This window comes from Lissotriton helveticus, chromosome 3_1, assembly GCF_964261635.1.
Source record: "Lissotriton helveticus chromosome 3_1, aLisHel1.1, whole genome shotgun sequence".
Lineage (NCBI taxonomy): Eukaryota > Metazoa > Chordata > Amphibia > Caudata > Salamandridae > Lissotriton > Lissotriton helveticus.
Genome location: NC_136061.1, coordinates 450,403,759 through 450,475,847, shown reverse-complemented (window position 1 = coordinate 450,475,847; position 72,089 = coordinate 450,403,759). Strand labels below are relative to the sequence as shown.

The 72,089-nt window shown below is 43.9% G+C and overlaps 2 protein-coding genes across 2 annotated transcripts; both read right to left on the bottom strand.

Annotated features, from left to right (window-relative positions):
• Positions 1-10,975: 10,975 nt before the first annotated feature.
• Positions 10,976-27,475, bottom strand: LOC144824589 (gamma-crystallin-1-like). The gene is made up of 3 exons (XM_078683642.1): positions 27,428-27,475; positions 13,630-13,872; positions 10,976-11,311 (listed from the first exon to the last, which is right to left on the bottom strand). Exons 1-3 carry the CDS (start codon positions 27,467-27,469, stop codon positions 11,039-11,041), a joined length of 558 nt encoding a protein of 185 aa, XP_078539768.1. The 5' UTR covers positions 27,470-27,475; the 3' UTR covers positions 10,976-11,038.
• Positions 27,476-62,046: 34,571 nt separating this feature from the next.
• On the bottom strand, positions 62,047-66,716 carry LOC144824588 (gamma-crystallin-1-like). Its single transcript, XM_078683641.1, has 3 exons — positions 66,702-66,716; positions 64,451-64,693; positions 62,047-62,369 (listed from the first exon to the last, which is right to left on the bottom strand). The coding sequence occupies exons 1-3, from the start codon at positions 66,708-66,710 to the stop codon at positions 62,097-62,099; spliced, it is 525 nt and encodes a 174-aa protein (XP_078539767.1). The 5' UTR covers positions 66,711-66,716; the 3' UTR covers positions 62,047-62,096.
• Positions 66,717-72,089: the final 5,373 nt, after the last annotated feature.

The following is a 72,089-nucleotide window of genomic DNA, read 5'->3' as shown; positions in this document are numbered from 1 at the left end:
CCTCAAAGCATGCATACATGTATCATACCTTTTATTAGTGGCATCATTTGTTAAAGAAACATACAAATAGATGCATAACATGTGTGAAAATACATAAACAAGTAGAGACATACTTCGGGTTACAAGATCATGCAGCCCTTTAAACCTGATAGACTGCACTTCCCATTTCAAGCAGACACCTACATTTATACAGAGTACTCCAACTATACTTTTTCAAAACCTCATAGAAGCTACCATAATCACTAATCCATCTACCAAAATACACATATTAGTATGCAAAACCTATTTCAAGTTGTCTTTTCAGTAAAAATAAAAGAAGCTACAGTACACATTTATACATTTTGTAACATATTCCAAACATCACACTTCTCTACTAATATCCAAACATTAAAAATAATGCTTTTCAAAGTTAAACATATCACTACACAGAGTGAGGCACTGCTACATAAAACATAACGCACCTTACAAATTTGTAACTCACCTTTCATATAGTATTGCAGAATATAAAGTATCAGAAACTCATAAAAGATTTTCCTTTTCACACAATAAATGTAATGCACCACTCTCAACAAGGTAAAACCAGTAATGGCAAACCTTTCCTCTCTTTCTGCACACAAATAAATGTAAATAACAAATCAAGATGCTTCCCTCATTATTTCAAAAAATGCAACACATTTCTATTGGTTAGACATATTAACCCTTTCTAAGAGTCTTCTAAAAAAGCCCAAACTGGTTCTGTAATTTATTGGAGTCGCGACTCCGCCACAGTGCCACAGTGTAGTGTCACAATGTGGCCGCAAACTCTTACAGGAGTTCAAAAACCTATTTTCAGTAATACCAGTATTATTTTTTTAAAACACACTACTTCTAAACATAATAGTGATTTGAGAAAACTTAATTTAGTAGCATATCACTTATATATAAGTTTCCATTTCACATTTTAAAACCACAGTTAAGTGTCAACCCTTACCCCATTCTGTTTAATCCTAGTTTCCATAGTAACTATTTCTACAACATTCAACTGTACCGGAAGGTCGCAAGTTAACCATATTTTCAAATTCAGCACACAAGCTTACAAATGCAAATATTACCTTATCCTATCTACTGTACCTTTCAAACATTTTTTAATAGCCAATCAGAAACATTCCTTGTCAGGAAAGTTACATGCGTCCTATTTTTGAGTGCACAGTGTTGATGAACAGCCGATCAGTTATCAGTTTTCTTAAAAGCAGCATGTTATCCACCATTTTAGATACCTCTCATTCTACCAACTGACTACCTCAGCTACAGACATCTTTTCATTCCTTCCAGACATCCCTTCAAAATGCTTGCAGTATGGATTGTAGGGCACAGCTTTGTTTTCTGGTGCAAAAGGTATGCTGAACACAGAAGTCTTGACAAAGACCTAGGTTTACAAAATGTGGTTATTAAATGGATTGCACAGAGAGGATTGATGTGGCACCAATTAATGCCTTTGGTTAAAACCTTTTTGCATCTCCAACCCCCTGTCCTCATGATTGTGCACTGTGGTGGCAATGACCTAGGCCCATTGACTGGGGTAGGGTTGGAAATCCTAATGAAGGATACCTTTGCACAATTGATGTTGCTTTTGCCTCAAACTGTATCTGTATACTCTAATTGTTAGATTTAAGGGTCTCTAGTTGGCATAGGTAGGTACCTGTGATAAATAGGGACCTTTGCGTCTAGTCAGGATAAGGGGTACACTTCTAAAATAACCCCTGCTCACCCACTTGGTAGCTTGGCACTAGTAGACAGGCTTATCTCGGAGGCAGTGCGTAAAGCATTTGTGAACACATACAGTAACCAAGTGACAACACTACAGATGGACACCACACAAGTTGTATATTAAAAATAAGTCTCTTTTATATAGATTTAACACAAGACCACAAACGACAAAAATCCGCAATACTGTACTTAAAATGGTAGAATTTGCTTAGTTCTCTTTAGATCTTAAAATGCGACACTTTGAGTCAATGTACCTTAAGATGCGTAGCGCAATACAACGAAAGTGTTGCAAGGACGGTGATGCGTTGAACGTCTGGTGCAAAGAAACAAAGATGGTGCTTTCTTTGTGATGCGACATGCTTCCCGGGGATGCGGTGGCATCTGCTGCGATGTCAATTCTCTTCTCCGGCGATGCGAGATGTTTCCCCACGATGCGAGCCGCAACAGGCACTGCGACATGCTTCCCAGTGATGCAGCGGCATCTGCCTCGACGTTGAACCTCTCTCCTGGTGATACGAGTTGCTTCCACAATGATGCGAGCCGCGACAGGCTCTGCGATACTCTTCCCGGTGATGTGGCGGCGTCTGCTGCAACGTTGATCCTCTTCTCCAGCGATGAGCCGCGACAGGCCCTGCAACACGCTTCCTAGGGATGCGGCAGCATCTGCTGCGACGTCGATCCTCTCCCCATGTGATGCGAGGTGCTACGGTGACCCTGCAATGACTCACGATTCTTCTGCGACACGCTTTCCAGTGATGCGCCGGCATCGGCTGCACCGTCGATCCTCTTCTCCTTTGTGTTTTGAAGCGGCAGCGGCAGTTCTGTGACACACTTCCTGTTCTTGAGTCACGCTTCCAGCCTCCTGCGACACGCAGTTCCTCAGAAAGTCCAGCACAACCTCAGGCACTTCCAAAGAACTCTTGGGGAGCTGGTGGCTGAAGTCTGTTGTCCCTGAGACTTCAGCAGGAGGCAAGCTCTTTTCTCAAGCCCTTGGAGATCCTTACAAGTTGAAATAAAGTTCACAAAGTTCCTCTCTCCTTTCTTTGGCAGTCAGGCAACCACTGCAGGTCAATACCCCCAGCAGCAATTCAGCTTAGGGATAGTCTCTCCTCAATCTCTCTGGTTCCACTCCTCGGCAAAGGTTTCTTCTTGTTGTCCAAAGTGATCTAATTTTCTGGGGTTTGGGTCCCCTCTTTTATATACAGTTTCTCTTTGTTCTCTGAAGCCAGAGAGGCCTTTGCCTAATCCAAACCAGTTCTGGACAGTTCTGGAGCACTCTGTTTACATAACTACTTCTTTCCTTTCACATTGCAGGGAAGAGACATCAGACGCACCACAGGAGGTGGAGCCAGCATTGTGGAGGGAATGCACAGCCCTATTCAGGTCCCAGGTGCAACTCATCCCTCTCATCTAAATGCAGATCTCGCTATTCACCACTGGGCTGACTCACCCTGTCTCCTGGAATCCCCCAGCCCCTGTCACTCAAACTCCAGACAAGAAATACACAACCTAGCAGAGGCAGGCTTGGATAGTTAGACAAGAAAATACCTACTTTCTAAAAGTGGTATTTTCAAACACAGAACGTTAAAACCAACTACACTAAAAGATGTATTTTATCATTCTGAGTTCAGGCATACTAAACTCGATTTCTACCTAGTTCCCTGAGTCAGTTAGGATTATAAAATATAATAATCAAACTGCCCATTCTTGCCTATGGGGAATAGGTAGCCTTGCAATAGTGAAAAACGAAAATGGCTGTAATTCAGACATGCCACACACATCAGGGCTTGTGCTACCTTATACTTACAATGCACCCGGCCCTTGTGCCTAGAATAGGGGTGTCTGATATGAAGAAAAGGGAAGGTTTAGGGACTGGCAAGTGGGTGCACTTGCCCAGTCAACATGGCAGTACCAGACTGCACACAGACTCTGCAATGGCAGACCTGAGACACACTTTTACAGGCTGCTTCTGTGGGTGACACAACCAGTGCTGCAAGCCCACTAGCAGCATTTGGTTTACAAGCCCTGGGCATACAGAGTGCACTGTACTAGGGTCTGACCAGTAAACCAAATCAGCAATCATGGAATCACTAATCCATACATGAATTTACAATAGGGAGCACTTGCAATGTGGCACTGGACAGCAGTGGCACAGTGCCTAAAGCGTCTAACACCCGCAAAAACCCATGAGGCAACAGCAAAAATGGAAGGTGCCAGGTCTAACACTAATGTATGCCAAAGACAGAATTGGAAGTGGTCAAATCAATTCTGTCCACATATTGAGAAAGCTAGGTGGAATGTCAATAAAGCTGTTTCTGCTTTCCACAGAGACCATAGGATGGGCTCCATCTATGACAACAATCTATGTTTTGATATGCATGACATCTACAGAAATGATGGAATTAATTTCACAGATTAAGGAAATAGAGTGTTTTTCAACAACCTTAAGCTGTGCATCTGCACTTCTATGTAGCTCCAACAAAGGCATAATAAAACAACAGCTCTTTTTTAGAGCCACCCTAAGCCCCAACAGTAAATCTTATTTATTTTTTTAACATTCATACTCTTTTTTAAAAAAACATTCTGGATTCAGGACTCTGCAGAAAAAAAGCATGAATTCAATGTACTTCAACACAATACACTTTTCAAACTTAACTTTTATTTGTTTTATGTTTTTATATTCTTTCTCACTCTATCAAATTAAATGTAATTATTAACTGCAATCTCACTAGTTTTATAAAAAAAAGTTCACAAATGCAACACTACCTTCTGAATTATATACTATTTAATTTTTGGCTGAATCAGTGGGTGTATGAGTGCCTGTATGGATGTATCATTGGGTGCATGATTGACTATATAAGTGAGTGATAAGGTGTCTCAGTAAATGTATAGGTGAGTCACTGGTTGTGTTAATGCCTGTATCTGTCTGTCAGTTGGTATCTACCTGGCTGTATGGGTGTGGGAGTGAGTACATGAGATGCTGTAGGGGTCAGTGATTGAATGTCTAAGTACCTCTATGGGTGTATGAGTGTCTATATGTGTGTGACTGACTGTATGGATAAGTGACTCAGTGGGTGTATGGATTAGTGAGTATGTGTGTGAGGGGCTGTTTGGGTAAGAGTGTTTGTATGTGGCTATGTCATGAATGAGTGGATCTGTCAGTGGTATATGGGTGAGCAACTGGGTATGTGAAAGTCAGTTTACATGAGTGAGACGGTATGTGAGTGACTGTATGGCCATGTGAGTGGATGTGGGAGTGGCTGTATGGAGGAGTGTGTGCTTGTGTCAGTGACTGTATATGTGAGTGAGTACATGTTAGTAACTGTATGGGTGAGTGAGCGGGTGTGTAAGTGGCGTTATGAGTGACTGACAGTTTCTGATTAGACGTATAGGTGTATGAGTGGATATGTCAGTGGCTGTATTAGTGAGTGAGTGGGTATATGAGTGTCTGTATGGGTGAGTGAGTAGATGTGTGTGCTGATATATGAATCAGTGAGTGGCCGTGTAAGTACTGGTATTGGTGTGTGAATTGTTTTGAGGATGGTAGTGCAGAAGTTGGAGTAGGTGTGTTAGAGAGTCTATAGATGATGTCATCGGTGATGTCATTTGAATGTCATCAGTGATATCACTGACCATTTCATGAGTGATGTAATATGTGAAGTTATAAGCAGTGCATTTCAGGGGCGTGAGTTATAGGTAGCTCACTAACTATAATTTTTGATTTTGTCTGTTTTTTTACTAGTGAAACGTCAGCCTATCTACAATGTCTCTGTAACCTTAGTTTTTTTTCACTTACTTTCCATGTTTTTTTTAAATTCAATTTCCTAACTATAACGTCCTTTTAAACTTTGGTTTTCGTAGTTAATTTCTAAGGTTTTTTAAATGCTAATTCTTAACTGTAACATCCCTGTAACTTTAGTTTTTTTCAGTGAATTTCTTTGTTTTTCTTAAGTAGTACTTACATTTACAGAGCTGTGGAGAAAGGGGGCAGGCCTCTGACTAGCTCTCAGGAATCTTACTGTGTAGGACGTACAGGAGGTACCAAGACGGATTCATGCCCCCCAAGGTCCCTCAGGAGTAAAGTGGACTTCATCCCTCCACCAGTATTGTGCCGGGAGCCACGTTTGCAGAGTGGTGGAGAAAGAGGGTATGGCCTCCGAAGACCACTTAGCAATAGCACTTTGTGGGACTTACTGAAGGTAACAGGAGGGTTAGTTGCCCCCCAAGGATGACACACAAGGATTGCTGAGACCTGGTAGGAGGCCACACCCCCTTTCTCAAGCACTCTGCATACTAGCCTCCTAGTGTATTGCTAGTTGGGGGTTGAAGTCCCCTTGGCTCTTGAGGGCCCCTGGAGGACTACTAGCCCTTCTGTTACCTCCAGTAAGGCCCACACAACTGGATTGCTGAGAGGTCATAAGGGGCTACGTCCCCTTTCTCCACCACTCTGCAAACGCACCTCCTGGCTCACTGTTGCATGGGGAAGAAGTCCACTTTAGTCCTGAGGACCTCAGGAGGCAAAGTGACCTCAATTCCCCACCAGGAGTGTTCCGGATGTGCGCAATTGCAGATCGTTGGAGAAAGGGGGTGTTGGACTTGGTCCTTCTGGCAGGTTCACCCCTAAACTTTTTGCTTTTAATTGTGACCTGGTGTTAGTGATTTTTGGCTTCTGCGCACTTTTCCACTGTGTCCCAGGGTAAAGTGCATGCGTGTGGTGAGGTTGGCCTGCCCTCCATAGGAATGCATGGGGAATCTATGTGTCCCTGGTAGTTCCTGATGCGTGAGGAGTGCAGGTTTGAGTTTGGTATGTGCGGACTCGTGTGATTAAATGCTGCTCGATGATGTGTGCAGCGTTTTTGTGTCTAATGTGGAAGTGCCACTTCTAGAAGTTGGCATGTCTGTGTAATTTATGTGAATTGGCTGTCTGGCTTGTGATTGGCTGGTGAGTCTGGCTCCAGGAGTCAGAATGGGTCTGCCCCGGTGGTGAGTGGAGAGATCTGCATGATTGATGTGAGGGAGGAGTGCACCTGGGACCTGAATAGGGCTGGGCTTTCCCCACACAAATGCTGGCTCCGCCCTCTGTGGTGCGACTGATGACCCTAGCCTGGCCAGTGAATGGGGAAAGGGGCTGAGCAACAGAGTGCTCCAAAACCAGCTGTGTCTGGTTTTTCCCCCACCCTGCACCCTAGAGACAAAGGAATTTTGTGTATAAAAAGAGGCTGTGACCTCATGTTAAATGTTTTTATTTTTCCTGACTAGAATCTACCAGGGGCGTGCTGCTGCTGGGGCCCAGGGGAAGGCTTGCCTCCCTGGGCCCTGCCCTGCCCCTGGATGCCTGCAGGACCCCTCTACTTCCTGAACCCTGACAGAGTGGGGCTTGCTGATGGTGGGGCCCAGGAGCGACCACCATGGGGGCTGTCTCCTTGCAGGAGTGCCCTGTGTTCTGGCCCCTGGGCCCTACATGCTCCCCTGACCTCCAGGACCTTTTGCTGTGCCTTTGTCCTTCCCCCAGCGCTGTGGCTGCCTCTAGCGCCTGGAAGCGCTACATTCCCCTTTGCCCAGCTGACGGAGAGCACGTGGTGTACTTTGGGAGCGCTCCTGTCTCCCCCTGGCAGCGCTGGGCTGCGATCGCCACTGAGGGAATCCCGGCGTAGGGATTCCCCTGTTCTTGTCCCGGTATTGCAGGTGCCCACCCTGCATTGTGGCCGATCCGGCATTATTGACTTGATATTTTTACTGCGGGTGTCCACCGGAAATCCCATTTCTAACAGTGGGTGTGGCCGCCAACCATCTCTCATCAATCCCACTGTCTAGGGCTTAATGGAGGTAACAGGAGGTCTTGTTGGCCTCTAAGGACCCTCAGCAGCCAAGTTTACTTCATCCCCCAACCAGAAGCATGCCTGGTGGTGTGTTTGCAGAGTTTGCAGAGTGTTGGAGAAAAGCGGCAGGGCCTCCGTCAAACTTTATTTTTTCTTTATCTACTTTTTAGGAAGGCGGGCCATGTGTCTCTCCTTCCCTGGATTGTTCTGGGCCCTGGTTGCGGCCCTAGGGACCGCATACCCCAGGGCACAACCTTACCTTTTAAAATTATTTTCTTATTTAAAGGGAAGGAGGGCCATTTTCATTCCCGGGGTCCCAATCCCCCGGGGGCAAGCCCTTTAAAAAAATATATTTTAAAAAGTGAGGGGGACTGAGTGGTTCCACCCAAGGCACCCACATTTAAAATGTTGGCGACCACAGGAGGAGTCTCAAGAACCCCACGCTCCCTGCCACCATGCTGCCTCCCCATCACCTGTCGGAAGCAGCATTGCTTTGAGATCTAGGGAGCTGCTAATATGCAGCTCCCCCGGATCCCAAAACAATATGTCTGTTTCTTTGCTCACTTCACAGTGGGCAGGGAAACAGACATGCTCTCTTTTCAGCAAGCTAGAACATTTTGTGCTCTTGCCTGCTGAAAGCAGAGCACTTGTTTGCTAAGGATTGGCGGGAGCAGTACCCCCCAGGCCATAGCACACTGCAATGTCCTTGTGGGTGGGCACCCTAGGATATTGCGGGAGCCAGCACTAGGGGTGGCTGTGTCCAGGGCCACCTAGGGCTCCACGAGGGGAGCTGTGCAGCCCCCGTCCTCTGTTAAGTTAGCCCCAGAGAGGTGGTGGTGGTTCCCGGGTTCTGCAACGGACCACCTTCCTTATTGTATTGATGCCCAGAGGAGGTGTCAGTCCCCAGGAAGCATGGGCAGCCAGAGCCCTACACATCAATATTTATTTTAGCACTGGGGAGGTGGCAGTCCCCAGGGCTGCGGGGAAGGCCATAGAGTCTCTGTTGCATAGATTATTTCAATAATTAATGTGTGTGACTCAGGGAGATGGTGGTCCCCGGGGCAGCGGGGGAGCCACTCGACTCCCTCACATATTCTTACCTAGGCATATTCTTGTCTAGGGCCTCCCCTTCATTGTTTTTTAATGAATTCATGTTTGTGCCCCAGGGAGGTGGCAGTGCCCGGGGTCAAGGGAGAGGCCTAGGGCCTCCCCTGCATTGCTTTATTAATTAATTAACGTATGTGCCCTGGGATGGTAGTGGTCCCCAGTGCTTAACAAAAGCCTAGGAGGGGGCACCGATGATCTCCACTCCTTTGTTAACTTCATGCCCCTGGGATTTGGCCCACCCAGTGACTTTAGAAAAAGACACATGATAGACTGTGCGTCTTTTTTTTTAAATGTTGCAGTGGATTCACAGGTGACCTCAAGTATGTGGCAAAATAAATTTGAACAGCTTTTAAACCCCAGCGGGGTCCCTTTGGGACCCCTTCAAATCTGGGAAGTGCCAGGGTATTCCTACCCTTACCCCATTTCTTAATTTCTTACTTTTTTTCTGGGAAGGTTACAGGGATACTATAGTTAGGAAATAAAATGTAAAAAAACTAAGAAATTCACTTAAAAAAAATATGTTAAGGGGTGTTATAGTTAGGCTCAGATTTCACTTGAACAAAACCATAGAGATTCAGCAGTTATAGTTAACTGAGCTAACTATAGCTTATGTTTCCACAATACACTGCTTATGACCTCGAATATTAAATCACTCATGGCATGGTCAGTGACATCAATGATGACATCAATGATAACATCATCCTTAGAACCACTCACACATCCACCAAGACCCCATACAACCTCTCATATGCCTACTCAGATACCCACACAACCAGTCACATACCCATTGACAGACCCATACAGGTACTCATAAATCCACTTACTCATCCATAACATTACTTATAAACCTACTTAGTCACTCGCCCATCCAGCTACACATACAACTAGTCAGTTACCTATGCAGCCATTCACAAAGGCACACACTTACACATACAGCTCCCCACCCACTCACATAGAGCAACTGTCACACCCACTCACTCACCAATACAGCCACCCACTCACACACAGCTACTCAAACGCTTACTTATACACCCATACAGCTTCTCAGACACCCACTCGCACACAGATACACATAGGCACTCACATATTATATGCTAAAAGTAGTAACACTCATTAGTAGTACATCGAGTATACTAATTAAACTTTTGTAGTAGCTAAGTATGTATGTTTAACAATCATACATTCTTAGAAAACACACTCACTGGATGATGTCATCAGTGATGCCATCAATGATGTCATCAGTGATGTCTTTGACCATATCATAAGTGATGTAATATGGGAGGTCGTTAGCAGTGCATTGTGGGGACGTAAGTTATAGTTAGGTCAGGTAACTATACCTTTTGAATTTCACTGGTTTTGTATGAGTGAAACGTGAGCCCAACTATAATGCCCCTGTAATCTTTGTTTTTTCAGTAAATTTATAAATGTTTTCAAATTTTATTTCCAAACTACAACACCCTTATAACCTTTGGTGTTGTAAGTGAATTTCACACACACACCCCCACACACACGAAATACCCCACACTTTGAACCATGTTTCAAGATGAGAGGTAAGGGTTGAGGCAAGTTTGCTCCTATGGAGGCAATTTTGAAACTCATACATTTCATCCCTGCGTTCCTATTCTACATCCTTCTTTCCGATTCTTACCTTCCCTATCTCCATCTTTTTGTCTTTTTCAATCTTTCTTATCTTCAATGTGTCCATCGGTTTCTGTACTTTTTCCGTCAGACAGTTAATCGTCCTTCCACCCATATATCCATCCATAATTCTTCCTGTCTTTTCCATCCATTCATCCTTATCTCATCCTTGTTTGTCTTTTTATTGCCTTCTTTTTTCATCTATCATTTTCCTATAATATATCTACACATCCCCCATCCATCCACATTCTCTTCCTTCTATTTTTATGTCACCCTCTTTTCTTTCCATCAATAGCACACTTTTGTCATTTTTTTGTATCCACCAATTGTCCTTACTTCTCGCCATCTAACCCTTCACTCCTCTCAATATACCTCTGCATCCATCCATCTCTCCATCCCCTTTACATACATGCCTCCGTCCACTTCTCTCCATTCTCCACCTTTCCTTCTTCGACTGCATGAAGTTGGTTTTCTAGCTTCATGGAGATACAAGTTAAACAGGACATACCTGATCCCCGCTCACGCTGCTTAAGTGCGGAGTTGATGACGCCCTTGCAGGGAGATTCTCCCCTACTTCACCAATCTATTGTCTGATATAAGAATATACATTTATATTTTAAAATATTTAAAAGAACTATACTTTTAAACCAGTAAAAAGAGACCACTTCTTTATTAAAATATTGTATTTATTATTTCTCAATGAAATTACAATAGAGGCTTTCAGCACTTTAGATATAATTTACTTTTCTGAAAGAACCAACCCTGGGGCTCGTGGCCCCCCAGTCGCTGTATCTCCTGTACTCCCCAGGTCTCAGGTAGTATTGGCGTCCTCTGTAATTGGGCTCTTCATAGAAGACCCAGTGCCCATCTTGCACATTGCAGGAGTGGATGTCATTGAAGTGGAACCGTTCGTTAACATTTGGGCAGTCATCTGTGAAGTCCATCATCTGACCCCCAAGGTTGTCTCTTTCGTAAAGCCTGATCCTGAATGAACCCTGATACTGTGGAACGAAATAAAACAAGAAAATACCCTTTAAATATATCGCTGGACTTTGGAAGGTATTATGGCACTTTTTCGTCATCTTATTACTTCTGGTGCCCTATTTTAATGTCTCTGTTATTGTTATCTTCATTTCCTCCCAGTTTCCCTGGTTTATGTTTTCTTCCAAGCTCCTTTGAAAGCCACATTAAGTGGCGTCTGTCGAGCCCTGACCTTTCCTCTACTTCAGTTCATTGGGAACATCAGTGCAGAGAAATGGATGACAAACATATTCACTGAAGACTGAAAATTGAAAACACATGCTGGAAATAAATCAGTTTTAATAACTGTAGTGGAAAATAAGAAGACAATTCTGAAGCAAGGACAGTATGTCCTTATCTTTCAAATGGCATGGACACATGCTGATAAGCGAATATACCTGATTGATAATGTGAGCCTCGCTCATTCTACACAGATCCCTGATTGAATTTAGGAATCGAATCAGTCGCTCCTCCACATGATTAATAAGGTGATGTTGAAGGACATTTGATCTATCTCAAGCACTTTACTTGGAATTGTATTCAAACACGTTACTTTGAATTACACCAGAACTTAAATGTCTATACACAGGTATGTTAGTAGAGAGATAAATAATACCAAATGTGATTAATGGTGCCATATTATCTGATAGCCCACATGGGCCAGAGGTACTTAGGAGGAGTAAGGAATGTGTTCATGACTCTACAACACGTTGAGGACTATATGAATTAAATTGTTAAGAGCCATCCAATTCAGTTATTTATCAACAAGTGAAATAAGTTCCAAAAGGGATATGACTGAATCACTATAATTTTGGATGATGAGAAATATAATAATCATATGTAAAGAACAACCCAACCAAGCACATTGCCAAAGGCTGTGTGTCGTCAGGGGGAGGGGGGTTTACCATCTTCAGGGTTTATGGATGGGTTGGGGACCCTTGAGGGCTTAGTTGCAGGGCCTGGCCATAGGTGCCTGCAAAGGGATTGGGCACAGAGCTTGGTGGGGAGTTGGGCACCAGCGGAGAGGTTGAGCAAAAATACCCGGCTGTGGATGAAATGAATGGCTGAAGGACGTGCCCGGCAGGGACTTGGCCATTTACTGCAGATCAGGCGCAGGCCAGACCCTGCAGCTAATTCAAGCTATGGACCGCAAACCCGCGCCGTGTATGGCCGAAGACTGTGCTTGGCAGGGGGTTGGCTAAATATTATTTAAAAAACTACAGAAACTCACTTGAAAAAATAAAGATGACATTATGGCTCGGTATGGTAATACTATCTTTACATTGGAAAATCCCTAGAAATTCACTGAGAAAACCTAGGGAAACATTACAGTTAGGTAAGATGAAAGAATTTCAGCTTTTGTCAAAAATAAATCCTGAACCTTCACTGATAAAAAAAGCTTTTGCTCTTTATTACTTTTCCCAAACTTTGTAAAAGTAAAAAATATGTAATGTCCAGTCATCTGCAAGTTCACAAACAGGGGGTGATATCCATTTTAATTTTGTAGGTTGCACGCAAAATAATAAAACTCTTATTTTGATTCAATCCTATACATAAACACTTCACATTTAGCATTGGTCTGCAAGGTTCAGCAGAAGAATCCAATAATTTCACCTGAGATTTGATGCATTAAGGTGCGAATAATTATCATTCACAAGTTCCCTTCCACAAAACGCCAATCACAGATGTGCAGAAGGAAATTACTTATTATTCTGGTATTTTAGTTATTCTCATTGGGTGCACCATATAACTTACATGTCAAATGGAGGCTCTTTTTGCTAGAGAGCACATCAAGATAAATGGGCTTGATTCACTTGTGAAGCAGGTACAATCCCAAATGTTTTGTCCAGAAGGACAATTTTGTAAGATGTGTTATTACGTGAATTGGACCTTTGTAACAAGCCCTTGACAACACATTCTCTCAATGTGCACTGGTATCTTTGCAACCTATTATTCTTTGTTGAAATGCTCATTTTATTGCATCCAGGGGTTAGGTGCGGTTTATGACACGCACTGAGGAAATTTCGGCCTGGAAGATCTATGAGGCCACATTAATCCAAATACAGGAACCAGTGCAAAATGGTTTCGATCTGATTTTTGTGCTGGGGTACTTAATAAAGTAGTATACTATCTTTCATGAAAAAATGCATATGATACCAGCTTCGTACTTCTGCTCAAAATAGAATCTGCCAATGTCATTTGTGCAGAAATTAATGCATAAGAAAATCATTCCTTGATGTTGATGGGACACAAAATCATGAAATAACAAATCATGTATTGGCATAAAATCTAAACTTACTTCTGGGATCATCCGGGTAGACCTGATGGAGTCATTGTAGCCATTCCACCGCTGGTAATCGGGGTACTCGCCCTTTCTTAAGTGGTACTGATGCCCCTTAAAGTTGGGATGCTCATACAGCATCCAGCACCCGTTTTGTACTTTGATGGAGTTACAGCGGCTGAAATAGGAGTGCAGGTCAGCAGAGTCAGAGCTGCACTCATAGCAGCGTCCACCAAAGTTACGGTCCTCGTAGAAGATGATCTGCAGGAGAAATTAATAGTACGATTTGGAACCTTAGTTGCATCACAAATCTCTCTGTTCATCAGGCAAGACTGATGTTCACAGTCAGAAAATTGGAATGTTCTTTGCTTGTTCTGATGAAAGTTTTCACTATGAAACTCAGTTCATGTTGCCAAATGTTTGTCTTTTTAGTTTGGAAACCTTTGGGCAGCGATACTAACATTTCACACAACAGAGTGCAGCAAGGTAATATCCTGTGCTGCATTGTGAGAAAGGGTGACATCAGAAATGCACCACATCAACTAAGATATGGTGCATTACTACTGTCTCCTAATGATGGCCAACTGTGTGCTTGCACCCTTGCACTTTGGTGCAGTGGTACCTGTGTTAGGTGTAAGGTAGAAAGGAATACCTTCCTGCACAAAAAGGCATTGTCCTTTATCTACATGTAATGCTGAATGCATACCACATAGAAAAAGTGGTGAAATAAAGATATTTCTTCTTGTTATGACTGAGCCTGGGTGTGTACCATTTTCACGAATTCCTAAGTTTTCAACTGTTTGTAAATCTGTGAATGTGCCAAAATCCATGGATGGATGCATGAGAATGGCAACGATCCACCCATAGAACACCTACCTACCCTAATGTCACTCAAGGCACGAAATGTGCTGCCTTGATTTACCTTAAATTTACTGACTCATGTAGAGCCATGCAAAGTGGCTTTGTAGGGTTTACTAAATCCCACTTAAGGGCTTTGTTGCCTAGTGTTGACTTGTATTACACAAGGGCAATAAAAGCCAATAGTAAATATACCCCCCTTGTGTGATTCATAACTCTTCGAAATAGTTTGCGCCGGGATCGGAGTTTCAAGGTATGTGATAATTATCACAAGACTCCTGTTTTCCCCTGACAAATTTTTGCAGGTGCAACCTGATGAAATATACAATGAGAAAAGGCTGAGAAAGAAGGCAAAACATGAGGATTTTAGTGATTTAAATACTGATTTTGTAATTGAAAATGTAGATTAGGGGGAAGTACACCCAGTAAATACCTCCTATAGGGTAATGAGATTTGTTGACTTTGATCAATCCTTCACCCCCATGCAGTCCACTTGTAATTAGGCTTATTTCAAAGAGCAAGGGTTGAGGCAAAACAAAACAGCACCTGCTTTTACCTGTGACTTGAAAGTTATGGTGATGGTGCTTATGACTCCAAGGAACACAACCCCGTCTGTTCCTTCAAGGGCAAAGCCCAAAAAATTGCAATAAATAATATGGAATCAGCACCCATCTAAGAAATGTTAATTGGCAGTCTCTGTTGTTCTCAAAGTATATAAAAGTTCAAGATCTTATAATAAATAAGTCCGGACTGTTGCAGAATTTTCTGATTCAAATTCTTTATTGTGATAATCCAAGACAGGCAACAAATCCAAGAACATATGTGGATTTCCCTTCTTAGCCAACTCGTTTCGTCTCAAACACTGAGACTTCTTCAGGGCTAAGGATAAAAAGTAAAGAAATTACACACTGTTTAACCTATACATGCAGGCTAAGAAGGGAAATCCATATTATTTATTGCACTTGTAATTAGGCACTCACCCCCACTTCCTGTGCCTATGTCTGGAGGGCTGGTGCTGCCACTGTAACCACAATACCCCAGCCCTTGTAGCGTGGGCTAGGAACATGAGATTGCTGGCTTCCGCACCAGTGGTGGACAAACCCGGCTAGGCAGGGAGCTGTCTGGGTTGCACAGGAGTGGGTGTGGTGAATCCTTTAGCCCCACACAGTTCACTTTTAATCAGGGACAGAACATGTTTTTCGGGGGACTACTGCGTGAGTGTAAATGCCCTCTGCTGTAATAGCAAGTAGATGCTGAGATTCTGCTGTAAATCTATCCATACTACTTCTCCCTGTTATGCTTTTATTTCACATTTAGCAGAAGGTAATATGGACAAGCAGAAAATAAAGCACTTGACCCATCTATGTACCTCACCAAACCAGTAGACCAAAACTATTTCCTAATGTGGTGTGGAATTCAATAAGCTATTAAGATTATCCAGCAGTCCACCACTCTGGCTATGAAGTGACTCCACTCCAGAACCAAAGACTGTGTCACCTTTTGAGCACTTTGCCTGACACAAGCATGAGTCCAGGGTGAATCCCCAAACTTCCTCAGTTGCACATTTGAACGTTACATACCTGTCGAAATGGGGTTTCTAGCTGGCTAGGTTATGCACATGAGCCAAAACATGAGCCAGAACCCACCACTCTTGCTGTTGTTCATTGTAACCCATGGTAATGTGGATATGCCTGGAGTAATTCAATTGTTGTGTATTCCCAAGCCGCTTGGTGCCCATGCACTGATGTGAGGATTTATGACGTGTATGCCTTACATTTTTCCGAATAACAGGCATTACGTCAGGATTTGCCATGTATGTGCAGTGATGGTGTTTTTGTAACCTGTGCAACCTATTAAGTGTTTATAAGATTGCACTACTGATGCAGTTATGGCCATTGCCTTATAGCCAAGTGATTTATGATCGCAATGATGTCATGACAACCGCCTGGTTGGCAAAGTGATTTATGTGATTATGGTCTGAAGTGTTTAATGTACAATACAAAGGATATTATTTATACAACCTTGTGTGGAGTCTCTTTTTGTGCTGTGCCTAACTTGTCACTAGTGGATGTGTGTGTTGCGCACATCCTTTACACATTGCCTCTGGGATAAGCCTGACTGCTCTGCCAAGCTACCAAGGGGGTGAGCATGGGGTATTTTTTGTGTGTAACTCCCTTGCCCTGACTCGAGTGGTGGGTTTTGACTGGCTAAGGTGCATACCCTAGCCAACCAGAAACTCAATTTCTAACAAACAGTGATTACCTTCTATCTAGAAAGAAAATCCAGAAAAGCCCTGTCTGAACATCATTATTTCACCACTGTTTCAACCCGAAAGCACTTTGAGATGCTGCCTCATATATCCATTTGGGCTTTTGCTCTTACATTCCTTCATTTTTAGTTCTTGCATAGGCAGCGCATGCATTGCCTCTATGAGGCATCAGGTAATTAGTATTAGTGGTGAAACTCCACTCATTGCGTTTATATTTGATTTTTAGCTTGCCATTGGTTAAATCTTGCATTGCTCTTTTTATGGAGCTTATTCATTGGCTGGTGGTCCAAAACGTCACTTACTTTTTGCTTCCATTTTGCAGGAATAATTTCAAAAAGGGGGTGGTGATGGACAGAGTATCTGAGTTAATCAGAACACTCCTACCCAGTCAACAGATCAGGGCTTGATCCATCACCGTTTTTTAGCTCACTGCACCATCCCAGTTCAGAACCTGGCTATATGCAAATTAGTCTGTCCCTGGCCCAGTGCATCATGGGAACAGGGCAGACCAAACTACCAAGCCAATTCTTCACTGGAAAGGAAACAAGCTTCCGGGGACTGGTTTCTGGCATTACAGCCGTCTTCGGCCCGGCTTGCTTGAATCCTGATGGTGCAGTGAGCAAGGGACTCATGTCTGAGCATACCCTTCCACACTCATGGTGGGCAAAATAATTTCAGAAAGGGGGTGGTGATGGACAGAGTATCTGAGTTAATCAGAACACTCCTACCCAGTCAACAGATCAGGGCTTGATCCATCACCGTTTTTTAGCTCACTGCACCATCCCAGTTCAGAACCTGGCTATATGCAAATTAGTCTGTCCCTGGCCCAGTGCATCATGGGAACAGGGCAGACCAAACTACCAAGCCAATTCTTCACTGGAAAGGAAACAAGCTTCCGGGGACAGGTTTCTGGCATTCCAGCCGTCTTCGGCCCGGCTTGCTTGAATCCTGATGGTGCACTGAGCAAGGGACTCATGTCTGAGCATACCCTTCCACACTCAGAGCTACGGCCGTTACGGACAATCTGCTGACACACAGTCAAGTTACGGACAACAACCGAGTGGGTACGGATCATTTTATTGGCAAACACAAACGCAGCAGACACAAGAAACCTGTAAGTATGTAGAGTCTTTATTTTGGTTTTGAATTGCTTGATTTTAAAATGTCTGTGTTTACCCAATGGGCAGGTTCCAAATGCATATTCTACCCCTTTTCTAGTGTTGCTTTTTTCTGACTATCTGAAACGGGCACATAGTTCATTTAGGTGGTGGGGGGACGGAAATATTTGTTTCAAATATGGTAATTGGCGACACAGCAATCACCCGTGTGTGGAATATTTTAACATTGAAGTCTCAATTTGGGGTTGATTACAATGTCCCGGGAGGCGCCAGTCCTCCATGGCAGTGGTCCATGGCCGCTTCCCCCTTTCTCCTCCTCTTGTTGCTCTAACTTTCCACGCCCCCTCCTCCTCCTCATTTGTGTCTCTTGCTGTCTACTCTCAGCCCTCCCGTCAGGACCCCATTTCTCTCTCTTACCCGCTCTGTCTTATACTACCCCCTTCCTTTGGCACCCTGTGTTTTTGTGGTCTTTTTCTACATTCTCGCGTACTAGCCCAACCTTCCTGTGAGCTCTCGCTCTCCCCCCAAAACATCCCTGTTTTCCATTGAGAATTATTTCACTTTTATTGATTATGCCATTGTTTATTTACATAGAAAAAAAAAAGGAGCTAGGTCCTGGGACGTGTAGTCAGTTGGACCAACAGTATAAGGAAAACATTTTTTACCAACTACAAGTTGTTTTAAACCTACTATTTATAGGAGAAAAAACTTACCATATGAAACTTATAGGTAATTGGGGCATATATTATTCGTGCCCTTTTATTTCATTATTTTCTGATTTTTTCAAAAGTATAAATATGTCATGAGAATTGGGAAACTAAACGTTTTCTACACATTTAACAATTTCTAGTCATATATACAAATATACAATACAGTTACAATATACAATTTAGACAATATAATACAACATTTACTATGCAATATATACAGACAAATATTTCTCTAAACAAAAGAATCAAGAGTAAAGCTTGCGACTCATAAGACAATTTGATCACAAACCTAATTGTAAACAATTTTTTACACAACAATGGACCCTAGATAAATTATATGGTCCAATTAAGCAGCTATTTGCTATCCTTTGTCCTAGTGCCGACGCGTTTCGAACTCAGTATATTCAATTACGAGTTCTCATCAGGGCTTGATCTCTTGGGTATTTCTGGAAGTATATAAAAAACAAAGCGGTCTTACTTTTTTTGTTCTTGGCCTAGCTGCCTTTTAGCTGCATGTACAAATGTCTAAATAATTACCTTTGGGTTGGCAGCCGCCGATCCGCAGGTATTTTGTTTATTTTTCTTTCTTTCAGGCTGGAGTTAATGGGACCTGGGGGTGAGTAAGGACCTGATGTAACTTATGTATAAGCTCTATTCAAATCGGCTTTGCTAAAGCTTAATTGCACTTATTCCCAACATACCTTTGGGGCTTCTTTAGAAGATCTTTAACGGAGCCACTGGGGTATCATGCACTGCAATCCACGGCACTTTATCTGCCTGAGGAATGACAGTGCATTACTTTCATTATACATCCTCACCAAAGAGAAAATCGAGAAGGGGTTCATTACTTCAAAAATCCTACCTTGCTGGCCCTTTTGGTTTAATGCTCAGGCTGCAGCGTTTTTTACTCTCTCTCACTGGTGTTTGGCATGCATGCCTGTGGAGAAAAGTACAAATCTGATTCAAAGATCTGGTCTATTTACAAAACACCCAGCAAAGGCATTCACAACGCTAAAAAGGACATACCTGGCGGGCGCGCCGCTTTTCCTAAATCTACAGCGTGTCTCGCTGGTTATTCTTTTATGACGAATTCACTCGTTATGCTCGAACTCCGGTCTATGCACCAATTTGTTTACCTGTTCAAAGAAACACTCGTTTAGGCTCCATACCGCGAAGGGAGGTTTGCTTAAGCCCTAGCTCAGAACTTGCACTTACTTTCAAGAGACGGCAATCCGGCGACTTGCTCCTCGAGTCTGTGGATGCGGCGGCCATCTTGCAGTGGCTTTCTAAGTCCACCACTTAATGACAGAGAATCAGATCGTCCGTGGCGGCCATCTTTGAGTGGATAACGAACAGGGGGGGGAAGATCAAAACCACACAGTGTGACCAGATTTTTACACCAAAATGTGTTTGCTGACCTTATTTTTACAGCCTAGCAATTTCCGACAGGGAGTTCATACCGTGCAATGCACTATTGAATTTCAGAATAAGGTATGCCTCTTTCTGCAGCAATATCAAATCTGAGCCCCTGTTCGTTATCAAGTTAAACAAATTGGTGCATAGACCGGAGTTCGAGCATAACGAGTGAATTCGTCATAAAAGAATAACCAGCGAGACACGCTGTAGATTTAGGAAAAGCGGCGCGCCCGCCAGGTATGTCCTTTTTTAGCGTTGTGAATGCCTTTGCTGGGTGTTTTGTAAATAGACCAGATCTTTGAATCAGATTTGTACTTTTCTCCACAGGCATGCATGCCAAACACCAGTGAGAGAGAGTGAAAAACGCTGCAGCCTGAGCATTAAACCAAAAGGGCCAGCAAGGTAGGATTTTTGAAGTAATGAACCCCTTCTCGATTTTCTCTTTGGTGAGGATGTATAATGAAAGTAATGCACTGTCATTCCTCAGGCAGATAAAGTGCCGTGGATTGCAGTGCATGATACCCCAGTGGCTCCGTTAAAGATCTTCTAAAGAAGCCCCAAAGGTATGTTGGGAATAAGTGCAATTAAGCTTTAGCAAAGCCGATTTGAATAGAGCTTATACATAAGTTACATCAGGTCCTTACTCACCCCCAGGTCCCATTAACTCCAGCCTGAAAGAAAGAAAATAAACAAAATACCTGCGGATCGGCGGCTGCCAACCCAAAGGTAATTATTTAGACATTTGTACATGCAGCTAAAAGGCAGCTAGGCCAAGAACAAAAAAAGTAAGACCGCTTTGTTTTTTATATACTTCCAGAAATACCCAAGAGATCAAGCCCTGATGAGAACTCGTAATTGAATATACTGAGTTCGAAACGCGTCGGCACTAGGACAAAGGATAGCAAATAGCTGCTTAATTGGACCATATAATTTATCTAGGGTCCATTGTTGTGTAAAAAATTGTTTACAATTAGGTTTGTGATCAAATTGTCTTATGAGTCGCAAGCTTTACTCTTGATTCTTTTGTTTAGAGAAATATTTGTCTGTATATATTGCAAAGTAAATGTTGTATTATATTGTCTAAATTGTATATTGTAACTGTATTGTATATTTGTATATATGACTAGAAATTGTTAAATGTGTAGAAAACGTTTAGTTTCCCAATTCTCATGACATATTTATACTTTTGAAAAAATCAGAAAATAATGAAATAAAAGGGCACGAATAATATATGCCCCAATTACCTATAAGTTTCATATGGTAAGTTTTTTCTCCTATAAATAGTAGGTTTAAAACAACTTGTAGTTGGTAAAAATTGTTTATTTACAAGCATTATTGGCCTCGCAGGGGTTTGGTAGATTCCGCATTATTGGCAACGATTTACACCCGATCCTGCTGGTGGGTTTCATCTGACGAGTTTTTTTTTTTTTTCGTTGCTTCTCCTTTCAGTCCAGCTCCGAACTTAAATGCACCCCATGTGCTGGGCATTGGCTCTGAGTGACCTGCAGCCCGCTTGGACATTCCCACGGAAGTGGTCCTCCTTGCTCCCCTCCCTTTTGTTTTCAACCTCTTACCATGTTCCTTTCAGCACTCTCCTCTCTCCAGTGTCATAATGCAAAATGATGCCCCTCCAACCAATACAGAGTATCTAGAGGGTTTATGAGGCTCCCATCTCTGAAATCATTAATTCAGCTTGGGCAGGATGTGGTCCCACTGAAGGGTTTAGGAGCACCTCAAGGAGTGACCCCCCCCCGCACCTCAAGGTCTACAGGGGCCAGCGTTACGTCCCTGCTCTCTTCTTCACTTCTGTTTTGTTACGTCTTAATCCCTCTTGTTTTCTGTTCCAATTTTTCTCTCTCCCTCCCCCCTCCCTCCCTCTGCACGTTTATCTCGTCTCCTACCTTCCACGGTTCTCTCTTTACCCTTACTTCGCTCTGTACCTTTACACTGCTCTTGCTCCCCATCAGGCCTTCTGCGCAGCTTCTGCGGCAAGTGGGCAGTACTGGGTAGTATCGCCCTTGGTAACCCTGTCTTTTCACCTCCCTGTCCTTTGTCCCAGTCTGCTGATCACTGAACGTGGTTAGCAAACACTCTCAAGGTTTCCTTGACTCCCCAGTGGCTGGTGGGGCAGAGGAGTCAACAATTCCCTGTTGGAAGTGGTTAACTAGTTCTAGATTCAGGTATGAAATATTTGAGGCACAATTTGTACGTTTTACTGATTTTCTTTAACACAAAAAAACCCAGAAAATAACTTGTTAGCTTGTATATATATATATTTTTTAAACGGAATATGCAACATGCATTTGCAATGCAATAGGTCTTGCATTTGCGAGAGTTTGAGCTTTTGGCATTGTAAATGGCAATGCCTTTTATTTATGTGTTTTGAAAACCTGCAAGTATTGTGTAAACATGCACTTTGTACTTATAAGAGTTTCTTTCGATACGCAAGGCTGGCATAACTGTGCCTCTTTGTACTTGTAGTCTATGCTTACCAGAAGCCAGGCTGGCAGTTACAGCCAGCCTGGCGTGTCATACAGAATTACAGGTTTTCAAAACACATAAATAAAAGACATTCTCATTTACATTGCCAATAGCTTAAACTCTCGTTCATTCCCTCAAACATTTTCACTTTTGCATTAATGATTTCAATATGTTGTCCCACTTAAGCAGAGTGTATCCTCGTCGTGAACAACCTAACACTGATAATGCATTTTGATTCTTCCCTTTGCTAACACAAATATGAAAAAGACGATAAGTGAATCTAATAGATATAAACTACCTGTACACTATGTAGCTAATTCTACTTTAATTCATTTTCTCTCTCATTATGTTTGTCCATTTTGCGTTGATTTTTTTAAACCCCAAGCCTGAACATTATAAAAGACTTTATTTAGAGGCGCATAGTCAGAAAATATGGGAAACATCCATAACAACGCAGGCATTACCCCGCACTGCTATTACAACGCTGCTAATACAACGCAAGTCGTTACAACGACTTGCGCTGGAGGGAGCTGTAGGATAGGGAATCGTTTAATTTTCTATTCCAACACCTTCCCTACTGTCAATGTGGGCTGGAGTTGGAATACAAAATTAAACTATTCCACTATCCAGCGCCCTCCAACGCAAGTCGTTGTAACGACTTGCGTTGTAAAAACAGCGTTGTAATGGCATGCGGGGTAAAAGCCCGCGTTGTAATGCCGTACAACCGAAAAATATCTCCCAATCATTTTCCATCATCTTTCAAAATAAATAAACTCCACTTTATGGCAAACCTTTGTGAACCTTCAGTTCATTACAACTATGCGAATTTCCTAATGTGCGTTTAAAAATGTATATCTTTAAAAATATGTCCATTTAGGAAGATTAGGCAGCAGTATGTTTACTGAATATTCTAGATGCCGCTGTTCCTCTCAAAACCAAATTACATTTTAGTCATTTTGGGCAAATTAAATTGCATTACATAGTCACAGATTTACTCCAGGAGCGGTGCCATTTTTTATACATAAACTCCCTATTAAACCTTTACTCTTTATTAGCCACGATGTGTAACAAGCTAAATGCAACTTGGAGCATGTGCTTTATAATCACGTGTCCCCTCAAGAGAATCTTCACCCAATCATCTCCAGGCTGACCATCCTTAGTATGGTGTTTGAATAAGCACGCACTTAGGTCACATATGATACAGCACACATTGGGCTCCATTCTCCCGGGTCTGCTTTATAATGTTATAATCCATTTATAACGTGTACAGATACTCAAGACTGTCCCAGCGCAGGCAGTGAGCTTGACAGTGGTGGTTCTGGGATTAAATGGGCTTTTAAAAAAAGTAGTGTCTTTAGTTTCTTCTTGAACAGCCTAGTATCCTCAGTATTCCGAAGCTCCACGGAGAGCGAGTTCCAGGCTTTGGCTACTTTGACAAAAAGGTATCAACCCCCCAGACGAGTCCTGCGGAAGCGAGGGACTACTGCCAATTGCTGCCCGGAAGACCACAAAGTTCTGGGAGGGACATGGAAGGAAAAGCGCCTCCTAAGATACGCCGCCCCTAGTCCATGCAAGGCTCTATGAGCCAGAGTAAGGGCTTTGAACTGAACTCTGTAGGCTACAGGGTGCCAGTGAAGATCCCGCAGATGCTGTATCACACTTGATCTTCCTGGAATGTCAAGCAGAAGCCTGGCTGCCCCATTCTGTATTGTCTGCAATTTTGTTTAACAGGTAGCCAGGTATGCCAATGTATAACGCATTGGCATACTCGATGCGTGACAAGATCAGAGCCCAAGCCACCATTTCCTTGGCTGGCCTGGGTAACAGAGGGAGAAAGTTTCTGAGTGATTTGAGTGTGCCGAAGCATACCCCAGCAAACCTCTTAATCTGCCCGGAGAACCTAAGGTCCTCCCCAAACCATACCCCCAAGTTCTTGGCAGGGTTGCCCACTGAATTGGGCAGAGGGAACTTTGAGGGACACAGAGTCTCCCTGAAAGATGGGGGAAAGATTCATACAATAGGACCTCCAACTTGTCCTCGTTGCACTTCAGCTGCGCTAGTGCAAGCCATTTAAAAACAGTAGAAAGACAGTTGTGTGCTGTTTCCAGAGACAAGTCGTTTTCCCTCCAAGTAACGAGGAGCTGGGTATCTTCTGCATAGGCTATGATCTTGGCTCCCAGCTCCTATGCAAGATAAATCAGGGGCATAATATAGATATTAAAAAGCAGAGGACTCAGAGTAGAGCCCTGCGGAACTCCCATGGACACCCTTCTGGGGGCCGATGAAAATGGTGGCAACCAAACCTGCTGGGTGCGATCCTCTAAAAAGGCTTTAAGCCAATCCCAGACGCTCCAATTTTTGAAAGACGGGCAAGTGGTTGTTGATGGGGTACTGTATCAAAGGCGGCAGAGAGGTCTAATAAAATCAGAGCTTCTCTGCCACCTGCAGCCAAGCACTCCCTTATTGCCTCTGGCATTTAAACTAGAGCAATCTCTGTGCTGTAGGTCACCCTGAATCTGGATTGGGCTGCATGAAGTGCACCAGATGACTCAACAAAGACTGGCAAGCTGTCTAAAGACAGCTTTCTCGCACACCTTTGCTACAGCAGGAAGAAGGGAGATAGGGTGATAGCTAGCGGGAATGGCAGGATCTAAAGAGGGCTTTTCAGAAGCTGTAACAATTTTGCCTGTTTCCATGACAATGGGACTGTAGCGGTCAGGAGAGACAAATTAATGATGGTGTTTACCTCCGGATTAACCCCCTCCTCAGCCCCTGCTAGTAACCTAGCCAGACATGGGTCTGTTGGAGAACTCGACTTAAGTGATTTAGGAATAGACAATGAGTCCAACAGAGCGATAGGAGAAAATTCGATCAGCAGGGGAGCTGGCGGAGTGGAAACTAAAATGTTCGGGAAGTGGTACCCTGCCTGCTCAGGGAACCAGTCCCTATGCTATTCTGAAATACCTGTTTTTTCTCAACAGCTCCTCACACCATTCCTCTGAAGCAAGGAGAGCAATACGCTCAGCGCAAGGTGTTAAAAAACTCTGGACAATGGCGAAAATTTCCTTACAGATGTTGTTAGACCTGGCAATGCGCTCTGCATAAAAGCTGCTCGCCTCCATGAAGGCTTCACAGAAGTCCCTCTGAGCCTTTCTTAGAGTAGTTTTAGCCAAGGGGCAGTATTCCAATCTCCAGCTCCGTTCAAGTTTTTTAAGTTCTTTAAGTTTGCTGGAGTACCAGGGTTTTGAGGGTGCATTTCTTACTTGTCTATTAGAGAGGGGCATGGTTATGGATTTGATCGCCTGGGAAATCCAATTAGAAAGGCTCTCTAGCGCTCCTTCCAAATTAAAAGCGGCAGTAGGCCCTGTGTCTAGCAGAGCCTTGCAAAAAACAGGAGTGTCTATTCTCTGCGACGGTCTTCCTTGAGACAGTCTTTTAGCGTAGAGAGGCTTTGCGATGATCCAAGAGAACTGGGTCAGAAAATGATCTGACCAAGAGACTTGGAGGGGTTCCCTGATGGATAAAGGAAAGACCAAGTCTATAGTATGTCCCCCCTTATGGGAGGGAGAGCTGATCCATTGTGTCAATTGTGCCAAATTAAGCGAGTAATTTAGTTCCCTAGTATCACTAGCCTCTGAACAATCTGAATGGATATTGAAATCGCCCAAAAGTAAGAAATTTGAAAAGCGTAGCACCCGAGGGACAATTACTTCATCCAGCGCTTTCAAAAAAGATCTGGTGGGGCCGGGGGGCGGATACACCCCAATGCCGCCTAATGTAAAATGTGGTGACATAGTGATGGCAAAATCAAGTGCCTCCCCATTGTCAATGCCTGGTGTCTGGTGTTTCCTTGCTGGAAAAAACCCACAAGTCCCTAAACACCACTGCTATCCCTCCACCCCTACCCACCCCTAACCACTTTACGGTCTGCCCTCGCTATTTTGTAACCCCTAGGGATGGCTAACTCAATCGTCGGGGTAGAAAACTCGTTGAGCCATGTCTTCGTTAAAAATAATAGATCTAGCTGCTCATCTAAGAGGAGCTCAAATACTTCTGGGACATGCTTTACAAGTGAGCTGGAGTTTATTAACGCTGCCCAAATACAGACCTTCTTCAGTCCCCCTTCTGAATAATAGTTGCCAGGGCAGCTGTCAGAGCAGGAACTGTCAGCTCAATTCGAAAGCGAAATTTGCAATTATCTCATATCCCCGTCAGATTTTGGAGCACAGCCCAGTGACAATCGCATTTACAGTTATGGTGATTAAGACCCAGGAGTTAATGAAGGCTAAAACACCTTTGACCGCCCTGCGGCTACAACCAAAAATGGGCAGCATGGCTGGCGCTGGACGCTTCCGGGACGCGGACGGGCGTAGACGGGCTTGCTTTAGGCACAACTTCGGCGCGCCGGTGGGCCGCCCACTGCGCGCCTCCGCTGCGCGTCCGTGAAGGCATGCAAGTTTTGCAGGGTATTCCCTCCCCCAACTAGAACGCCAACTCCAGCCAGGGCAAGGAATCTGAATTACACCCAAAATGGAGCAGTGCCCTCTGCTCAATCGGCACTAATTGCCGCGGCGGACCGGGGCAGGCAAAGCACACCTTTGAAAGCTTTGAATGTGGGGAAATTGCTTCAGTAGAAATAAACCTACATTTGAGTCCAAACATGGGATTCACAAAAAAACTCGGAAGCATCTCCAGGATCTCTGTGCCAACCTTAGATTTCCAGGAGTACACACATGTAAGCAGGCAGAGTTTTCTCTAAGTGGAAATTCTGTATGCATTAATCTTATACAAATGTGTTTCTGTATACTTAATTTAATTTTGTTTTTCTACAGGGAACTTAACTGTAGATGAGTTACTAAAATACATTTCTAGTAGTTGCGGGGTAGCTAGCGCCACAAACACACGCACAAACACCCATACACGGCTCTGAACTGGACTCTTTTGAACGAAAACGTTAGTCTTACCTTTCCCATGTTGGCTGTTGGATTTGGTACGTCTCTACCCATAGACGAAGCCTTTATATACACACACACTCACACCAGGAATGCAAGCTCAACAGGGTTTGCATTTCTGCCAACTATTGAGAATGCAGGCCCCTATTCATCCTGTATTGTGCTAGGGGACGTTTGTACTTTGTATGTGTTGGTTTTGTTTGTGTTCATAATGAGGGTGGGGGCGGGAGTGATGGTTCAATGACATTGTCAGACGAAACCTGCAGTCCAGAACAGCGCCGGACAGGAGTGCTATTGTGCATTATTTGCTGACAACATTCGTGCCAGGCTTGGCCTTAGCCATAAATGAACGGGTAGCAGGTAATAAATACAGTGTTGCTATTACTAAATAGGACCAAAAATAAATCTATGCGACACAGTTCTTTTCTCCTCCACACATACGCTTTTTTTTACTTGTCTTGTATTAGGACAACGGTGGAACCATGTCCTATCCGGTTTTGATGTGATTGGTTTAAAACTTTGCAAAATTAAACATTATCACTTGAATTTCATTATTCCTCTCCTTTTATACATTTGCAATTGTTTGTTTTCAACTAAAAACGAGCTAAAATTGCACAGTTCGATTTTATTAGCAGACCCACTCGTCCAGTCAACCCATCTGTGAATGTGTCCGTCCAGCATCAAAGTGTTGATTCACCAACATTTCAAGGGTAGTGGGAGTGACATCGTATACCCTTTGACCTTAATAACATCACAAATGACATCATATGACCCTTGACCCTGATTTGGTCCAGGGAGGCATGTAACATGACCTTAACCTCACAACTGACATTGCTGAAGATCCATAATAGTTGCATGATTAGATTAACACAGACAAATGTCTATTTTAAATACCATATATATTATGCTGGTGACTTGAACTTTGAAAATTCTAGGGCAGAATACTTGTACTGAACACAGTGAATGAGTAAAGCGAGTAAGCCAGACTGCTTCCAGGGGGTGTCTCCTCTGAGAAAAACTTGAAAAACTGGGGGGAATTATCACATTTTTTCACATAAAGTTGTTAAAAAGCCATATGCGCTGAAAGGGCATCAATTAAATATTCAAATCCCTTCATGGTCTGCCAAGCCAATTAAACCTGAAATTCCATACGAGTTGAGTCCACTTTTTTCAAAATGTGGTATGGGTTATGTTATGTTATTAAACATTTATATTGCGCACGGATACTCACGAGTGTCCCGGCGCAGAGGTGAACTATCACAACAAGCAGCATATTTAGATGGATTGATTAAAAAGAAAGGTCTTCAGCTGTTTCTTAAATAGCATAGTGTCCTGGATGTTGCGCAGCTCCAGAGGAAGGGAATTCCAGGCCACTGCAGCCTTAACAGAGAGGGAGCTACCCCCTAACCGAACCCTGCGAAAGCGGGGAACAGTGGTCAGGCGCAGAGTGGTAGAGCGAAGGTTTCTAGAAGGCGTGTAGAAGGAAAAGCGCCTCTGGAGGTAAACCGGGCCAAGACCATGCAAGGCTCTATGAGCCAGCATAAGGGCCTTGAACTGAATGTGGTGGGCAGCATGAAGCAGCATTTACGCGACTTGCATTGGCTGCCTGTTGCCCACCGCATTCAGTTCAAGCCAGCGTAAGGGCCTTGAACTGAATGCGGTGGGCAACAGGCAGCCAATGCAAGTCGCGTAAATGCTGCTTCATGCTTGTGCGCCCAGGGATTTGCAGCAGAACCCTGGCCGCCGCATTCTGAATCACTTGCAATTTCTTTGACTGGTATCCCGGGAGTCCAACATATAAGCCATTGGCGTAGTCAATACGGGACAAGATCAATGCCCGAGTGACCATTACCTTGGCAGAACGAGATAGCAAAGGGAAGAACTTCTTAAGAGATTTTAGGATACCAAAGCATACCCCTGCCAATCGCTTTATTTGAGTGGAAAAACGAAGATCCTCCTCAAACCAGATCCCCAGATTTTTCGCAGGATTGCCAGATGACAACGGCTGGGGATACTCAGGGGGCCACAAAGTCTCTTTAAAAAACGAAGGAAAAGGGCCATAGAGAAGAACCTCTGATTTACCCTCATTACACTTCAGCTGTGCCCGGGCCAGCCAACCAAAGACCGCTGCAAGGCAGCGCTGGGCACCTGAAGGAGATGTTTTACCCTCCTTCCAGGTAAAGAGGAGCTGAGTGTCATCCGCATATGCGATGAGTTTTGCACCCAACTCCTCCGCTAGGAAGATCAGGGGGGTAACGTAAACGTTAAAGAGCAGGGGGCTCAAAGTTGAGCCCTGAGGGACTCCGGTGGCCACTGTGCGGGGGGGTGGAAGAGAAAGGGGGCATCCAGACCTGCTGTGTGCAATCTACTATGGTTACCCCATATATCAAAAATTACCTCCATTGTTCCAGGGCCATAAATTTGTCATTGGTGCCTGTATATTCAAGGGGAAACCACTTATATAAAAATTGATATAAAATATGCCGGGGCCAGAATTTAGCATTTTTTTCCGGTCATATACCATGAGTGACACATGTCAGTGTGACAAGGCCAGCATTTTGTCATGGTTGCCATCCTCCTGTATGCCAGGTTGTCCACATTTATGCCCAAAATTACCTCCATTGTGCTAGTATAAGCATTCTGTTATTAGGGTGCACATGCCAATAATCTACTCAAGTATGCCAGTATTTTTCCAAGGGTGGCCCTGTATGATGTTAATTAGATCTAGTATGCTAGTACCAGTATTTTACCTTATCCAAGAATTTCCGCCAGTGTGCCAGTGCCAGCATTCTGTCACAGCTGTCCGTCATGCTAAGAATTGCTTCAAGTATGCCAGCACCAGTATTTTACCCTGGACAATTATTACCTTCAAGGCCAAAGTCAAACTCACAAGCATCACATTACATTCTCGCTCACACTCATATTCTCTCACTCATACTCACACCCAATTATCCATTTTTGCCCACACTCTCTTATACCATTTACACTCATTCTTATTCTATCTCACTCACTCACTCACTTACATTCATTCTTAATCTCATTCGTTCTCACTCACTCAAACTTACTGGGTACACCACGTTTTTGTCACTTTTGAGATGCAAACGCGGCACAAAGTGTTAAAGTGGGATGTACTATCCAATGCAAATCCTAATTTGCATTGAATAGTAAACCCCACTATAACACTTTGTGTCATGTCGGATATTGTTCCAAATTAAAACAAAGGTGTCCTATGCGCTGCTTTTCATTATTTTGTATCAATAGGGCGTTTCAAGGGTGATGCATGGGAAATTCCAATTCAGACAAATCCCTACCTACAAACATTGGCAAACAGGGATTTGCACCAAATGTTCACACCTCCTTGAGTCAGGCATAATGAGGAGAAATGTTTTCTTTCCAGCATGGGTGCCTCTCCTCAGAGCTCTATATTGTAATGGCCGGGTCCGCACCCGACCAGGCCTCAGAGTTTCAGTCATAAAAGAAGACACCTGAGACAGGAATAACTCAGTAGGCGGGAAGACCATGAGCGATCTCCCGCGGGTTTATTTATACCCTTGGGGCGAGTCCACCCCGAGGGGTGTAGGGATGCATGGGTGCGTTACATTCTAAGGGAGAGCCCCGATGGCTCTCTACATCCCTCCTTCATTTTAGTCTGACATCAGAACACTTTATACGCCTTCACGGGGATACACAGGCAAAGTCTCGGAGCCTTTGGCTAGGACTCGGATTGGGTCAAAGGTTGTAGTGTTGGTTTCGGCCACTGGGGGATGTTGCATGTCCAGTTGGGTGTTCCTGGGCCTCCTCACAGGCCTGGGTTTGAACAGTTGAGCTTGTGCTGGCCCAAGCCCCTTGATCCAACGGTTGATGCCCTTCCATCGCCGGACTCCACGCCCGTGATGACCCCGAGGGGGTTGCTCTTGGTGTTATGTCTTGAAATGCCTCCGCTCCCAGGTCTGCTTCCATTTCCTGGGCTCTCTTGAAGCTGGAGATGTTGCGGGTGACTATTTGACTTCCTCTCCAGGCTGTCACCATTGTTCCTTTGATCCTCTCGACCCTCCAGGTCTCAGGCTCATATGGTGTTCGAAACTTCCACCCAGGGTGACGGTCCTTGATCACCACCGAGTCCCCTATCGAAATTGTTGGCTCCTGCGCTGGACGGGTCTCACTTGCTTTCCTGTTCATGGTTTCTCTCCTCGCCTGGACCGCCTCATCGTCCCTTAGCTAAGGCGTCCACGCTGGATCTGCCGGTATGCTGTCTCTTGGGGCCCTTTTGAAGAGCAGGTGTGCGGGAGCACATTTCGTGGTGCTGTGAGGAGTTTGGCGATATGCCCCTAGAAACTGGTCAAGGGCTGACTCTGGGTTTTCCCCGTTGTCAACGGCGATGCGTAGTGCTCGATTGAGGGTTCTCATCAGCCTTCCCATCTCCCCATTCGCTTGGGGCCACTGTGTCGAATGGCAAAGTTGGCTAAGTAGTCTTGAAATTCCCGTCCTTGGAAGAGGGGTCCATTGTCTGACTTGATCTCCGCAGGCAAACCCATTAGTGCAAAGACCCGTTCCAATACCGTCTTCACTTGCGGGAACGCTGTCGTCGTGATGACCTCCACGATTGGAAATTTTGAGAATGAATCTAAAATGACCATCATGTGAAGGCCGTCGGAAAAACTCCCGAAGTCCACACTCAAGTGTGTCCATGGGGTGTTGCAGGGCTCCTCGGTGACCACGGGTGCTGGCACTGGGTCTCCTCCGGTGATCGTGCAAGCATGGCCATCTCATCCACCATGGCATCCATGGCTGGGAACCAAACTTTGTTTCTCAGTCTTGCTTTGGTCTTAGCCATTCCTTGGTGTCCCACGTGGGCTAGGGCAAGGATCCTCTTCTGTAAACTTTCAGGTACTACTATTAAATGACCTCTCAAAATGACTCCATCCTCTCCTACGCTCAACTCATGTCGCACCTGCCATATTTGTTGCCGAGCGTGGCTGACCTCCAGCCGGAGGGTTTGGGCCCCGTCCATAAAGTGAGCACAGCTGTTTCCTTCCAACGCTTCTCGGACTCTGGATAGGGTGGTGTCTTCCTGGGTGGCTTGTCCTATCTCAGCCAGCGTCATTGCTTTGGGGCAGGCCGACTGTGAAATCATGTTGACGAAGGCTTCCACGCTGTAGATAACATCCGGGGGGCGGGCTGACACATTCACTTCAGGATGTTGGGACAGATAGTCCGCCGGATTGTGCACCCCTGGGCGGAAAACGACCTTGAAGTTATACCCTTGCAGTTGCACTGCCCACCGTTCAATTTGTGGGGGAGCCAGACGGGTCAATCCTGCAAATAGTGGCAACAGTGGCTTGTGGTCGGTTACTACGGTGAATTCTTGGCCGCACAGGTAGAGATGAAAATGTTGGCACGCCCACTTGATGGCCAGTGCTTCGCGTTCAATCTGTGCGTAGCGTGTTTCTATGTCAGTCAGCGCTTTGCTAGCGTATTCGACTGGCCTCCATACCTCGCTGCCATGGTCCTGCAGGAGCACTGCTCCTAGTCCTACTGGACTCGCATCGACAACGAGCTCCATTTTGCGCTGTGGCTGGAAGTACGCCATCACAGTCTTGTCGAGCAGGCTCTTCTTGATGTCCAGGAAGGCCTTGTTAGCTGCTACAGACCAGTCCCATTTCCGGTCCTGGCACGTGTGTGCTCGCAGGGGCTCCGACATCGCCGCCAGGTTGGGGATGAATCGACCGCAGTAGGTGGCCATGCCCAGAAAACACCTCATCTCTGTGGGGTTCCGCGGGGTGCTTGCTGCCCGGATGGCCTCCGCCTTATTTGGGTCCACCTTGAGTCCTTCACGCGTGAATGTGTATCCAAAGAAATCGATACTTTCATGGTAGAAGGAGCATTTCGACTTGTGTAAGGTTAATCCACAGTCCACCAACTGTTGCAGCGTTGCTCGCAGGTGTCAGTGATGCTCCTCGAGCGTGTCCGAATATACCAGTATGTCGTCGCTGAGGTTTATGACTCCTCGCAGCCCAGACAACACCTCTCGAATTGCATTCTGGAAAACTTCGGCCGCAGACGACACTCCAAAACTGAGTCGCCCGTAGCGGCGTAGTCCCACGTGTGTCGAGAAGGTAGTGATGTATCGGGTTTCGGGTTCCAAGTCTAGCTGATGGTCGCCTGCATTAAGATCCAGTTACGAGAACCACTTTGCACCGTTCAAAACGGCCACGATGTCGTCCATCATAGGGGTGATGTGTCGCTCCCGTTTCACAGACACAGAGTCAAATTGCTCCAGGTTGTTTGGGCTTAGGGGCCACAACCAATGGAGACACCCACGGTGTGGGCCCGGATACCTTTTCTATTACTCCAAGTTCCTTTAGTTTACGGAGCTCCTCCTCCCCCCGCGGTCTGAGGTTGAACGGCACACGCCAGTGCCGGAGAACTATAGGTCGTACTGATGTGTCGATGTGCAGTCTGAATTTCTTCCCTCTGAGTTTGCCCAAACCTTGGCAGAGCTCTGGAAATTCTCCTAGCAGAGCCTCCGCATGATACTCGTGCACCTGGTTTGCAAAAAAAACAAGTTCTAGGTCCTCAGCCATGTGGCAACTGAGCAGGGTCCCTTTCTTGCCTTCGGTCACGTGGAATCTTGCTTCCGTTGAGTGGTTTCCGCTCACGATGGTAGTTTGAATTACGCCCCGCAGCGGCAGGGGGTCAGTTCCTCCATATGTGTATATTTTTGCACTTGAGAGCGCGAGGGGTGGCTTCGGTGATAGCTTCTCATACTGTTCATAGCATTCACTGAAACTCCAGTGTCAATGAGAGCTTGTACATCGGTGCCTTCAATGGTCACTCAGCACATGGGGGGTGGCCGTCGTTTCATTCCTGATTGGCTGACATACGATATGACGAACACCTCCTCATTCGTACATTGGACGCTTCTCCTGTGCCTGATTATCAGGCGGTGGTGCCTGTTCATCCAGCAAGATCTGACGGATGCGCTGTGGTAGGCTTAGGGACCTGGGCATCGTGGTTCGAAAACGTCCTCCTCGGCACACCTTCGCGTAGTGGTTCATCCTTCCGCAGCGGGAACACGTCTTCCCTTTTGCCCCGCACCTGGCCTCCACTGGGTGATCCTCCCCGCAGTATCCACACTGGTCCTTCGGTGTGGTTTTTGCTGCTTGGCGTGTCGGCTGAGGTCTCCTCTGGATGGCATCGACCTTTTCTTCCTTGACTGGCAGGAGCTGTGCTGACGACGGAGGGGGTACCAGAGTGTGTAGGGGTGCCTCCATCTCTTCCGCTCTGGCGTCTGATAGTTCGTGAGATCGGGCTAGGATCAAGATTTCATCCAGGGAGATTCCGGGCTGTCTTAGGATTAGTTTCCTCAGTAACTTGGAGCGACATCCTACAATGATTTGGTCTCTGATCTCATCCCTTGGCTCCGTGAAGGGGCATGTGCTAGCCAGCTGGCGTAGCCATGCATAGAACATGTCAACGGACTCCGACTCAGTCTGCCATGCTCTTTTGAACTTGAACTTTTCAAAGTCATTGTTAAGCTGTGGGTCGAAATGTGCGTTGAGGGCAGTGACCGCTGCATCATAGTCATCCTCCTCTCCCGTGTTAGGGAGCATCTCAAACAGATCGTACATTTCTGCTCCCCCTTAGTAGATGAGGAGTGATCTCTTGACCGTTCCGTCGGTTTCTCTGGTCCCCTTGAAGTAGTGGTTGAGCCTCCCGACCCAGGCTTTCCATCGGGGCGACGCTGTTGCCTGAACGGTGGATTCGCTGAACGGGGGTAGGGGCGCCACCGCTGTGTGCGTGTGTACTGGAGGTTGAGGGACCGGTGCGGGACCACGGTTGTCTCCCACTGCCTGCTGGGCAGCCGCTGCTGCTCCTGGTGCGTTGTTGCTCATCGTGGCGTTGCGCCGTGTCTATGTGTTCTTCAGGCCTTGCCGGCGTGGGTGCCCACCTTACCCTGACAGACTCCTAGCACGTGGTTCCCCTGTCTTGCTTCGTGGCATTTTCTTCTACCCTTCCCTCAGGTTATTACAGAATGCTGCAAAAAGGGGTTTGTGGGGTCTTTGTTCTCTCAGAGTGTTTTCTTTAATATGCCCAGGGAGAGTGTCTTGGACGTTCTGCCCGGATTTATTATCCCTTGGTTTTGCCAGTGTTGCTTGATGCACTTGTGTGTCACCTATTGTTTTTGCCAAGTCTTGTTTTTTTTTTTGTACTTGATTTTGGCAATGCTTGTTGCCTGCCCCCTGAGGTGGATCAGCCGCCGCCGCTCCTGTGCGCCTCACTGGTTTTGCGAGCACGTGTGGGGGGGCTCCTCAAGGCCTCTGCGTTTTTACTTTCATGAGGGAGCAGGCGTCGTGACTCTTGGCGGTTTCAAGGCTCCCCTGGATCATGCTGAGAGAGATGTTGACAGAGGTAGGCCCAGGGTTTATTCTGAGCAGCCCCACAGCGCAGGGGAGGGGCGCATTTCACTCACCAAGGCATCAGGCTGAGTCCAGTGAGCTCCGCCAGCTGAAGGCGTTCCCGTGTGGGAGACGCGTGTGCGGGCTCTAACCTGCAGCGGCGATCGAAAAAAGCATCAGGCTGTGTGCGGAGCGAGTCGGGTGGGCACCGCAACTTGTCTTCTGTTCGCAGGCAGTCTCACTAGAGCCGGGCAGCCGTGGGTGGGCATCGCGTGCTCCGAGAAGCTGCAGGCAGGCACGCGTTGATCAGTACCACCCTCGTCGCCAGTGTAATGGCCGGGTCCGCACCCGACCAGGCCTCAGGGTTTCAGTCATAAAAGAAGACACCTGAGACAGGAATAACTTAGTAGGCGGGAAGACCACGAGCGATCTCCCACGGGTTTATTTATACCCCCGGGGCGAGTCCACCCCGAGGGGTGTAGGGATGCATGGGTGCGTCATATTCTAAGGGAGAGCCCAGATGGCTCTCTACATCTATGACCCAGACACCCCTTTCCCTGGTTTGAATATTCACTAAAGAGGACCCAAGTTCCCAATTCCAGGCCTCTGACATAAAAAGTAGGAAGGGGGAGGACTGTGGTGCCCCCCAATGGTGATGGCTTCACCCCGCATTCTGTGCCCATGTTTGGGGGAGTGGACCAGCCACTGCAACCACAATGCCCTGCCCTTTTGCACAGGCAGGGAAAAGGAGATTGTCAGCTCCCACAATAATGGGGTCAAAGCCGGCCAGGCACGGTGCTGGCTGGGCAGTACAGTTGTGGACACCCCACGCTGCCCTAACATGGGAGCCATGTCAATGGGACTGGGTACCCCCTCTCTGAAAAAAGCAATAAAACAAAAAAGCAAAAGACAAGCGTCTCAGTCTAAAATTCATGAAATATTCACTGCTTCCTGGCTGAGACGCCCCATAATGTCTCAGAAGAGAGAATATTTGCATATGTTCCTATTTTTAGTCATGCCCCAAGAACAGTAGGGGTGCCACAATATTTATAAGGAAGTGCTTGGGCACTATAGAAGTCCGACAGACCCCATAAAAGAATTTCCCAAAGTGATCCTAGTTTTGCGGGGTCAAGGAAATTATGACTCCCCCAGGATTTTTACCATTATTTCAAAGTGCTTCTAAGACTGGAGTTTTTATAGTTTCATTTTATGTGGCTTGAAGGTTGCTTAAGAGACACAGGCAATTGTTTTATTAATCTACAATATTTTGTTAAACATATTTGTCTGACTGTGAGTCATTTATTAGTCATACTGAGTGCACTTAAGCATTATCATGATATCATGATAAGATTTTTTAAATCTTGTGGTTATTCGTCTTTTTAAAATCGTAAGCCCTTGACAAAGTCAAAAGGCTTGTCTTACATATTGATGTGGCAATCTCTTGACAAAGTCAGTACTCTTGCCTTGTATTTTGATGTGGTGACGTTACAAAGCCACTAGACCTGTTTTATTTGAAATGCTGTCCTATCTGGTGTAGGTGGGTGGTACTGTGGTTTGGGGGGGTCATGATCCTTCAGGGGTAAAATGCGATTTCAGAGTGTCACCAAGTTATTTTTAATCTGTGTGATATACATCTATATATAGATTCACTGAAAAAAAACATAGGTTTCAGGGACTTTATAGTTAACTGGACATTTCACTCTTACAAAACCATAGAAATTCGTCCATTATAGTTAGTGCAGCTAACTATAACTCGCGCACCCACAATGCACTGCTCATGATGTCACATATTACATCATTCATGACATGGTCAGTGACATCACTGATGACATCTCAAATGACTTCACTGATGACATCATCCAGTGACTGTGTGTTTCTGTAAAGTTTAAATATGTTTTATGAATATTCCAAGGTGTATTGAAGAATGAATGGGTGTATAAGTGTCTGGATGGAGTATTTAGTAGGTGCGTGACTGACTGTATAAGTGAGTGATTACATGTGTCTTAATGAAAACACATGGGTTAGTGACTAAACTGTGAGAATGTATCAGTTTGTCTGCTGTTGTGCAAGCTGCTGCATGGGTTGGTCAGTAGCTACATGAGTGTCTATATAGGTTATTGTTTAGTTATCTGAGTCTTTTTTGGGGAGCTTGAGTGTGTGTGTGGGAGGGTGGGAGGGGTGTGACTCTGTGCATAGATGTGTGAGTGGTTGATTCACTGGGTATATGGGTTCAAGACTGCATGTGGAAACAGCTGTATGTGTGCGTGAGTGTGTGTATGGATGTGTTGATGAGTGAATGGATGTCTCAGTGATACATGTCCTGGTAACTACATATGTAAAAGGCAGTGTATGTGAGAGTTGAAGTTTATAAATGTCTCTACATGATAGTCAGAGATCGCGAGACTGGCTTTATGGATGAGTGTGTACTTGTATCACTGATTATATAAGTCGGAGACCGGCACGTAATCCCAAACGACGGCGTTTCCCCCGATGCCATTACGATGTTGGTTTCCGATAGGCTTTCCATGTTGGGGTTTCCGACATGGAAAGCCTGTTGGAAAGTGAAATTGGGGGGCCCTAACAGGGCCCCCTCCACCCTGTGGCCTCCTGTTGGGGGACGAGGCGCATCTATGGTGGCCCCCTGTGAATCCCTGCACCATATGGCAGGCACCATGAGGTGCCTCCCACACGGCGCAGGGCTTCAAACAAACTCCCATTTCTCTATGGGAGCTTGTGCTGCGGCCATTTTACGGCCGCAGCACATACTCCCACAGGGAAATGGAAGTTTGCGACTGCACCATGTGTGGTTGCATTGTAATTAGGCATGCAGAACCGCCGACCCATTATTGGGGGGGTCCCATACCAGCCCGACATCATAATGAGGTCCAATATCTGTAAAGGGGAAGAGTATTGGAATGTGTCAAGGCAGGGGGGGCATCAGGCTGTTTAGAGTACTATTTGTGACTGCATGAAAAAGATATATTTGGTCCCGGTGTGAACAAGGAGACTCTGATTGAAAATCGAGCCGTTTTTGGCATAATATGTGTCACTATGTGGACGAGACACTTTGGGACCTGGTGTGGCCGAGCACGAACTTTGGGATAAACTATGATTGGTTGGATTTATGTCTCTTTTTGCGATACAGAGAGATGGTTTGGTTTATATATATCCATGTGAGCTTTGATTGTTTTTTCAGAATTGCACCAAACAAGTTAATCTGGTACGGCTAATGGTGGTAGGGTGATCTTATATAAACATGCCCTGTGATATGATGTTTGGGGAAATGCAACAATTAATTATTGTGATTAACTCTCATCAAGCAGAACATATTGATGGCTTCAGTTGATTACGCCATTCCAATCGTGAACCAGTTTTAGATAACTCATGAATTTCAGTAGGCATGCCGGGGAGTTTGTGGCTATGGGCTGTCATATGTTGGAATAGAGTGATGAATTATACTTTCTATTGTCACATGGATTCTGCTCCTACACAGAACTGTGCAGAGAGACCCAGGATCTCAGTGAATTGTGGTGTACCAAAAAACTCACCTTAGTGCCTAGAAACCCTAACCAGCTAGCATCAGTGTCACATTAGCTCTTTGTCCTATAGCAAAGCAAGCAATGATTAGACAACCCAGAACATGCGACTTCGGTTATACTCAGGAATGGTGGGAAACAAGAACACTCTTTCGTTATACTCTCATACCAGTCCACAACAAGAGTAAAAAAAGAGTAAGGTTAAAATATTTATTATAACGGCGTGCTCTAAGATGCAGTATTTTTGCTAACATAAGCAGACATATGATTAGAAATAATATGATCAGCATTGTTACAATTCCATAAAACAAAAAGGGAGAAATCATATTTCAATGATGGTGAAAATAGGTCTTATAGGGCCAGATGTAGGTAAAATTATTTTACCACCTCTTAAATACCGAATCATACCGATTCGGTATTTAAGAAGTGGTAAAATATAAGTACCGAGATGTAGGTAAATACAGATGTGCATTTACCGAATCAGTAAAATTCGGTATTTACCGATTCGGTAAATACCGACCGGTAAATGCCCATTCATTCCTATGGGCTTTGAAGCCCATAGGAATGATTGGGCATTTACCGGTCGGTATTTACCGAATCGGTAAATACCGAATTACACAAGGGTGCAGGGGGTGTCACTTTGACACCCTCCAGCACCCCCAAAACGGGTTCAGGTGCCATGTGGCAGGCATACCTGCCCTAAGGGCAGGTCTGCCTGTCATATGGCACAGGTGTGCATGCACACATGTGCATGCACACCTGAATCGGTATTTTACCATCAACTTGTATTTGATGGTAAAATACCGATTTTGTAGGGCTAGTGGGACTCAGAAGAGTCCCACCTACATCTCGATTTTACCGATTCTGTAAAAATACCGGTCGGTAAATTTACCGACCGGTATATTTACAGATTCGGTAAAATTACCGAAATTGCCTGTTTTCAGGCACCTACATCTCAAAAGCCAAATACCGGCGGGTTACCGACCGGTATTTGGCTACCTACATCTGGCCCATAGTGCCTAGTATAACACCCTCCCTAGCTAGGAACTATGTTTTATAAAATATAGAAGGTCTCTTAGGCTTGTACGGGGGACCCCATAACTCTAGAATCAGCAGGAATGGATCACATCAGGATCTGCAAAAGCTCTCTGTCTCTCTGGAAAAATGGGCTTCTTCCAAGTGCCTGAAATCATGCTTACTGTGTGAGATTAAAGGCGCCAGAATCACGTTGACTGCAGCTGCATTCGTGTTATGGCTAAAAACGTGAGGCAATCAGCCCGACCCACAGCTACCTTGTTATGATGACATTGGATGCTTTAGAACTCAGTGTGCAGATTAGTGTCACGATGTAAGTCTAGGGATGCAGAAAACAAGCCATTCTCATGTGAAGCATTTCACGCAGCCTAACTTACAACAACAGTTATATGCAGTGTCGTGAGCAAAATCGGCATAAAGGTAAAATGGTGTTTAAACTTCTAATAAGCCTCTGCTAAGTTAACAATGTGCGCAACAAGGTCCAGCCCTTACTACACCCTCCCTTGATCAGAGAATGCACAATAGCGGGGAGTTAAATTTCGAATGAGACCGAACCAAGTTAAACATTTTCCCAAACTGAATAATTGGGAGTAAAATCCGAATTAGTAAACCATAAAAATTATAAAATTCAACATTTGTGTATAGTGTCAAAAAACACATGCAACTTGTAGAATGTGAATAAAAAGTGAAGTCGAAAGGAAGAAGAAAAAATATTCATCAGTCCATTATGTGTCTATGAAGCAGAAAACAATTTCTGTAGCTTCAATCCAACAGCGTATAGGCACAGTACGTTGCAACCGCCTCCAACAGGAAGTCGTTGTTATCGTCAGGGAAAATTTCAGCCCTCCAATTTAATAAAGGAATAGAACACACATGTTTTTCAACAGCCGGAGCCTCTAGCACCATCATAGGACAACTTGGGTTTTCTTCGAGATAACTGAGTGCCAGAAAGTCATGGGCTGCAGTCCATATGTTGCAATTGCCCAGGACCCCGTGAGCCGCTGCACAGGCCAAAATCCCGACTCCAGAACAGTCTAATTCATGAGCAACTAAGAGGCTCATTAGTAGATCATAATCCGGGTTAGGAGACACCGTATTGCAGAGACACAAATCCAGAGCCTATTATAATTTGCAATCCAGGCAATGGAACACTGGCTGCACGCATGTAAAGTGCGAAAACTGGAAAGATAAACCATACGCCACACTCAGAGTAGCCAGAGATAGCGATCCATAGTATTCAAGCATCCGGTTACGAAGTTGGAGCAGTCGGGGCTGGCCGTCGTGGGGCACAGAATGTGCAACCATTTTGCTGCAAGCAAATTAATAGCAGTACACCGGCACCCAAGGTGAGAATTAAAGGGAAAACGCCAAAGACGCTGGAAAAAATAGAATGAAAAAATACCGATATCACACCAAATATAGCTTGGAATGAAGACAGAATGCCAGAACTTACTACTTTAAAAAGTGTGCCAGGCCTGTGGTCGAGAAGGCATTAAAGATAGTGTGAATCAATGCCCCAAAATTCAGGGGGACATCTGTGTTTAGTAAGGCATGTACCTCAGAACGAGTGTTAGTCACGTGAAGGACGAATGTCTCACGCACAGATGTAAGGGCGACTTCTTTTTGAGACAAAAGAGCCCTTATTCGACTCATCTGGTTGTACTCTGCTTTCAAGGTCGGAATGGAAGGCCAGATGGATATATCGAGCTTCCTATGCGGAGGAGGAAACAGTACATTTTTACAACAGACTACACGTTGGGAAACAGTATGTACGGAATTCCCGCCAGCATACCACAGCAATCTTCATTATTTAATAATAAATAACTACCATTGGCTAACAACGTGTAAGTCAGTGTAATAGCCGATGAGTGATCGGGTGTGGATGTGCAATCTTCACCTTTTTAATAAACCTCTTTTTCCTCCCTCAGACACCTATAGGTAAAAGGAAGAGACCAAACCTCTTGGAGGTGTGCGCTACTAAGTGGTTCATATCTGCCTATGGCATAGTGTTTCATGCATGCTACAAATTTAAACAGCGGGAAAGGGAGCGTTATTTATCCATGAATAAGCCAAACTGCAGAATTTGTCTCGGCCACAGAAAATGGTAAAGGTTCTAACTTTTCAATATGCAAAAGCGAAAATGTAGCATATTTCATTGACATAAATTGCTGTTTAACAGTCAAATGAAATGGCAAAAACAGTGAAAAAGTGTTCATATAGTCTCAAGGCACCTTCCCAGCCCTCAACGTTTGTAAAGTCCATGCAAACTGCATAATAGAACCCAATTGATTTTGACCATGGTACAAAACTGAGACTTCATCTTGCACAACATCAGCAACAGAAGAAACAATATTATCTAATGTATAAATTCGGGAAGAAAGTGTGTTAATGCTATTATCTACAACTGCAAGCACTTTTTCTAAATTAGCTTGATCAATAGCTCTTAACCTAGAAGCAGCTTCAATTTGGGACAGTTTCCAAACTTCATTGTATACGGCATAAATCCATCTTTTGGATCTGCCTGCTGCAGGACCTTTTACAAAGATGTTCAAATCAACATCATCAGATAATTTGGGCAAGTGCAGCTTAACTGATGCTAAGGTGGAATGTTTAAGCCAGTTCTGACATAGCTTGCCTACAGAATAGGTAGTGACAGAATGGTCACTCTGAAAACAGGGCTCCACTTTGACCTGTGTATAGCCAGGGGCAAACCCAGAAAACGATGCTGGCATGAATCAGCACTTTTGTGCCACAACAGCCAACCTTGGGGATCCAAACTGGAAATTTTAATGGACAAATTTAGTAACAGGGCTTTCAAGTCACTAAGGGACCTACTGGTGTGATTGTTCCAATTGGGGCAATCTCCCAAATCAGGAAAAGAGGGGGTGTTTAATTTTTTAGAAGTAGCCAATACAAAGCAGGTGGTTTGTGAAATTGTCGAATTCAGAAACAACATATGGTTTGGGATGAGACATGCACGATGCAAAGCCTCAGTACTTTGCACTTGCCAAAGCTTAGAACCCCAAACAGATTTAAGATCAATGGTATCTTTCCACAGTTCATATCCTCCTATTGCCAACTGGTCTATAAATAACGTTGAATACAATAATTTAGTGTGGGTAAGTCTAACCTTGGAAGAGGACTCCTCAGTCATCCTAAAATAAAATGCATCAGGGTTGGATTAATTAAAATCAGTAAAATATGAAAAAAAATTCAAAAGAGTTTTGGAGCTGCCTTCAACAGGGGCTGGACAATGTTCTCACTGTGTAAAATTAACCAAATTTCTAAATGTGTTTGCTTTGTGCAGAAAATGATTACCATAGTGTTGATAAGACAAGAAATCACCATAATTTGCAGAGTCTAAATACAAATCCTCAGCATCAAAAGCAGCACAATATTTCAAATCACTAAACAAAGCCTGTACGGCTTGGATGTCCCAATCATCAGAGTGAATATTTTGTTTAACCACATCCCCCATAGTGACACAAAGTACATTAGGGACATTAATAACCTTTGTGGGCCAGTGAATCTAAAATTTAACAACATCCCATACAATCCCATCTAAGACGGGCCAAGCTGTGATATTCACAAAAGTCTGGTCCCTCTTTATTCTGTCTGAAGAGGAGTGGGGTGCCAAAGTTCCATTAATTAGTCTAATTGTTGTTCTTTCTTTAACATAGTGTCAGTTTATGAGACCGAAAAAATACACCACAAATCCAATGGACATAAACAAAAAAAGCACCAGCCAAATGGAAGTCCATGGAGGAATCAAAAAATGTTTTTTAAACCAAATGACAAAAATAGAAACTTTTGAGAGAGACTTTGATGTGGTAGAGTTAGAGTCAAACAAAAACGTGATTGATTAGCCATACAGGTCTCTAAATCAGGCATGGACAAATCTGTGGGATAAATGTACTCAGTATCATCAAGAGGATCAGCAACTGGTGGATTCAATAAAGGATTTGTAACTGTTGGCATCTCGATGGCAACATCAGGTCTGGCAGCAGGTGTAGGAAGCAAAACAGAGTATTGCAGCATAGCTGGACAAGAGACCGCAGGCGTCATACTAAGAAGAATCGACCACTCTGTGTAGTTTGACATTGTCTATAGAGATGTACCTGTTTTCCTTTCGGCCAGGAAGTGGAGGTAAAATGAATGTTCTTGTACCCTGCACGCCAAGCACAGGAACTGGAGCACGATATGAGGGACCAAACTACTTCGTGTTGGTGTGCCGAAGCACCTCGTATAGACTGCCGTAAAAATCATACCCCAAGTGTTACAGTCAGTTACTTCAGGCACTAAGTTTTTCTGCAAACTAATGGTTAGAATCCTGTGTTTCTTCACAGGAGTTGTATTAGGAAATACTGCCTCCAGTTGGTCAAATTTCTCGGCAAACCAAAAAGGCATTTCATCCATATCCTGGGGACGCTTGCCCATAAAAGCATTGACCATAATGGGACTAAGCTTCAACCTGTTTGGCCCAACTGGATGCGCCGCATTACCAGGGGCCCCGCCCTGCATGTTGTGTGATGTGTAATAAACGAAGGCCCTAATACCCGCTACTGCAGAGGTATAAAGGGACCTCAATTCAGCTACGGGGCATTGCCCCGCATGCGGGTGCAGGGTAAATCCAGCCAAAACAGACCAAGAAGCGCCTGGAATGGACAAAGGACCTATACTAACTGTCGTTAGAGAGTGGGGGAGGGCGCCATTAAACTAAATTCGGTGCTGTCAAACAGAAATTGGAATTTCCTGTTTCCTATAAGGAGTGTGCTCCATAGGCACGGCAGTGTGAGTGTATGTATGAAACACATTGGTATCCACATTAACTGCCAGAAACGTAACCCATGAGTAGAAAAGTTCAAACGGGTACGCTGCCCTTACTACACTATTCGCAATGCCTGTGTGGAAGGTTGGATAACTGGGGTGACCATTTATTCTGGGCATCCATGGCATCGGTGAGAGATTAAAGGGATGGGTACGACTCACTCATCGATGGTCCTATTGCGAGTTTACCTATTATACTCCTAACTCGAGGCTTTTTACTTGATTGGGCTAAAGGTTTCTTTCCCATATAAGGTTTCGAGATGGGGCATGATTTCGGCCCTCACACCACCTGTGGACGGTATGAATATAACCTTATGATATGGTGAATGCCATAGAATGTTACTACAACCAATACTATAATATTGTGAATACGCTACACTACAGTTTAAGGTGATAACTGTCCACAAACATAAATATATTGCCCGTAGCAATGCGCTAGTGGCTTGGAGTCCTTATTATTGTGGACAATTAGTAGAGCATGATTGTCTTGCCAAAATGAGCATACATTTCAACCAGGTTGCTTTCGTGTTCCACCCTCTCTATCACTATGCTGCTGATCTATTTAGATGTAAGCTTTCACTGTACAACCTTATAAGGTGGGTTAGGATGTTGTACTTAACGCTATTTGTTATTAATACCTGTATATCGGTGGGTGTTCTTGGTATGGATTTTTTATACATATTGGGAACGCTATAGGATTCACGATGACTGTAAATATATCTACTTCTAGGTTACTTAGTGGTACACTATCTTCAGTGTGATTTGTGTGTGGTGTGTTATTTGCAAATTACCTGTAATTTAGGGTGTAATCTCTATGAGACACATAGAGATCCAAAAATATTGTATGTCTTTTTATGTGTAAGTAAGTAATGTCATTTTACATGTTTTATATGTGGAGTGCGTAGGCTGGTGCTTGGCTGGCAATGTGCATGGGCTGGCACTTGGCTGGTGGTGTGGGTGGCAGGGGTGGCTTCTGAAGCTGGGCAGAGGGGCTGCACCCGACTGATAATGTCAAACGTTATGGATGGTAATTGCAAAACACATTTACCATCCACCTTTCTATTATAATGGAGTAAACTACATTTGCCTGCCTTCAGTGACGCTCGCATAGACGGGCGTCAGGCAGGCAGATTAATTTAGGCACAGTACGAGTACGCACGCATGTGCCAGTTGCATGGTAGAGTTTTTAACAGCCTATGGGGCAACATGATGTCAGCCCGGCCTTCAATACTTGGGGTTCCCCAGGGACCGCCCTGTAATGATGTGAAGCAGGGGCATTTTTTTTACAGCATTTTTTTTACAACAGCTCTGGCATGTACGGCATCAGCCCTGTACTCGGGCTGCCTGTCAATTCTGAAGCTGCCTCTCACCAACCCCACCCTTTGCCAAGGTGTCACAGAGTGACGAATTTGGAAAGGGAGGGCTTACAGCCTGGAGAGACGTGACCTCACATAGTCATGAGACAACACATGACTCTATGAGGCCGGGTCACAAATCTAGATGTTCTGAAGAGAACACACGGCGCATGCTTCTGCACCTTGTGTATCTGAGTATTTCTGTCAAAGAGAGCATTTCAGCAGCACCAGTGCAAACGAAACCACTGCTGCTATGCCGTTACTTAGGAACAGATGGATAGGCAGTCATGATTGTCTTATCTGTCTTTCTGTGCTAGGGAGCAGTTTGTCTTTAGGGAACATTTACCATCTTTAGACATTTTTGTATACCAAAGAAAATGGGGAGTACTGGGTGGGGTGCCTCTCATGGACCCTAACAACTTTTTTTACTCAATACCATGCCAGCATTTCCCTCAGGTCTCCCGCTAAAAATGGTACCTCAGTTGTATGGGTGGGCCAATTGCCCGCGACATGCAAGGGCCTAAAACGTATTGTGGAGACATCAAAATTACCTATCATAAAACAACCTAGTTTTGCAAGGGGGTCACCTGGGTTTCTGCCTTGCGCTCGGCTGCCATCTTGGTAAACCTACCAAACCCTACCTCCTAGTGTTCCCTTTGTCTCCCAAGTAAAATGATGATACCTCACTTATGTGGGTGTCCAATGCAGAATCAGCTAAAAACATATATTTTTTAATGTAGCTCCTAGAATTAGCTGTGCTACACTCTTAATCCCTATGTCGTTGGCCCTTTCCAGTCACAGGCCCTTGCCCCACCCACACAAGTGAGTTATCATTTTACTTGGGAGGCTGAGGGGAATGCTGTTTGGTAAGACATTTGTGCCGGCATGTTGATCCTACACAGAAATGTGTGGAAAATATGATTTATTCCGCTAAATGTAAGGTTTGCAGGGAATTCTGGAAAGGAAAACACTGGGGGATCCACGCAAGCCATACCTCCCTGGGTGTCTAGTTTTAAGAAATGTGTGGATTTAGGTAGGTCTCCCTAGATGGTCGCCGAGCCCGGGGCCAAAAACCCAGGTGCCCCCCTGCACAACCAAGTCATTTTGTGATAGGTAATTTTGATGTCTCCACAATGCCTTTTGGGCCCTTGCCTGTCGCAAGGATTTGACCCTCCAACACTAGTGGGGTACCATTTTTATTGGGAGTCCTTGGGAATTGCTGGGTGGTAGGAAATTTGTGTCAGCCTGGTGATCCCACAACTTTCCCACACAGAAAGTTGAGTAAAATTTGATTTTTTAAGCTAAATGTAAGGTTTATAGGGGATTCTGGCTAGGGAAGTGTTAGGGAGTCCCTGCAAGCCATACCTCCCTGGACTCCCCCGGGTGTCTAGTTTTCAGAAATGTGTGGGTTTGGAAGGTTTCCCTAGATGTGCGCTGAGCCCGGGGTCAAAAATCCAGGCTATCCCCCTACAAAACCAGGTGGTTTTGCGATAGGTAATGTTGATGTCACCAGAACACGTTTTGGGCCCTTTCCTATCGCCGGTACTTTTCCCACCCACATGAGTGAGGTACCATTGTTATCGGGAGACCTGGGGGAATGTTGGGTTGTAGGAAAATTATGTCAGCCCAGTGATCCCACACAAAAATTTGAGAAAAACTTATTTTTTCAGCTAAATTTGAGGTTTGCAGGGGATTCTGGGTAGGAAAATGTTGGGGGGATCCACCCAAGCCATACCTCCTTGGACTTCCACAGGTGGGTGTTAAGTTTTTTCAGAAATGTGTGGATATGGTAGGTTTCCCTAGATTGCCGCTGATCCCGGAGCCAAAACCCAGGTGACCCCCCCTTGCAAAACCAAATCGTTTTGTGATAGGTAATTTTGATGTCTCCTCAATACATTTTGGGCCCTTCCCTGCCGAAGGCACTTGACCCAGCCACACGAGTGAGGCTCCATTTTTATCGGGAGACTTTGGAGAATGCAGGGTGAGTGGAAGTTTGTTAATCCACACAGATTCCTGGATTTTCCGTCACAGAAATGTGTGGAAAATTTGTTTTTGTTTTTTACAAAGTTTGAGGTTTGCAATGGGTCTGGGTAACAGAACCTGATGGAAGGCACACAAGTCACCCCAGCCTGGATTCCCCTGGGTGTCTAGTTTTCCAAAATGTATAGGGTTGCTAGGTTTTCCTATGTGTTGCCAGAGCTAAGGTTGAAAGCACACAGCAAGGCACTTTGCGAAAAAAAGGGTCAGTGTTCACTGTAACAATGGGGGTGTGTCCATGTAGCGTTTTTGACTGTTTCCCGTCAGGGGCACTAGGCCTACCCACACAAGTGAGGTACCATTTTTATTGGGAGACTTTGTGGAATGCGGGGTGGGTGGAAATTTGTGCATCCACACAGATTCCAGAACTTTCCATCACAGAAATATAAGCAAAAATGTGTTTTGTTTTAAGAAAGTTTTAGGTTTACCAGGGTTTCTGGGAAACAGAACCTGGTGAAAGCCACACAAGTCAACCCATCCTGGATTCCCATGTGCGTCTGGATTTTAAAAATGTATAAGTTTGCTAGGTTTTCTTTGGTACTGGCAGAGCTATGGTTCAAAATCCACAGTTAGGCACTTTGCATAAAAAGGGTCAGTTTTCACTATAAAAATGTGGTGTGTCCACGTTGTGTTTTGGGCTGTTTCCTGTCACAGGGAGTAGGCCAATCCACACATGTGAGGTACCCTTTTCTTTGGGAGACTTTGGGGAATGCTGGGGGATAGAAGTTTGTGATCTGTTTAGATTCCAGGACTTTTCATCACAGAAATGTGAGGAAATTTCTTTTTTTTCTCAAAGTTTGAGGTTTGCAAGGGATTCTGTGTAACAGAACCTGATGAGAACCACACTAGTCACCCCATTCTGTATCCCCCTGGGTGTTTGTTTTTTCAAATGTATAAGTTTGACAGGTTTCCCAGGTGCTGGCTGAGCTAGGGTTCAAATTCTACAGTTAGGTACATCGCAAAAAAAGGGTCAGTTTTTACTGTAAAAATATGGTGTGTCCATGTTGCGTTTTGGCCCGTTTCTTGTCGCAGGCACTAGGCCTACCCACACAAGTGAGGTAGCATTATTATTGGGATACTTCGGGGAATGTAGGATAGAGAATTTAGGGAATCCAGTCAGATTCCAGAACTTTCCATCACAGAAATGTGAGGAAAATGTGTTTTTTGACAAATTTTGAGATGTGCAAGGTATTTTGGGTAACAGAACTCAGGTACAGCCACACAAGTCACCCCATCCTGGCTTTCAATGGGTGTCTAATTTTTTTTAAATGTATAGGTTTTCTAGGTTTCCCTAGGTGCCCGATGAACTAGGATTCAAAAACCACAGCTAGGCACAATGCAACAAAAGGATCCATTTTCACTGGAAGAATTTGATGTGTCCATGTTGTGTTTTGGGCTGTTTCCTGTTGCTGAAACAAGTCCTACCCACACAAGTGAGGTAGTGTTCCTATTGGGAGACTTAGTGGAACACAGACTAGTAGAACAAGTTTAATTACCAATTGACTTTCTTTGCATTTGTGCCTTCCAAATGTAGGACAATTTGTAAAAAAGAATCAATTTGGAAAATTACCTCCAAATCACATGCTTGTATGGGTACCCAAACTATTGGAGATGTGCAAATAACCACTGAATTTAAACTCTATATTTTCTTACAATTCTTTAAATATATATTGGTTTCCTTGGTACCTATTTTTCATGCTTTATATTTTACCGAATGAATTGCCATATACTGGATACAGAATGAAAAACCATTGCATGAAGCAGCTCAGTTATTGGCAGTGGTTTCCTCAGGTTCTTGGTGAACCTACAAGTCCTATATATCCCCACAACCTGAAGATGTAACAGCATATTGCTTTAAAAAATATGTTAGACTTAGAAGAAGTTACAAGGAAAAATGGGTTGCCCAAGGTTAGGCAATGGACTCGAGCTAATAATGACAAAGAAACCAACTAACATAATATATACAACAAACAACAATGACATACAGAGATTGGATATTCAATTATTTAATTTATAGAAAAATAGTCATAAATATTTTATATAGGCATGCTTCTGTATATATTTAAAATACATTTCTTGGTATGAATTGATAATCATGAGTTATGTTTACATAACAATGCTGACCAAGTGATGCAATCAATGTTGTTGTACTTATTCTCTGCAATACAATATCTGGACTGAGTTGATCTGTGCGTAGTTAACAATAGAATTTGTTTGGTAATAGAAAAACACACAGAAATATATGAATGAACTGGCGGTCAATTATACACACACTACGCGTGTTTCGGCTTTGCCTTCCTCAGGGATCCGTCTAAGTTGAAAATCTGTTGGTAAGCTACCTTTGGAAGTACTAAAAGTTGTATGACTAAAGGTCTGGACTTCCAATGGTCATCAAGGTTGATGTTTCCTTGTTCAGACCGACGTTGCAAGTCTTTCACTTAATTCGTGCCAAGAAATCTAATTTAAATATATACAGAAAAATGCCTATATAAAATATTTATGACTATTTTTCTATCAATTAAATAATTGAATATCCAATCTCTGTATGTCTTTGTTGTTTGTTGCATATATTCTGTTAGTTGGTTTCTTTGTCATTATTAGCTCTAGTCCATCGCCTAGCCTTGGGCAACCCCTTGTTCCTTGTAATTTTCCCTGCAGTTGGGCATTTCTGGCCTTCAAGCAGGGGCCCCATACTTTCCCAAACAGACTTAGAAGAAGTTACAGGTGACAGCGTTGGAACAAATGGCTGTTTTTTTTAACTCAATTTCAATAGTTTCCATTTTCAACTGTTAGTTTCTATTGTCTAGTTTTCATTAATGTATAGCCCTCTGGGATCCATTATTGGTTTCACAACCATTTCTACCACTAACTGGAAGGAGGTTGAAAGCACAAACAATACGAAAAATAGGCTATGTCCCACTATAATGCCAAAACGGCATAGAATATTATGGTTTTCTGACAAAAGTCTGCCTGTACCTGAAAGCTGACAAGATAGTGATTTCAGCAGCACAAACCCTACGTTGATGCTATTTGCGGGTGAAAAACCAGACCCTTTCTTCTGCAGCAATTTCTTCCCATTTGTTAAAAAAAACTAAAATTAGCTGTATTTTGGCTAACTTCTGGGTCCCCTCCAGGGGAATCCACAATACCTTTAGAATGGTCAGGGTGTTGGAAAAAAGGGCGAAAATTTCACATGGATACCTTATGTGGACAAAAAGTTACAGCGGCCTAAACGCGAACTACCACAAATATTTAACAAAAGGCTTAGCATGGGGGAAAGGCCTAGCAGCGAAAGGGTTAAGGGCATCTCATCCCATTTGTTATATACCCCTGCTGTCTATGTGTTTAGCTGTTGCCTGGAATTCATTGAGAACTGCATGCAGAGGTATTCACTAGAAGCACAATTTTCTGTAGTTTTTTTGCATTTAAAAATAGATACAGACAGGAAGTACATTGTTTTCTGTCTGTGCTTATCTGAAAAATCAGTAAAAAAGGAACACTGGGAATCTTACTTATGAATAGTCTGATATCATATTTGTCATTTTTTACATTCTCCTTAGTTTCTGGTTAGGTTATTATATCCTTTTTACAACTGTAAGTCTCGCCTCACATCCTTTTTGCTATAATGGAGATGGAGCTGATGATCAATGTGAACAAACTCATCACATGAGTTGCATATGATTTGCAAGGAAAGGGAGCTAAATGTGAGGAGGGAGGCAACCAATATGGACCTCTGGGTAGCCCTCAGATCTTTTAAGGAAGTCAAGAAGCTGCAGACCACCCGAGAGGAGCAGGAAAGGATGGTCCCGAGGAGGAGCAGTTGGACTTAAAGGAGGAGCAGGAGGAGGAGGAAGAGGCCTGGCCACAGGTCCTGAGCTGCAGCACCTTGTGGAGGAGGACAACTTGCTCACATGAATGGGGGCAGGGCCTCTGAGGACATCTCAGCAGTCCTGCTGTGGGGACTTACTTGTGGCAACAATAGGGGTTCTTGGCCCTCCAACGACCCTCAGCAGCCATGGGGACTTCATCCCCCAACATAGTAGTGCACTAGAAGGCCCCATTGCGAAGTGGATGAGAAAGGAACGGCCTCAAAGACATTTCAGCAATCCCGCTGTGGAGGACTTGCTTGTGGCAATAATATGGGTTCTTGGCGCCCATCGCCCCTCAGCAGCCAAGGGGATTTCAATAGGGCTGGCCTGCTCATGTAACTCCATTGAATTTGGCAGAGTTTTCAGCAACTGCGCATAATTCTAAGGAGTTTAACTCTGCGAGCTCCACCCAAGTCCAGTTTAAAGAATAGGTTTGGCTATTACTTCTAAGTAGTCTAGTCCTTTGTTGTTTATAAATATTCTTACTTTGAACTGTAGCATTTCATATATTTTTCTTGTAGAGCAGATTTCTGTAACAGAGGTTCGTGGTAGCTTTGCTCTTTTTGAACGGCTTTTGGTAATTTGAGTATCGTAGGCTGAGTGCAGCTAGTGTGGATTGGAAAGCATTATGCCATCTTTCCACTGCGTTATTTGTTTTTGCCTCTTGTGCCAAGGTGCTGTCATTGACGTTCCACCATGGTATCTGGAATTTTGGATGGCGTCTATGTCCTGACCTATGTAGTCTGCCAATCCATGTGTCCTCGATGTAGTCCATTAGGAGAGCAAGTTTGTCTTCATTATTTTGGTAATAGGGACGTTCTATTAATATTTTGTAATGGCTGGCTACTTCTGTCATAGAGACATAGGCTAGTGCTATCATATTTTTGACTTAAAAGGCAAATTGGCTGTTGGTGGCGCATTCCACACTTATTGCAGATTTTTTGTAGGTGCCGCATTATACTTTGATTAAAATGATAGTAACATTCCTTTATGGCTGTGTTTGGGTATTTTTTTAGTATAGATTGGTTCATAGCTTGCTCAAAGTCAATAATATATTTTTGGGATAGTAGTTGTTTGTCTGTTGCTTAATGTCATTTAGCAGTTTGATGTAGGTACTGCCTTGTTTATTTGGGAGTAATGCTACACAAAAGGCATATTCGTTTTTTGAAATTCACAATGTATGTGGTATAGTTGATTAAATGGTTTGGAAAACATTTTGAATGTGCCATCCATCAACTAAAATAACTACCATGCCTGAGCAGCTAAGCATGTGCATGCACAATTACCAGTTTAACACATAATTGCAATCAGAGGGGCAATCAGAGGGGCATGTAAACATTTGCCAGGGACTGTGATACACAAAACCCATCAACATAGAATTGATGGAAGCATGGCCAGTGGGTGTTCTTTTCATAACTGACATCCCATGGGACCTCCGTAGGCCCTACGGGCATCTCCTCTCCCTTGAAGTCAGACATAAAGTCCATGGGTATGTGGATCCTTTCTTCACCAATGGACACTGTAGTATTGCTGCTGCCATTTCTGCTAGACTCTAGCAGCTGCTTAGCCTTCAGGTGCAGCTCCTTGAGACTCAGTTCATGAGCCTGTAAGATCTTTTTTTCTTCTAAGGCTCTCTCAGCCTCAGCTGCCTCTGTGGCAAGTTTTTCCTTGGCTAAGGCTCTGTCAGCCTCAGCCCTTCTCTTCTCCTCCAGGGCTTTGTCACCCTCAGCTCTTCTATCCTCTGTAGCCAGCTATGCCAGCTGCAGCCTCAGGTCCCTCTCACCCTATCTTCTCTATAAGTCCTCAGAAGACAGTGTTTGGGATCAAATACTGCTTTTTTAACTGGACCAATCAGGGTCCCCCCTCTCTATGTAATCCCACCTCTGCCCTAGAGCCTTTATCCAGTCATTTTTCTTCTCTTTCTCCTTCTCAGGGTCACTTACCTCTTGGAATACTTCTGAGGTCAGGAGTAACTCAGGCTCTGCAGGGTTACGCTTCTCAGAGTTGTCACTCTCATGGTCAATTGTGGGTGCTCCCTACCAGTGCTGACTCTAAATGCATGTAGGGAAAGGTCCAGACTAGGGGACCTTTTCTTCATGGTCAACACTCTCTCCTTGCAGAACTCCTCAGCTCCTTCATTGTGTAAGATGACAGGCAGTTGAGACTCATTTCCATTCTAACAAGGTATTACAGGTGCGAGAACAAGTGTGTGAAGGAGAAGCAGAATTTTGGAAAATTACCAAATGAGAGAAACAGGAGAAGTTAAAGATCGTAATGGTTTTAGATGTTGAAAAGTAGTATACATCAGTCATTGTATGGCAATGTACAATCACAAGTCCTATCCTCACCGCTGATCACCAATGCTAGAAATTAGATTTCTGGTTGGCAGAGGTATGCACCCTGTTCAAGAAGGAACCACAATCCTAGTCAGGATAAGTCAGATACACACCCTAAATAACCTGTGCTACCCCTCTGGTAGCTTGACACAGAGCAGTCAGGCTTAACTTAACAGGCAATGTCAAAAGTATTTGTGCTAGATTCCCATGATCCATCATCTATGGATTTGTGTGTTGTACTTTGAACTTACAGGAGGTTGAACCTAGTCTGTTCCTCCTTCTCCCTCTTTTTTGATAAAGTATTTGTGCAACACTTCAAACACCACAACAGTGATATACCACTCAAAAAGATACCACACCTAGTTAGACAGTTAGAGTGTACTTTATTGAACAAAACAAGACCAAAACAAAAAAAACTCAAATTAGTATAGCCAGAGTGATTTTAAAGATTAAACTGAAATGGGGTGCTTGAACGCATAAAGCGCCATCTGGGGCTATCAAGTCACTCTAGACTGGGTAAAATCCAGAAGTTCAGGACAATCATGATGGAGTGCAGGTCATATGCAGGGACCAGCCTTGGCCGGCTGAAACAGTACCTTGGATGTGTTGATATTAAAGATGGTGGGAGGAGCAGAGGAGGGGAAGCGTCATCGCTGATCCTTCCGATGAAGGCGATGGATTGGTCCTGAGCTGTGCAGCATCAAAGATGCATGGAGATGCGAGGAGTACCGAAGTAAAGCATCAGTGTGGAACCGCTGGGTTGTAGGCGATGCGAACAGCACAAAGGTTATGCAATGCGTCTGAGCCAACCTACCCAAACTTGTGGATGCGTCGGGACCTTGAGTTGATGTGCCACATAGTTGACGATGTGATGTCTATGGTCTGTGTAGCAGCAGCAATGCATCAGCATTGAGGGCGCTAAGCGGGTTCCGATCGTGTAGCGGCGTGGATTTCAGCAGTTACCACACTTTATACCCACTACCAAGTGTACAGTACTGGATTTACACCTCTTGGTAAGGTAAGGTTTTGAGATGCCAGAGCCCAGAGGATGTAGGGGGATGGTTGGAAGTCTTTGATCTCCATGAGACTTCAAAACAAGAGGCAAGCAGACAAGTACTTTGGTTCTGGGTTGGAGAGATTGTGGGTTGGAGGCCCAGTCCTTCTCACTCCAAGGAAAGAGTGCAATAGGACTGTACAGCAGAGCAGGAGTCAAGCAGGCAAAATATCCAACACAGTGGTAATCCTTTCAGCTGTACAGCAGTCACTCTTCCTAGCTGAGTATCCACAGGTCCAGAGGTGTAGTGTATTTGTGGTGTCAGAAGTCCAGTACTTATACCCATTGTTGGAAATGGGGTTTCTGATTGGCTAGGTTATGCACTTACACCAGACATAACTCAGCACTCTAGTCAAGGCAAGGGAGTTACAGACCTAAGATAACCCCTGCTCATCCCCTTGGTAGCTTGGCAAAGCAGTCAGACTTATCTCAGAGGCAATGTGCAACAGGCACACACACCCTTGGCACACTAGGGGCACCACAAAAGAGACTGCACACAAGGTTATATAAAAAATATTCTTTGTATTGAACATAAAAACACATTAGACCACAAAACATCAATCACTGCACCAGTAGGTGCTTGTCTTAAAGATGCATAAAAGCCACCTAGGACCACAATTACATGGATTACTGTGCCACTAGGCACTGGTCATAAGAATGCATAATTCCCTGTTGATAAATTACTCTGCCATAAGGCCATTGTCATAACACATGTAGTTCACTGAACTAGTGCTCTTAGGTGGCACCCGTGACCAAAACAGCATAAAAACATTGCATGAACACCATCAATGGACACATAGGTGCCCCTTCCTAGCAATTGCAAGGTATGAGCAACAACATCACATCAGGATGGACACAAGGATGTTAGCATGAGCCATAATGCACAGTCCCCTCCCTGGTAGACTTTTGGGCCACCTGCCCGCATACTACCAGAAATGCGGTATTCACTGATCCCGGCCGGGACCTCTGATATGCATCCTGCTTCCAAAGGAGGGATGGGACCCTCTGTTGAGGTTTATCCTGTGATACCAGCAAAACAATGTGGGAATACAGTGCCTCCTCCTGCGGGTAGACGTTACTCGGTCCCCCACGTGTCACACAATACAGCAGCCCACGATCATAGGGAGATACTTTAGTTAAGTGCCGCTTCTCCACAATAGCGGCTAAGGAAAAACCATGTCACATAGAAGTAGATAACATAACAGCTGCCTGTGGTCATGCGGTGCAGCTGCAGGAGCCCCCGGGACAGTGGAGCTCCTCGCCGGGTCTCGGGCAGGAGACGCCCCTACTCTCCATGGTGCGCAACCCTGATGGGCCTTTGCGGCTGGGACATCATGGGACGGGGCGTCAGCTTCCGCTTCCGGATTTCCAGACGGTTCCCGCAGCCGCACAGCCTTTTGCTCTCTCTGGTGGTTGCTAAGGCAACAGTTCATCTGAAGGGACGTAGGGGCAGGCCACTCTTCTGGTCCTGTATGACCATCAGCTCACTCGAGCTCACGAGGCTCCGTCATATCTTGTGCGGTCCAGCACACACAAGCACTTGGAGTTTCTTCACATGCAGGATACCATAGTAGGGCAAAAAGAGTCAGTCCTTTTCCTCCACCATAGATAAAAAGCAGCAACAGCAGAACAACCCCACATAGCAAAGGTGTAGTACTCCTCCTCACAGCTCTTCAGCTTTTGTTCTTGGAAGGGTCCTTGAAGCAATCTAAAGTCCTGGGGTTTTAAGTGTCCTAGTTATACCCCAAAATGTCATTGTTCTCTTTGTGGCTAGGGTCTCTGAACCCAGTCCAAACCAGTTCTGCCCTCACTGGTAGAGCAGAACCACAGGGGGCGGGGACAGCATTGTGCAAAAGCAGACACAGCCTATTCAGGTGTAAGCAACTCTCCCACCACTCTAAATGCAGACTAGGTCTTTTCAGCCCTGCAATAATTTACCCAGGCAAGACAGGAGAGACTATCTAGAGTGAAGCCTGCCCTCTTTGGTCCGACGTGACTCCACGCTGCCCTTCGAGACTGATGGATCCCTTCCGAATGAATATATAGGGACCTCAGACCCAAACATACTGCATCGACCCAGGTGGCGGTGCCAAAAGATCAACTTTCTACAAACATTATATTTTTGTGCCACGTGGAGGAAAGATTCCTGATTGGGATCCACCATCTAAGGAAGAATAGATTGTCAGAAAGGACGAACTGAAGAGAAACCTTTGGCTCTCTCTACACGCAGTTTCAGCCAGCTGTTCAGAGGAAGAACTACTCTGACCAACCCTAATTGTCGTATAGGAGGGAGGTTTTGTTTCCCCTCTGTGGCTCTTTCCTTCATTTTAAAGGTTACCGCATGAAAAAGAAATCTCCAGACTGAGTGTATACTCCTTTTAGTCTTGATAAAGATGGACCTATAAAGATTATTCCATCGAAACGCGTCGACGCTAAACTTCTGTACATAATCTGCTTGAGGAACATCGGTGTCTGAGAAGCATTAATAGTGACTGCTCCAGGCTGTGTTCTAGTAGACAAATCCATAACAGATATGTAATGTGTTAAGACTAATGTCTTAGGTCTAACTTTTGTTTGTACACTCGCTATTCACTTTTCGTGCATTAGATAGGATATATTTTCATAAAATATGATTCAAATCCTTTCCTGTTTTTAACTGTGTATTCATGTGTTGTGTTTTTAATTTGAGAAGATTGTGTATCAGGTTTAATAAACTGTGTTTTATAAAAAAAAATATATAATTTTTTTGATTATATGATTTTCCTTTGTACTTGGTGGCTCTATCGAGATTTAAAAACGCGGTGAATGGGGCGTGAACCTAATGAGTGTGCTGTAAGGTGATGATATTTTGCATGTGTGTATTGGTTCCCAAGGGATATCTTATTCTTTCACTGTATCTGACGACGTTCTTTGTTCTGTGTAGATATAAAAAGCATTTGATGATTCAGCAAAAAGAAAAAAAGACATAAATCAATGTCAGGATAAATCAATAAAGTTTTGTTTATCCTCAAATCAACATTTATTGTTTGAATTCACACCAGAGGCTTAGGTAAACCCCCCAATTTTCACAGTATAGTGTGGCCCGACATACCCTCTTTCCCACTGGGCCCAACCCCCCTTTTGTTCTCAATTTATAAAAGTGGCATTTTCAAACACAGGATTTAAAAACCCCCTTCAGAGAGTCTAAACTTCATTTTTCTATATTGTGCCTATTGCAAGTTTCACATGTAAAAATGTTACAGTGCAACCCCAATTATAGGCCTATGGGACAGAAAGCCTTTCAGCCGTGAAAAACAAATTGCAATGTATTTCAATATCAGGACAGGTCACACACACTACTACATGTCCTGCCTTTCACATACACTGTACCCTTCCCATGGGGGTACCTTGGGCCTACCTTAGGGGAGCCTTACATGTAAGGAGAGGGAAGGTTTGGGGCTAGCAAGTGTGTGCACTTGTCAGGACAACTTGGCAGTTTTTAACTGCTCGCACAGACACTACAGTGGTAGGTCTGAGATATATTTACAGGGCTACTCATGTGGGTAGCACAACCAGTACGGCAAGCCCACTAAAAGCATTTGATTTACAGACCCTGGCACACACCATGTACTTTACTAGGGACTTACAAGTAAATCAAATATGCCAATCATGGATAACCAATTATTGTAACAATTTATACAGAGACCATATGCACTTTAGCACTGGTCAGCAGTGGAAAAGTGCCCAGAATTCTATAGCCAACAAAAACAGGGTCTGAAAAATAGGAGGCAAAAGGTTTGGGGATAAACTTGTCAAAAGGGCCAGGTCTAACACCCAGTTGTGTCTTTAAAGTGGGGAAGACTTCAAAGAGAGGGGTTTGAAGTTCACAGAGTCCCTGCCCTTCCTCCCCTGGCTTCAGACTCACTATAGGAGGGTGTGCAGCCATTTGTGTCTAGACAGGACACAGCCTGTTCAGGTGTAAGTGGGGCAGTGCTCATCTCCACCCCCCATCAAGCCAGCTAATGGCCCTTTAAGTTCTGTCAAGTCACATCTAACCTCCCATTTTGTGTGGCTGTCTAGTGCGAATGCACAAAGACCAGCTGTCATCCATCCCAGACATGAACTTAGAGCTAGGCAGCAGGTACCAAATGGCCAAAGTAAGAAAATGCTGACTTTCTAAAAATGACATTATCAGAATTAAAGTTTTAAATCTGACTTCACCATAAATTGGGATTTCGAATCATGATTTTAGAGACACTAAACATGGGGTCTAATCTATTCACAATTGGAAATTACACTTATAAAATGTAAAACGGAAATCCTAATGTTTTGAGGGGAGAGATAGGCCTTGCAGTAGTGAAAAACGAATTTAGGAGTTTTTAACTATCAGGACATGTAAAACTTAAAAGTACATGTCCTACTTTTTACATACACCGCACCCTGCCTTGGGCTGTCCAGGGCCTACCTTAGGGGTGACTTATGCGCATTAAAAAGGAATGTTTGGGTCTGGCAAGAGGGATAACTTGCCAGGACAACATGGCAGTTTATAACTGCACACACCGACCATGTAGTGGCAGGTCTGAGACATGTTTAAAGGGCTACCTCAGTAGGTGGCACAATTAGTGCTGCAAGCCCTTTATTAGCATTTCATTTACAGGCTGTGGGCGCATGCATTACACTTTATTAAGGACTTATAACTAAATTCAATACGCCAATTAAGGATAAACCAATGTTAGCCAATGTTACATGTTTTAAGCAGAGAGCACTTGCACTTGCACTTTAGCACTGGTTAGAAGTGGTAAAGTTCGCATTGTCCTAAAGCCAAAAAAAACAAATTCAGCAAAAAAGGGGAAGAGGAATGTTAAGGGGGCTGACCCTGCAGAAAGGGCCGTTTCTAACAGTATCCCTATCTCAAACTGTCAAGACAGAATAAGCATTCTATTCTATTGTGCAAAAATGGAGCAAATACATTTTTCTGCTTCTTTATTACGGAAAAGAGTAATCAGATTTTGAATCTCGCCTGCTTCCATCTGTCACTGCAGTACAGTAGAGGAAATTTCATTTTCCATTCCAAATTACGTTAGCATATTTGAAATATTGCAGCATCTAAATATTGGTTGTATATTTTCGAATCACATTCATGTCCAATCCCTTTTAAGTGTAAGCTGGATCTGGTATCGGAATAACTGAGCGAACGATGGATCAGAATCAATAATGAAAAGTCACAGTGCTCAAAGTGCGGTTTTGACTTTCCCATGTTGTCTTCTTTTCGTGATGCCTCATTCAGTTCTTATGTAGTCATTCTCACTGACAAAAGGAAGCATATTTACAAAAAAATGTCCTTCCTTCCTGAGCTCTATCTCTTTTTCAGATGTTTCACCTTCCTTGTCACCATCCTTCTGTCTATTTCCATGTTCCCTTTCCCTCCATTTTTCCATCCATTCTGTACTTGTTTCCATTATTTAGCTACTCACCCTTCCACCCATCTAGCCACCATTCCATCCATCTTTTTGTCTCTTTTTCATCCATCCTTCCTTATTTCCATCCTTCTTTGTCTTTTCCTGCTTTCCTTTTTCATCCATTATCCATCCTTTTAGCTATCTATCCATTGATCTATATTCTATTTCTTTGTTTCTTCCATGCTACTGTGTTTTCTTTCCATCCACCCTACTCTCCAGTCATCCATCTCTCTATTGACCCATCATCCTTCCTTCTCGCCATCTATCCGTCTTGATCTACATGTGCATCTATCCATCCCTCCATCCAGCGCCAGGATGCCCTTGGTGGTGACAGGCTGCGCTATACAAGTATGCTACAATACAATACAATACAATCCCCTCTCGATCCATACCTCCATCCAACTCTCAATCTAGACGTCTCTGCATCCATCCATCCTCTCTCATCCTACTCTACATATCTCCAACCTCCCTCCTTCGACTGCAAGATGTTGGTTGTAAGAGTCTTGAATCTAAGTTAAAGAGGCCATAAATGAGAACTTAGGTGTTTCGTGTTACACAGAATTCCCCTGAGGCACTGCTCCCCGCTCGAGCTGCTTATGTGGGGGGGTTAATGACACCCCTAAATGGAGATTTTCAATTACTTCACCTAATCATTGTCTGATATAAGAAAAAAAAATTATATTTTCAAATATTTCAAAGAACCATACTTTTTGAAACATAAAAAAAGACCGCTTCTTTATTAAAATATGTTATGAATTATTTTTTAATGAAATTACAACAGAGGCATTTAGCAGTTCAGATATAATCTACTTTTCTGAAAGAGCCAACCCTGGGGCTCATGGCTCCCCAGTCGCTGTATCTCCTGTACTCCCCAGGTCTCAGGTAGTACTGACGTCCTCTGTAATTGGGCTCGTCAAAGAAAATCCAGTGCCCGTCCTGCACGTTGCAGGAGTGGATGTCATTAAAGTTGAACTGCTCATAAACATTTGGGCAGTCATCTGTGAAGTCCATCATCTGACCCCCAAAGTTGTCTCTCTCATAAAGCCTGATTTTGAATGAACCCCGATACTGTGGAAAGAAATGGAACAAGAAAATTACTTTTAAATCTATTGCTGGACTTTGGAAACAGCTTCTTTCTTCTGGTGTTCTATTCTAATGTCTCTGTTAGTGTCATCCTCATTACCTCCCAATTACCCTACTGTACGTTCTCGTCTAAACTCCTTTGAAGGTCACATGTGGCATCTGCCAAGCCCCTACCTCTACCATTGGGTACACTGGTACATAGAAATGGATGACACACATATTAACTGAAGATTTAAAATTGAAACCACATACTGAAAATAAAATAGTTTTAATAACTGGTGTGGAAAAGACAGAACAGTCCTGAAGCAAGGACAGCATGTCCTTATCTTCCATGTTTCATGGACACATCCTGATAAGCGAATGTACCTGGTTGTAATGTCTCCTCGCTTAATCTACACAGAACTCTGATGAGTTTAGGAATCAGTTGCTCCTCCACACGATTGATAAGGTGAGGTGGAGGGACATGGATCTATCGCAAGCACTATATATGGAATTGGATTCAAGCATGCAATAGGAAATGACACAAGAATATATGTCTAGATAAGAATGTTAGTAGAGAGGCTAATAATGCGGAACGTGATTAATGGCACCATATCATCTGATAGCCCCCATTGGCCAGATGCACTTAGGAGGAGTATGGAATGGACTCATGACTCAGAAACATGTTCCGGATACTTTGAATGAAATTGTTTAAAAGTTATCAAATTCAGTTGTTTATCAACAAGTTAAATAACATACTATAGGTATATGAATGAATCACTAATAGTTTTGGTTGATGAAAAACATAATACATATAAGGCGAAGGAGAAGCACACTGACAAAGGCCATGTGGGATCTGAGGTTGGTCATCTGTGGGGGCCTGGGGCGGGTTGGGTGCAGCGTCTAGCCTAATGCTAGGTTCTGCAGTCAACTCCATGTGTGTGGGTTCGGGGTGCTCATGGGGGTTTTGTCTCTGGTCCTGTGTGCAACCAAACACTGTAAACAGTTGAAGGGAGTTGGGTGCCTGCAGAGGGGTTGGGTGCAGGGCCGAAAAAGCTGCGCACTGGCAGTGAGTTGGCCACCCACTGAGGAATTGGGCACAGGGCCTTGGGGGAGGGGGCTGGGCACCTGCAGAGGGGTTGGGGCAAGACATAGCAGTGTGCAGCAGGGAGTTGCCCCTCCTCTGGGGATATGGTGCATTCCAGGCCCTGCTGTTAACCCCCACTGTATACAGCTTTTGGCTGTGCATGGTGTGGGTTGGCCATCTGCAGGAGGTTGGGTCAGGGCCTGGTAGGTACTTTGATTCAGTTGAAATTCCAAAAGCGTAGAAGGGGATATCCATTTAAATTTTGTATGGTTCACACAAAACAAGACCACTTATATTTTGGTTCATTCCAATGCATAAAAACATAATATTTTTATTGTTATGCAAGCGTCAGCAGAAGAATACAAAGAGTTTCATTTGAGATTTGATGCATTAAGTAACTTATCATTATCAATCACAAATGTGCAGAAATAAATTACTCATTAGTCTGGTATTTTAGATGATGTAAATGTGAGCACTATGTGAACTACATATCATATGGATGCCCTCTTTGCTACAGAGTACATTAAGATAACTGTGCTTAGTTCAACTGTGCGGCAGGTGGAATCCCAAATGGATAGATCAAGGGCACAATTTTGCAAGATAGGTTATCACATGAATTGCACCTTTGTAACAAGCTCTTGACACATATTCTCTCAATATGCACTGGAATGTGCTCGTGCCTTTGGAAAATATATTTGCCTCTCCATTATTCTCTGTTCAGAAATTCTCATTTAGTTTCATTTAGAAATTTGGTGTGGTTTTTGTAGATAGCACTTACTAGGGAAATTTGGGCAAGGAAGGTCTATGAGACCGCTTTAATCTGATAAAAGAACAAGTACAAAATGGGTTTACTATGCGTTTTGTGCTGGACAGTTAATAAAGTAGCGCCCTACCTAGATAAATGTATATGATCACAGCTCAGTGTTTCCGCTCAAAATAGGATCTACCAATTGCATTTCTGCAGAAATCATATATGTAATGGCATAAAATCTAAACTTACTTCTGGGATCATCCGGGTAGACCTGATGGAGTCATTGTAGCCATTCCACCGCTGGTAATCGGGGTACTCGCCCTTTCTTAAGTGGTATTGATGCCCTTTAAAGTTGGGGTGCTCATACAGCATCCAGCACCCGTTTTGTACTTTGATGGAGTTACAGCGGCTGAAGTAAGAGTGCAGGTCAGCAGAGTCAGAGCTGCACTCATAGCAGCGTCCACCAAAGTTACGGTCCTCGTAGAAGATGATCTGCAGGAGAAATTGATAGTAGGATTTGGAACCTTAGTTGCATCACATTTCTCTCTGTTCATCAGGCAAGACTGATGTTCACAGTCAGAAAATTGGAATGTTATTTGCTGGTTCTTATCCAAGTTTTCACCATGAAGCTAAGTTCATATTGCACATGTCTGCCTCACTAGTTTTGAAATGATATATTACTTAGAGTTCCATAGGATAAGGGGCGATAGACCCCGCTTATACATTACAACTACTTCAAAGTGACCGAGCACCACCACAATCCTCAAGAGTGTCTGTAGAATGCTTACACAGGGATCAGAGTTCTGAGTGGTGTGATAATTATCACAAGACTCCTGTTTTCCTCTGACAAATTTCAGCAGGTCCAACCTGACGAAATATACTAGGAGAAAATGAAAAATAGGAGTTGGCTGGTGCTTTAAATACCGATTCTGTAAGTGAAAACTCGGATTAGGAGGTATGACACCCTGTAAGTGTCTCACCCAGGGAAATAGGATATATGGGGTGTGGTAAATCCCATAACTCTTTACAGCCCCCTGCTAATCAGGGACAGAACATGTTTTCCTAGGCACTACTGCTAGTGTGTAAATGCCCTCTGCGGAAATAACAAGTAGCTGCTATGATTCTGCTGTAAATTTCCTTAAACCATGTCTCCCTTTTGTGCATTGATTTTATCATTAGCAAAAGTTAACATGGGCATGCAGTAAAAGAAAGCACTAGACCCATATATGTACCTCACCAACCCAGTAGACCAAAACTCTTGCCAATGTGGCCTCGAATTCAATAAACCATTAAGATTATCCAGCAGTCCATCACACTGGCTGCCAATTGACTCTACTACAGAACCAAAGCCCGTGAGACCTTCTGAGCACTTTGCCCGACTCGAGCATGAGTCCAGGGTGAAGCAACAAACTTCTTCAGTAATCCTTGTATTCGTTTATGTTGTACCCTGAAAGATCCGGCTCACATGCAGTTAAAAGCCCCAGTTTTGCCAGTACTTTTTGTGAACAGCAACAATGTTAGAAATGTAACTCCCTTACCCTGACGAGAGTGGTGGTTGCTGCCTGGCGTAGGTACATACCCTAACCAAACAGAAAGCCCATTTCCCAAAAACAGTGACGACCTGCTATTTGGAAATAAACTCCAGAAAAGCCCTTTCTGAACATTAGCATTTCACCACTGTTTCAAGCCCGAAAGCACTTTGAGATGTTTGCCTTTTACCCTCATCTATCCTTCGGAGTTCTTGTTCTTACATTATTTAATTTCGTATCTGTTTCATCTGTACGTTCATTCACTCAACCATTTTGATGTTTACTTTGAATAATTTACGTTTTTTTCGTATTTAGGTATCTTCGTCTAGTACAACCTAAAAATGATGAACGCATGACTTTTTTTTTATACCTTTGCTAACACAAATATGAAAATTCGATATGTGACTTTAACGGTTCTAAACTAGCTGTATGCTATTTAGCTTTATCCATCATAGTTCTTATTTTCCTCCCACTATGTTTGTGCTTTTTAATTTCTTTCAATCCAAAATCTGAACATTATAAAAGATTATGAAAGACTCTATTTACAGATGGACAAGCAGACAAATGTGTCCCAATCATTTTACACCTTGTATTTCCTTTTCGGGACATTATGAATTTAACAATTAGGCTCATTTTTAACTGTGCATTTTAAGATATATCGTTTTAGTGGATTAGGTGATAATATTTTTACTGTATATTTCAATTTGCCACTGTTGGCCTCAAAACCAAATGACGTTTTAGTAATTTTTGGTAAATTAAATTGAGTTTTCATAATCACAGATTTGCTCCAGGAGAGGTGCTATTTTTTTATACATAAACTCCCTTTTTAATACTTACGTTTTATTAGCCACAATATGTAGAAAAATAAATTAAACTTGGCACATGTGCTTTATAATCAGGTTTCCCCATATACATGTTTCCCTTAATACTAAATTCTCCTTACATGCACACACACACAGCCTCAGTCTTACCTTTCCCATGTTGGCTGTTGGATGTGATACCTCTCTACCCATAGACGAAGCCTTTATATACACAAACACTCACACCAGGAATGCAAGCTCAACAGGGTTTGCATTTCTGCTCACTACGGAGAATGCAGGCCCCTATTCATCCTGAATTGTGCTAGAGGACGTTTGTACTTTGTATGTGTTGGTTTTGTTTGTGTTCATAATGGGGGTGGGGGTGGGGGTGATGGTTCAATGACATTGTCAGACGAAACCTGCAGTCCAGAACAGAGCCGGACAGGAGTGCTAGTGTGCATTATTTGCTGGCAACATTTGTGTCAGCTTTGGACTTGACCATTATTGCACGGGTTGCAGGTAACACAGTGGTGGCGCTTTCGTTTAAGCAAACCAATAATAAATCAATGCAGCACGGTAGTTTGGTCTTCCTCACATGCGGTTTTTGACTTGCCTTGCCCCAGGAGAAAAGTGGAGCCGTGTCCTAGCCGCTTTTGGAAGGATGTGGTTGGATTTACACCTAATAAAAGTGAAATTATATCAGTAGAATTTTATTACTCCTTTGCTCATGTGTAATTGGTAGTTTTTTGTTTAAAAACGAGCTAAAATAGCCTAAAAATGCACAGTCCTCATTCATTTGAGGGACAACCTGTCTAGGCAGCAAATTCGTGAATATTTATGTACCGCATCAATCAAAGCAAAACTCCGAACGTGAAATCTCTTTACGGTACCACTTACAAATCACTGATGGCAGCCTATTTTAGTTCACGAAGATGTTTATTCTTAATACTATATTTTTAGTCATTGCTGGAATGTGCTATAAACCTAGTTGCATTCAATAAAGGAATTAAGAACATGTTATAATCTGTAAATTACAGGATATTTTTACTAGTACATAAACTATACTTTACTCAGGTAATTATAATCTGAAGTGCAAACGCTGATAATAGTTTAGGCAGCAGTTCCTGACCCCATCCACTTTCGCTTATTGATGATCGATCAAAGATCTTTGGGCCCTATAATCAAGAAAGGGCGATACATTATAGCCGCTCTTATCGGCAGGAAACTGCCGCTAAAGCGGCGATAATGTGCTTGATAATATGCCCTTGTGAATTCCCATAGAAGGCCAGGTTAACACCGGAACCTGGGCTTCTATGGGAATTCACAAGGGCATATTATCAAGCACATTATCGCAGCTTTAGCGGCAGTTTCCTGTCGATAAAAGCAGCAATAATGTATCGCCCTTTCTTGATAATATGGCCCTTTTTTCGGGCAGGTTCTTGAATGTGGATGAATCAACTTAAATGCTTGATGGGTTCAAACGCGCATTGAGGGATCCAAAACCTCTGGTTGGGGCGGGTACTGCTGAAGGATTTACGAGAAAGCTTCTTTGAATAGGTTTCATTCAAAATTAGATTGATTCCTATGATATTTCTGTCATATGATATGGGGACTGAGACCTCCAGAGTTAGGCTCCTGCAGCAGATTAATTTTACACCATGAGACACTCAGTTTCAAATGCCCGGCATGAGGCCTTCCTCCTCAGTGGATCTAAGGCTGCGATTCAGTCTATAGCTTAGGAGCAGATCAGATATCCTGGTCAAGCATCCCCTGGGCTTTAAACAGGTGTAGGGAATTTTAAACGTTATTTTTTAAGTTTATTATGTGTATGGGATGGAAGCCAACGCAGTTTTTATAGGGCTAATGTGATGTGAGATGATTTCCCTACATTGAGACAAGGTCCGACTGCTTGGTTTTGCAGTCGGTGCAGATTTGAAATAAGTTTTCAGTGCTACAGCATATACCTCACTTCAATTCAGAGAGTAAGATGAAAAGTGATCTTTTGGTTACTGCTGAACTGATCCGAATCAAATCATAGGGAGGGCATGCTGCCATTGCACGATCTCCACTCTGAAGATTTAGGGCCTGATTTAGATTTTCGAGGACGGGTTACTCCATCGCAACGGTGATGTATATCCCATCGCTGAAATATAAATCCCATAGAAGATAAGGGTTTTTTTATTTCTGTGGATGGGATATACGTCACTGTTGTGACAGAGTAACACGTCCGCCAAGATCTAAATCAGGCCCTTAGTTTTTTATCAATTCAGGAAGAGGTAGGCCTCTTGTGTCCACGGATAAATGTGTTTTAGTTGGGTAAATGGCAGCTTCAAAGATGTCAGATTGTGGTAAGGACGACAATACCAAAATGCAACTCCTAAAAATTAGAACCAGTCATGAGTGGATCCAAAGAACTGCAGCAGGTTTAGGGTTGATTTTGACATCAACACTTCTGTTAGAAATTAGGGTCTCTAGTTGGCAGAGATAGGTACTTTTGTCCGAATAGGGACCCGGGCTTGTAGTCAGGGTAAGGGGGATACAAACTTTAGATAATCCCTGCTCATCCCCTGTGTTGCTTGGCACGAGCAGACAGACTTATCCCAAAGGCAATGTGTAAAGTATTTGTACTCAGAACACACAGTAATACAGTGATAGCACCACAAATGGACACCACACCAGTTTAGAAAAATAAAGTATCTTTATCTAAACTCAACAAGATCAAAAGGACAAAAATCCAGCATACATGTAGTAAGAATATGGCTTTTCAAAAGTTTCAAGTAACTGGGTCCATAGAAAACTATTTATGCGTGATTCTACACGAAGTACCTGTAGATGCGTTAAAATTCACAGGGCCAAACAGCCGCAGGGATGGGAAGCATCAAAAACAAAGGGATGCATCAGTTCCTGAGACCCTGGGGAGGTGATGCAACAGTTCTGCTGCACCCAGGAGAAGTGATGTGCCGAATACAGTCTGTAGGTGAAAGTGATGCATCGACTCCAAGACAATTCTGGTCTGCAGATGATGCGTTTGAAAAACTTACCGCACAGGTGCAATGTGTTGAAATCCAGGATGCATCGCCGATCGATGCGATGGCATCGAGCGGCGCTGCATCAGCTTCTTCAGCCGTGGCCCCTCAATGCGTCAGTTCTTGCAGCCATGACAGCCATTGCGTAGGTTCTGCAGCGGTGCGGCAATGCATGGAGATTCTACTCGCACAGCGATAGTGTGTCAGAAAAAATCAGCTGCAAGAAGAGCGATACGTAGATTTCTTCAGTTCTTTTCTTCCAGATTCCAGCAGCAGGGAAAACTTCCAGAGGGCCACAACAGGAAAAGACACCTCCTGGAAGGTCGGAACTCTCAGCAATAAAGTTCAGGGGAGCTGGGGTTGAAGTCTTTGTGTTCCTGAGACTTCAGTACACAGGCCCTTGGAGATCTTCTTCAGGAAGGTTCACAGCAAAGTTCCAGTCTTTGTTCTTTCCTTGGCAGAAACAGCAACTGCAGGTCAACCCCACACAGCACACAGCAAAGGGGCAATACTCCTCTTCACAGCTCTTCAGCTCATCTCCTTGGCAAGGTCTCTTGAGTCCAGAAGTACTCTAAAGTTCAGGGGTTTCTGGTGTAATACCTATACCCCCAAATTAATTATTTTTTTCTCTTTGTGCAAGCATCTCTGACCCCAGTCCATACCAGTTTGTAGTATCCTGGTTCTAAAGTGGTTCTTGCTATGGCAGTGGAATTCTCCCTGAATGATGTAATCTGGAATGTTGTGAGCGAGAGGCTACAGTTGAGAAGGGCTGAGCAGCATGCTGGCTGCTCCTGGTGGGGCTGAACTACAGGATTTATAACTACTACAATAAATACTACTGAAACACTAAAAAAAGAGAAATGTGATAAAACAGAAACACATAAACCATTACCCATCCTCCTTTCTATATATAAACAAAGAGAAGATTGACACAGAAAAAGAGACAAATAAAGAATAGAAGGAGAAACCACCAATGACTACCACCTGCACACCTACTGGCCAGACAGGTATGCGAAGAGGCAAGTCAGAGCAGGAGTAAACAAGGAGATAGCGAAGAAGAGAAATACAATAGATTACTCACACTTCTCCATCATGTAATGATAACTGAATAATAAATAGAGAACAGCACTGGGCTATAGTGTAGACAACTAAATAAAGCGTAACATTAGTGTAAGAACAAAACGCCCAGTGTAACGTAAACCGTGCACCAAGGTAATGGGACTGGAACCCAAACCAAACACTCATTAATGGGAACAACTTTCTTGTGCAGGGGTAACCTCGAGTGGACGTAAGACATAGTTTACTGTTACAGTCAGAAAACACCCACTCTGTAAAACGTAAACATGCACAAGATAATGAGGGTATAAGACAGTGTGGACGCACATCGTGTGGAGGTAACAAGTTGTGCAGAAAGCAAAGGGACTAAAACCATTGCGTCACAGCTCTATGGAGGTAACAATATCATGCGCTGTTGCAACGGGACTGGACCCGTGCGACACGCCTCATGTAAAGACATTGTGTACAGTAACAACGGGACTAGGACCCATGCTCTACACCTAATGTGTAGGTGACAACAATGTGCACCGAAACATTGGGGAAAAACAACCCAAAGAACGCACCTCGAGAAGAGGAAAAATTGTTGTGCACTGTGGTAAACGACTAAAACCTAGCGTAAAGAATAGTGTAATGCACATAACAATGGGAGAAGACCCAACAGACACACCTCACGGATGTAGAAAATAGAAACCTTCTCTGGGATCCCACTGATACTTGGTCCTTTTAAACCAACAAAGAAGAAATTGGCACAGAAGCTGAAATATAAAAGTAGCATCTTTATTAACCTCAAATGAGGGAAACTACGTCACACAGAAGCCTTAGCAAATGAATGAGGCAGTCTGAGGAGTACAGAAAACGGGGGCCTTATATATGCTTAGGGTTACATAGTCAGCATAAGACCAAGGGGCAGTCCTGGCACATGTAAGCATTAAAAAATGACTAAGATGGGCATGCAAGATTTGCTTGCTCGACAAAGTGGGAGGAGCTAACAGTTGCTAATTCTGGTGAACACATCCTGACATTTACAGACTAGAAACAGTTGCAAGGATAGCTTCAAGCTCAACTGAGCATGTGCGAATGTGGAAGATGCTAAATATAGTTTGTTTCTAGGTAGATTACAAGAGCAGTTAACACTGAGAGAGGACAGAGCACATGGCGAGCACGTGGCAGCACATGGCAAACAAGATGGCTGCCAGAAATACAAAATGGATTTCAGCTCATGCTAACAAATCCCTCCAATATTTAACACGGAGATGTTGTGTGTTAGCAGTCTAGTAGCTGGGTGGGAGGAGCTAGGTGGTCAGGGACAGGAAGAGGCGGAGTAGGGACAGGATGAGGGCAGTTAGAGTAGGGACAGGGAAGACACTGGAAGTAGATAATAAAGCTCCAGTTGAAATACAACAAGTGTCTGTATTTACTTGTAGCAAGATGCTACAACTGGTAACGAGGGTGGGATAGAAATGACAGAAGCCTACAG

What these genes read in the sequence shown, in the direction of transcription:
- LOC144824589 (XM_078683642.1), bottom strand. Translation starts at nt 27,469, where the DNA reads ATGGGTAGAGACGTACCAAATCCAACAGCCAACATGGGAAAG. An exon ending in CAACAGCCAACATGGGAAAG is followed by an intron (nt 13,873 to 27,427) that starts GTAAGACTAACG and finishes TTTCTCCTGCAG; the next exon opens with ATCATCTTCTACGAGGACCG. An exon ending in CTACCCGGATGATCCCAGAA is followed by an intron (nt 11,312 to 13,629) that starts GTAAGTTTAGAT and finishes TTCGTTCCACAG; the next exon opens with TATCAGGGTTCATTCAGGAT.
- LOC144824588 (XM_078683641.1), bottom strand. An exon ending in CTACCCGGATGATCCCAGAA is followed by an intron (nt 62,370 to 64,450) that starts GTAAGTTTAGAT and finishes TTCTTTCCACAG; the next exon opens with TATCGGGGTTCATTCAAAAT.